This window comes from Beta vulgaris, chromosome 1, assembly GCF_026745355.1.
Source record: "Beta vulgaris subsp. vulgaris cultivar EL10 chromosome 1, EL10.2, whole genome shotgun sequence".
Classification (NCBI taxonomy): domain Eukaryota; kingdom Viridiplantae; phylum Streptophyta; class Magnoliopsida; order Caryophyllales; family Amaranthaceae; genus Beta; species Beta vulgaris.
The window spans coordinates 675382-747470 of NC_079202.1; the positions used below are offsets into that span (position 1 = coordinate 675382).

Below are 72089 nucleotides of genomic sequence, written 5' to 3' on the forward strand. Positions count from 1 at the left end.
ATTTCACCTGATGATGTCCTTTTTTTTTTTTTTTTTAAAACAACCCAGTTGCCTACTAATCGATACTCTCTGTTAAAGTGAATAAAATTGTTTCTCTTCTGCATGTGGATGTGGCTTACGCATTGTTAGTGAACCACATTGATTTTTGTGTCGATTTTCATTACTATTTGTTTCGTTAATTGCAGCTGTCACAAGTCACGACATACTCCATTTGTTTCTTTTTACGGGTTTTTCACCAAATGCCCCCGAGTTTTCACAAAATTCACGGGGTACCCTCGCACTTTTGAAAATATACCGGATACCCCTCAGTTACTGTTTATTAACATTAAATTCCCTTACAGATAACGGACGTTAGTGTTCCATTAGTGGTTATTTACAAAAATATCATTATTTTGTGGCGTCATAATGATACCCCTTTTAGGCATCTTCAACTCAGTTTGAAAAAATTTCACCCCATCAACTTCTTTCCTTTGTTATGGGTCATCCATGGAACCCTAAAACTCGAGGCATTGAAGAAAAATCTTGATTTAGTACTTGCTCATTTGCGAGGTTTTTTGTTGCGATTGTTTTGGAGTGCAAAAATTTGAAGAAAAGAGTGAAGAAAAAGCAAGAGTTTCTGAAATCGTGAAGAATTGAAAAAAATTTAAACGACGGTTCAAATTCTTCAAAAGGTGAAATTTTACTTACTGTTCTTCATTCTAAAGTGTTTTGAAACTTGTTTAACATCTGATAGTTGCATGTACAATGTTTTGTGTTATTGTGTGATGTTAGGGTTAGATTTTTATTGTAATTGTTTTTTTTTCAAGATTTTTGAAATTTTAGTTTACTTTGTGTTTGATGTGGAGTTTATCTTGTTATTAGGATGGCTGTGTGTGGTTATTGGTACATTACAGTACCCATGATTTTGATGTTAGGGTGGAGGACACTAATTTGTGTCATTTGATGGGTTTATTTGAGGATTTGCTTTAAGGAATCAGTAAAGCAAAATGTGTATTTGCCTAAATTGTTTAAGTTGTTAGTTCAAAACCCTAGGACTTAGAAGAAAATAGAGTTGAGGACTGATCTGGTTTGATGAATGTTTGAGTGTGGGGCTGAGCAAGGATACCATTGAGGTATGAGTAGAGGAGACTATAGACCCTTGCCAAGTTTTTAGGTCTGTTCTTGCAAATAAGGATCAGGAAGATAGGGAAAAGCTTGAGAATATTAGGAGAGTGCAGGAGATTTAACAAAAAGAGAGGGAAGAGGAGATTAGGAGACAAGAGGAGATTAGAGACAAGAGGAAGAGGAGGAGCAGAGGAGATTGGAGGAAGAGAGGTTGTATGCTAAGGGTTTCTGTGTTGCTGTGGAGGTTCCTGTATTGTTAGTAGACAATGATGAGGTTGAGTACATGTGGGTGTATTCAACCCAAAAAGCTTATGAAGTCTTCCCTAGCACTTCTCAACCAGAACCTGAGCCTCAAACCCAAGAACAGCCCACCACTAAACAACCCACCCAAGAAAAGGAGACCCCAAAAAGAACAACACCTAGGAAGAAGACAACAGCAACTAAGCCCCAAACTCCCAAGAAGAAAAAACTCACACCAAGGCCCAAGAAGAAGAATGCCCCAAACAACAAACCAGCCCCTCACACCACCATTTCCTCACTACCCACCCAAGAAGAGCCCACCCCCACAGAACACACTCCCTCACAGCCCACTCCCTCACAGCCCGCCCCCTCACAGCCAACCACGCACATCACAGCCAACCACATCACATCCCACCACATCATAGCCCACTCCCTCACAACCCACTCCCTCACAGCCTACCCCCTCTGAGCCATCTTCACCTCCACTTTTCCAGCCTACATCACCACCACCATCAGTGCAAGGGAAGGGTAAAAGGTTAGGCCCTCTTGTTACAAAGTCCCTAAAACCACAGCTAAAAAGCAGGGCAGCTATGTTCCAAAACCTCAGGGGACAGGGAGGAAAGGTAGTAGAAGAGGAGCAAGACTATCTGGGCTAGATTTTGGTGATGATGTTGGAGATGCTGAGAGCAGTGATGATGATGAGTTTGTTGTTGGGGAGGAAGAAGAATCATCTGAGGATGATGATGTGCTAGGTGATTTTGAGAGAGGAGCATGACCTCCTAGATGATGATGTCAGTAGCTTGGTTTTGAGGACTACCTAGATGGAAGATCAACCATGGACAAGGTGTACAAGAATGGGAAAATATGGAATGAGCAGCCATATGGTAGTATAGTACTAGAGCCTTGGTTGATCTTTCCAACCAGGGAGGTCTTTCTAGAATTTTGAGAGACTTTTGCATTCAAGATAGGGGTTTGGCCTTTGTGTTATGAAGGCTAAACAAGAGATTTACTGCTGCTTGTATCATGGAAGCATGTGCATGGAGGATACATGCTTCAAGGTTAACTGACAAGATAAGTTGGGCCATAAAGACTATCAAGGGGGAACACACAGCCTGTGGAAGGTTGGAGGAGAAGCCCATGATATCTTCAAGTTGGTCGTGTAAGCACCTACTTGATGTGATTAAAAGCAGTCCTGAAATTCCAATGGAAGCTTTACAAAAGATCACCCAAGAGAGTTTTAGGGTGATAGTGAAGAAAAGACTATTTTATAAAGTGAAGGTGATGGCCAAGGAGCAGATCTATGGGGGTTTTGCTGAGGCTTATAGCTTGCTGCCTAGGTATGCAGAGGTTATTAAAGCCACCAACCCAGGATCATATTCCTTGATAAGTTGGACAGGGAGCACAGGTCAGGTTGCACCTAGGTTCAAGCTAAGGCTTGTTTTCTCCTTTGCTGCCCAAGTCAGAGGATTCTTAAGGGGCTATAGGCCTTTGATAGGCATTGATGGGGCACATTTGAGTGGATACTATAAGGGGATCTTGTGCGCTCTTGGTGTGGATGGTAATAATGAGATTTTTTTTATTGCCTATGGGATAGTTGACACTGAGAGTCTAAAATCTTGGGAATACTTCTTTAGGAATTTGAAGATTTGCTTTGAGAAGAAAGGTGCACCAAGGATGACTGGTGCTTCATTAGTGATAGGATGAGAGGTGTTGAAGCTGTTGTTCATGGAGTGTTCCCCAAGGAAAGTAGGAGGGTGTGCTGCAGCACCTTTACATGAATTGCAAAAACTTAGGCTGGAGTGGAACAACCTTCCATGAGCTGTTCTAGATTGCAGCAAATGCCTACAACAACTATGTCTTCAACAAGGCTATGGAGAAGATTATGGCTTTTGATGCTGATGCTGCAGCATACTTAGACACCACATCAGAGCAGTGATCTAGGTACATGTGTGACACAACAATCTCCTGTGATCACAATACCAAAAACTTTGTTGAAATTTTAATGCTTGCACCAAAGCTCACAGAGATTTACCTGTGCTGAATCTACTTGAAGGTACTCATTATGATTTTGTTAATTTTTTTTTTACTATATTATTCATGTCTAATATTTATGTTCTATTTCACATCCATTAGAGTTTGGTCCATGAAGATAATTGGTGCAAGGTTTGACAAGGCCGTTGACATGGAGTCAGGGCAGTTGACTGATTATGCTACAAAGGTCCTTAAAACCAGGAGTGGGGAATCAAGGTTCTGTCATGCTACACCATGTGGAGGAGGAGAGTTTGAAGTGACAGATGAGCATGTCAATTTTCCAACCAATTTGGAAGGCTCAGTTGTGGTGTGGCAAGTGGCAAGGTTGTGGGATCCCTTGCAAGCATGCCTTGAGGGTCATGTACAATCAGAGGATTGACCCTATTGAGTATGTTTCTGATTATTATAAGGGTGCTGCTTACAAGGCCACCTATGGCACCACATTCATCCCATGGCTGATTCTTCTCAGTGGCCAGATTATAATCTACCTCACATTCACCCTCCAAACAGGAAGAGAGGTGCTGGCAGACCTCCAAAGCAGAGGAAAAGAGGAGTGAATGAAGCAAAGAAGGCCAAGAGGCACAACTCTGTTAAATGCAGCAAGTGCAAGCATCTGGACCACAATGCAAGAACATGTGGCAGAGGTGATAAAGGTCAAAAGAGAGCTGCTGCCAGTGGGGCTAGTACTTCCAAGGCACATAAGAGAGCTAGGAAAGCCACCTAAGCAAGCTAACAACAACAACCTTGGTTTTAAACATATTTTTTGGGTTCTAATTGAATGTTCATATTTTTGGGTGATTAAGTGATTTTAGTTTTTGTAAAGAAACAATGATTAACCTCCATTTCTTGATATTTTTAGTGAAGTCAGTTTTGTAAATGAAGATAACATTACATTACTTTTTGGTTGTGGATACATATGTATGCTACAATGATTATTATGAATAACAACTTTTTTTTTTCCAAATCTTGTGGCTTGAATTACATAACTTACTTCCAAATTATAAAGAGGAGCAATACAAACATAAGTAAACCTAATTTAATTATAAGTCTAACTAACTTCTTTTGTTCTTTAATTTTCTTCTTCAAATACTTCAATTCTTCTTGCATATTCTCATCCTCTGCGTTTCCCATACTCTGTACCTCATGTTTAAAACCTCCACTTTGTTCCACCCAATCTTTGCACCACCTAAAAGGTTCACAAACATCACACTTAAAGTACAGTCGATGTGGGTTTAAACTTGAATCAGAACTTCTAATTGCAAATTTCTTGCCGCATTTACACATTCGATTTGAAACTCTAATGATGTAGATTCTTGTGTTGAGGAGATGTTTTTTTAGAGAGAACTCATTAGGATAATGTAGAGAGATGATAAGAAGAGAGTTCAGGTAGGATGTTAAGAGGGAGATCAACAATATATAGGTAAAAGACATAACGGCTAGTTTTTCAATCAAATTCTGACCGTTACAGCCCATGTTGTATTTGAAAACATTAAGGGGTACCTGGTGAAATAAGTTTTGTTTTAAGGGTACCTCGTGAATTACATTTTGCTCTAACAGAGGACTAATGGATGGTTGACAGTAGGGGCCTTTGGGTGTATCATGCTAAAACTGAGGGGTATCCAGTGTATTTTCAAAAGTGCGAGGGTACCCCATTCTTTTTTAATTTACTCACTTTACTCAAGGAGATGATCAAAGTGGTAGTACAAAAGTATGAAAGAGAGAAATTGAAGAGGTGGAGAAAGAAACTAAAAATGTGAAGAAAAAATTGAAAAGTAAATTAAAATATTAAAAAGCAGATGACATGGTGGAAAAAGAGGACAAAATAGATGAGACATGTTACCATGAATAGAAAAGACAACAGTGTGTAGATTAAATAGAAACACACTAAAAAGAAAAGTGCGTGGATTAAAAAGAAACACATAAAAAGAAAAGTGTGTGGATAAAAAAGAAACAAGATAGTAATTTTTAGATTCATCTCAATATGTACGTTTAATGTATCAACTCTTTATAATTACATTGATACTCATTGAGTCCTAATATAATTGCCAGAAATCAAAAGAAGAGTTGAGTACTCCAACGACTAAGGGTATCATCAGCATGTTGTAGCTGCGTTATTTCCCCCCTTTACTCGCTTCAATTCCATTCCAAAGCGCCATATATGTCGACTTTTTGATGAGAAGGTTGAGTACTCCAACGACTAACATGAACAAGAACGGTGAGAAGGGGTCCCCTTGACGGAGGCCCCTTTACAATTTAAACGGTTTGGTGGAGGAGCCGTTTATTAAGATTGATGCAGAAGCAGACATTAGGTAGGAGTTAATCCAATTTCGCCATTTGATATTATGCTCCTAAAAATATGGTATTATCTTTATTAACAAATATTTCATCTTATCTTTCGCCACACACGACCATATGGAAAAGGAGATCATCCTAGGGGTGTAAGAAGGCTAGATGCAATAAGCTACAACGACTCCATCTCCAGTCAAATTACATGTTTTTTCCACTAATATATTTCTGCAGATTGATTTATCTTGTGAAAATTCATAATAAAATATTATTAAATATATCTTATATTTCATAATATTAATTTCCTATAATTTTCTTGTAATAATAAGCAATAGTCAAGTTATAAATTCTCAAAAAAAAAAAGAAGAAGTAGGAATTAAGTAAACGGGTGACTACTTATTAGAAAATGATTACTCCCTTCCTCCTTTGTACCATTTCCTTTAAGTTGCCCCCAAAAAGATTACCTATATTACAAATGGTCATGAGGAATTGAGGACCACCAACTTGCTATGACATATAGTATATTTTTTAGAGAACGTATTGTGTCGGACTCGTCCGACCATAATCTTTGGTCGGACGACTTTCAGTTGGTTTCAAATTTTTTTTCAATTGGTTTCAAAAAAAATTCAGTTGGTTTCAAATTTTTTTCAGTTGGTTTCAATTTTTTTCAGTTAGTCTTAATTTTTTTCAGTTAGTCTTAATTTTCTTTCAGTTAGTCTTAATCTTCTTTCAGTTAGTCTTAATTTTTTTCAGTTAGTCTTCATTTTTTTCAGTTAGTCTAAATGAAAGTAAGTTACCTCTAAATGAAAGTAACTTAGGTCTAAATGAAAGTAAGTTAGGTCTAAATAAAGTAACTTAGGTCTAAATGAAAGTAACTTAAGTCTAAATGAAAGTAAGTTAGGTCTAAATGAAAGTAACTTGGATTCTTAGTTTATTATATTTCATTTAACAACTAACTAATATTAAAATATAAAAAAAAAAACTCTGCTTTCCTCTCACTTTCTCCTTCTTCTTCATTCCTCTTAGCTGATTTCTTTCTTCTTTGTTAGATCAATAAAAAAGTATAACAAAACTATATACATTCAATGGCTCGATCTCTTTCAACGCTAAGGTTTTCTTCTCCTTGTTGTTGACAACATCTCCATGTCCTCTCAAAGGTAATTATACTCGTGTTCATTACTCTTTTTGCTTGAAAGCCATCGTTTTTACCTCTAGAATGTTTTCAAGTGTTGTCCAGCGGAGCGGCGCGGCGGCAGCGGAGGAAGAAGATGAAGAAGGAGCAGCGGCGCCGTTCTCGCGGCTTCCGACGAAACATATTGGTCAGACGGTCTGACCCAATCTTTACTATTTTTTATATGGTCCCATTATTTTATAAACCCAATCTAACAAAAATTAAAAAAAAAAAAACTAATGTTCAACGACAACGAGGCAAGCTACGAGGGGTAGAGTAAATACGAGCTATAAAGATAGTTAACAAAATTCTAATAACAACAAAAGTTTAAACTTATAAAGTTGTAGGTTTGGTCTCAAAAGTTTTTAAATCAGTTTTAATTTCTTCCCTTCAGATTAATTACAACATTTTTGTTATTTCAAAGTTCCAAATTAGTTTCAAGGTTCGCAATAAATTCTCTCATTATCATATGGTTAATAATTCTCTTCGTAAAATTGGTTCACTTTTTTCGTAAAATTGAACTGAATTAAACTAAGGAAAAACTGAATACTTCATCCGTTTCATAATATCCGCTACACTTTCTATTGTGGGAAGTTTCACATTACTTGCTACACTTCTTTTTTGGGCAATAAACTCTCTCCATCTCTCTCCTCTCACATGGGTCCATTTTCTTTTCTCTCTACCTCGCTCTTCTCCGGAAAATTGCCTAAAAGTCTATAAATTGAGAAGCGTAGCGAGTAATATAAAACGAAAGAAGTATAAGAAAATGTTTGAAGCGAAGCAAACCGAATTAAACTGAACAGAAAAGAATATGGCCTCAATTACATACCAGCAACCACAACTTAGCTCGCTTTTCCTCCTATGGACGTAGCTAATACATCGTTCGTATTAAGTCTGTTATAATTTCGGATTTAGGTCCATTTGTTTATGTTAATTAGTAACTAGTAAGATATATAAAACCATATAATTAACTCTACCTCCAAATTCTGACATCTACACTCTCTCCTAAACCTAATAAAATCGTTTCCTCCTATGGACGTAGCTAATACATTGTTCGTGAACTATGTAGATTCTCGTGTCAGTTACCATTAAGTATATGTTTTGTTAATTGCATCTGTCACAACATTTATGATGGAGATGATTGTAGAACACAAACAAATATACAATATTTAATATGACTACACGCTATGGACTTGCATACTTTGACTTGTTACGTGGAATGACTATTGTAATACGATATGATCGGTTAGGGAAAGGATACTAGAGTTGGCTCTTAATAGTGAGGTAATATGACAAAGATGACATGAGAGGAACCGTACATCTATCATGCTTCTTACATTAGAATTAACATAGTCATATTGAAGCTGATCAAATTAATCTCCACATATACATTCCAAATATTAATTTTAGATAAATGAAGACATTAAGATTTTAGATTATCTGTTGGAAGCCGTGAATCTTTATGAGTTGCAAATTGCAATTAGTATAGAGCAAATGAAGGCATTAAAAGAGGAAGGCGGTGTGAGAAAATCTGAAGATGTTCCAAAGCTGGCTTGAAACAGAACACAATTCTCGACCTGTTTTGTAAACCTTCTACAGCCTCGCCTAAGCATATAGCAGCAATCCTTTTCTCTCATACAACCAAAGCATAAAATCATCGACAGAAAAACCAAACAAATTTATGTTTAGATTGTATATATCAGCTTTACAAAGCGCCTCGCGTTATGTTTATCTTTACGATGGTTATTAACAGGACCATCACAACAATATTCTCAAGATGCACTTAAATCTGACACCAGTAAGTATAATGTTCATCTTTACGATGGTTGCTAACAAGACCACCACACTGCAAACAGATGAAACTACTGCCATCAGAGAAGGCATCGAGCACAATTTGCTTTCTTCCTGTCTCTGCCAAAATTGACTTTGCATAAGAATCAGATTCAGAGACAGACACACTTGGTGGTGCTGGTGATGATGAGCGTAATGGTAGGGGGGATGATGGTGGTTGGGTTCCTGTGGGCTGAGCTTCAGCAATTACACACTCAGCAAATAAAGAAGCAAGTTGATCAGCTTCAGCACTTGCCCGTAGTTTTGACCGATATAGCTCACGTGCACGTTGCAAGATGGAAAGAACAGCCTCCTCTCCTCCTCTTGTTCTCGTAGCCATAAAAACCTAATTGGGACAAAAATTGACCAAACTGATCATTAGTATGACCTACATTTTTAATCATTCTGCTTATACAGATCTAATGCACACCGGATGACGAATGCACGTCGTATCATATATCTACAGCTTAAAAAAACAGGCGCATTAGTAACATTGATTCATGTCAATTGCACAGTAGAATATATTACAGATTAAGTCCTTGTCTTTTGTTGGGCACTCATAGCACAAAAAACTCCTGTGTCAGTTAACTTCAGACAGGACCTAAAGCATGTGCACCTCAAGATTTGCTTCTAATTTTGAAGACAGACATATATGTATGTGTCCTAGTGATTCAGAATAGCTTCTGCGTGCAAATAAGAATAACCTCAAATTTGGGCATTCTAGAGGTATTACAACTTACAACACACCACAATAGACAGCAAAGCTCCAAAGTCCAAAGAGGAGCAGCAGATGCTAAGCAGATCACACACAAATTTAGCACTGCAGTCCGCGCCACATCTAGGAGACGGAAGGATTGCAGAGCGCACCCCACAAATTCACCCACTTCTTTAAGAGCTCATCCTTGGGGAACTCTAGATTTAAGAGGAGAAGTGAAAGCACGGAAATTAGTGACTAGCAAAGAAATCGAACACTTCCATCTAGCGCTAAAATGGCTGTTTTTGATACTCCACTTCATCAATTTGATATAATTTTGGATTATAGGGCGGGTCATGGCCCAGAAAGGCACCCCCTAAATCCACCACTAGGTCATTGATCTGATCTTCTGCGATAAAGTATATCATGTTTGCTGTGCAAACAGTATAATAACTTTCACGCCTATCCAAACACCAGTCCAGTTAGTAGGTAAAGAATTATTATGTAATACACCGATAATCTTAGAAATTAGCTGATTCCAGTCCTCATTTAATTCATCCAGAAGGGAAGCATCTGGCTTAGCAAAAAATACACTTACCCTAGGTTACAGAAGTAAATCAAGTTAGATTGATCCCTTAAGAACTGACACTTATGAATCTAACACCATCTAAATGCTGGGTGTTTGCTCCATGCACAGAAACACTCCAAAACTCTGAAATCAAATGTCACCAATATCCACTCTTTTTTACCAATCTGGTCGATTGGCCATAAGATTACTGATCTTATTATCAGTATTGCTTAGACAAAGTGAACACTGAACAGTTCAAAAGCAGAACACAAAACTAGTGGTTCTTACAATATTGATAATATATACCATATTTTATAAAATTGATATTAAACAAGATGTCATTAATTTAAAAAAAGTCAAGTATTACTACAAACACACTGAATATGTTAGTGAGTCCTTCTTTTACAGTCATCCTGAACATTCCACAGGCACACAACTCGAATACTACATCTTGATCTCCGATAAATAATGAGAAGATATAAGAAAGAAATTAGTTTACTAGCCTCAAGACAGAAGAGACACTGATCTAACAACCTAATTGCTGTGAGAAGGAATTCAACCACTATCAAAGGGCATAATAGTTACATGTGACTAAGATTCACTAGTGGTCCAATAATTAAGTCCAAGATGAAACAGAAACTCCCTCAATCTCTTCCTCTCTTGCTCTCTCATTTACTTGGTCATTAATCATTCAGAAACCTATACAATCCACATGTCTAACCGTAATTCTTTTCGTATTCATTTAAGGCTCAAAATCATTGTCATTAGGCTTGGCTCTTCAACATGCTTTACATTACACTAAAAATCTAACCTCCAAGAACACAAAGATTACACACACATAACCAAAAGCGAGTACCAGAAGCCGCCTATAAATTCTCTCCAGAACCACACTGTCACTGCTGCTGCTTATCCTACTCACAAAATTCAAGTCCACAATACACAAAAACATACACAAGCAACAAATTAACTGCAAAATCTTAACACATTTTAAGGCTATATATCTACATAAGATCATGAAACTATCAAGAATTCCAGAAAAAACTTAATTACAGCGCTCGAATACACCGTCGCCGAAATTCGCAAGAAATATCCACTTCATTTGCTTAAATTTTAAAATTGCTTTTAACTTGAATTCTTACCACATCCTACTAAACCTAATAATCCTCCATAAAAAAGATCCACATCTTATCAAAATTTGGACACAACAAGTTAATCTTGCAGCAGAATCAGATTAAAGAAAATGAACAAGTTGAAATTAACTTCTGTACATAATAGATTAGTGATATTATTAGTTCAACAAGAATTAACAACATAGTTTAGCATTGATAATAGTAGAAGAAAAGTAAAGTATTACAAGAAAAAGAGGAGAGAGAAAAAGTACCGCTTGAAGAGCTTGAGTAGGCCTGTCCTGCTCAATGAGTTGACGAGCCAATGCAAGGAAATCACCTGCTGTTGTTGCTGTTGTTGTTGTTGTTGTTGTTGTTGTTGTCGTCGTTGTTGTTGTTGTGGCATTGGAAGGAGATGTCTCTGTTATTTCCATTTCCATGTCTTCTGTTGTTGTCGTCGTCGTTGTTTCTTCATTCATCTTTTAAGTATTTCTATGAATTTCAATACCAAAGAAATGAAGAATATGATGAAAGATGCAATTGAAGAAGCTGATGATTCTTATATATGCAGACTGCAGTTGCCTAATAAACGCAAACTTGCTCTTCTTTTATTTCACCCGATGATGTCTTTTTTTTTTAACAACCCAGATGTTTCTAGGCTCCTCCACTGTTTATCTGGATCCGTTGTAAGAGTTTTTTTTGTCAAATTCTAATCTTGTAAATTTTGGATATAATTTGTGAACAATATTTAATAAATACTACAGGTGATCATAGCCGGCCGAGCCGCACTTAAAAAAATTCCCCACTTGTCCGACCGATCGGGGCAAAATGAGCGGGGTTTTCGGGCCAAAAAAAATAGACTAAAAAGTCATTTTTAGCTTGCCCAAAACAAAAAAAAACGGATCAGGCCCGACGGCGAGCCAAAAAATCTGCCCAAAACCCACAAAAAAATCAAGTTGGGTTGATTTGATCAGGTCTATTAAATACTCTTTTTTTTTTTTACTATGACTTGAATTATTTATCTGGCACTAGGATTAACCTAGTATGACCATTCGTACTATTCTGTAATTTGTACTTTCTCCTCTACTTGTAGACATAGCTAACACATGGTTAGTGAACCACATTGATTCTTGTGTCAATTGTTTATTATTGTTTGTTTCGTTAATTGCATTTGTCACAACATACTACATATGTTTCTCTCTAATTTACTCACTTTACTCTGTGAGATAACCAAAGAGGGAATACAAAAGTGTGATAGAGAAATTGAAGAGGTGGAGAAAGATACTAAAAATGTGGAGAGAAAAACTAAAAAGTGAGAGTTGAAATATTAAAAAGTAGATGACAGATGTGGAAAAAGAGAAAAAAGTACATGGAAGTTGGGACATGTTACTATGAATAGAAAAAACAACGTGCGTAGATTAAAAATAAAAAGATCAAAAAAGAAAATGTATACATTAAAGAAAAACGAAGAGAGTAATTGTTAGATTCATCTGCATTTGTACTTTCAATGTATCAACTCTTTATAATTACATTGATACTCATTGAGTCCTAATAAAATTGCTACAAACCATTTTGATATTAATTCTTAGGAAAGTAAAATTGCATAGAGAAAAAAATGTGAGTATGTATGTGTATGGCCTAAGCCTAACTGTAGGGAAAAAAAATGTGACTAATTGAGATTGTCAAATTTGACATTTGACAAACACATGACACAATCCAAAAAGAAATCTGCAACAATTAATTTGAGATGGATGTACATAGTTAAAGATAAGTCTTGGACAATATATGAAAAGCTAATGAGAATTCTATTAATAAAAATCGAGTAAGTATTGCTTACTTTAACTCTTTTTTTATTATTAATTGCAAAAGCATTAACTTTTACACTATTTGGGCCAACTTAATTTTTGTTCTAAAAAAATAAAACATGTATAAACGAAATTCTAATGTATATGTATAGACACCAAATTTGTATCATATTTGAGGTATTAGTTGTAATATGAATTAGATATAATTTCTTATAATCTAGATGTTTTTTTTTATATATAATTTGAGCTTTCATCTATATTAATCGCGCAAAGCCAAAGGCCCAAGGCAGTTTACATCAATAGGATTTGGAACCAGACTAAAGACTCAAAGAGATATGAAAAGTAACAGCATTGACAACGGATTACAAAGCTATAACCAAGCTATAAACTCATCTTCCTTATAAGCCCCTGCTTTGCCATTGCATCCGCGACCAAGCTAAGTTTGAGTCACGCCCCCTATGGGTGATTGAGATATTTTTTCTCATTGATGGCAAGACTCCCTTATGAAGTTGAGTTGAAAGCTCATGTTTCACGGACCTCCAAGTGAAGAAGTTGCCCATTTTACCGCATTAGCGGAATCAGATTCAATGATCATGTTCTTACTCAGGAATTGATTGTTGAATAGGGAAATTTTGATGGCACGACGGATGGCTAAAATTTCTGCACAGTTAATCTCCATAAAAGGAATGGGAGAGGAGAAAAGGCACACAAAGTGACCATTGTGGTCACGAATGACCCCTCCAATGGCTGAGCAAGAGTTTATGAGGTTGAACGACGCGTCGACATTCCATTTAAGGCAATGTTGATGGGGGTGGTATCCACATGGGAGATGAATTCGGACCTGGGCATTGTTTTGCAAGATTACCTTGAAGACTACCATTCCACATCAAACAATTGGGGTTTCTTTGGATGTCACCAGGCGAGAATGGGAAAGGCTCGGACCAGCCTGAGATCCATCATTCCAGTCTTAGGAGTATGAGGTCTTGCAGCTCTTTTGTCGAACTATTCGGGGAGCGTTTAAGAATGCGAGCATTGCGCTCCTTCTACACCGTCCATGAGACAATAAAGAATATGGCCACCCATATCTTCTTAAAGAGAGGGTTAGATGAAGCCATGGAGGGTAATGCCACTGCTCAAATAGCTCCTTCAAAGAGAGTGGGGAAACCCATGACAATCCCCATAAATTCAACCACCACTGCCATAGCTGGAATGAGAATGAACAATGAACCATTAGATGGGTTGTGTCTTTAGGGAGTTTGTGTTAGAAATGCTACAAAGATGTTACAAGGATCACAAATTTGACTACTAGAAATAACAATGAACAATCTTCTAGGCGCGATACGCATTCCCAAAAGCAATATTCTAACCCTTGCTTTGAGCACGGGTTACACAGAATTCACTATTATAATCGTTAAATGAGAATAAGTGTGTGAAAGAATTTGATGTGATGAACAATGAACTTGTGCTTTTCAATAGAGAGAGTTTTCTCTTAATGCTTTCATAAACATGTACAGGATAATAAATTAGAGTCCTTTGAAATACAGGAACATTTGGTATTATATGACAAATAACCGTTACAAACCTACCGAAGAGACTCGAAAATAGGCCATTGCAGAGGAGGAGCTGGCGTTCCAGGCAGGAGCCGGCGCTCCTTGCACAATTTTTGTCAATTTTTTACATTCTTAAAATCCCTGCCAAATCTGATCGCTCGCTCTAAACCGAGCGAACGCTCCTTCATCAATGTAATAAATACATTAATGAACTCTATAAATCATGTTGATTCGAGTCACGCCACCATAACCATTGCGACTCAAAACCACGTGACATGAAACCAATACAACTAATACTCTAAATCTCCAACAGTTCGTTGCATAAAACACATAGAGTTTCGGAGGGAGGGATAATACCCAAATGAGCGAGCTTGCACTTTGTATTAATCTTCCCCAATATGGTTGTCCATACAAAAATTTCTATCCGGTGCGGAACAAGACCCTTCCATAATCCTTTGACTGCATCTATACTTGGAGGAGAGATTAACTTGATGAGCTCTTGTGAGAATGATTTTGTAGAAAAGAGACCCGACTTATGCGGTAACCAAGAGAGGCTGACCTCCCTCAATTGGTGAAGATGAACCTGATTAACGAGGGATACAAGATTGCTTCGTTCTACCAAATCTCACGACCTAAGAGCGCGAGCCCATGAGAAGCTCCAAGTCCATTTATATCCATCCCATAAACACATTGCTGCTACTGTTGCTTGTTGTTCATTTGAGATGAGAAACAGTGGCGGATCTAGGAATTAAACAATGTGGGTTCGAAGTTGTTTAAACATAGCAAAATTTTACTATTATTACTTTTATTAAAGGCGTTGAAAATACTTAAACAAATTTGGCTAAGGTTTTTGTAATAAAGTTTGGTTAATAAATTATTAGTGTTATTAATAATTGATTGCTTGAGCAAGTAAATTAGAAGAAAAAGAAAATTAATATTATTATTTGGTGGGAGGCGAATATTGTGAAGAAGAAAAGTTGAAAATAAGGGAAAAAGAACTAAAAACACTGCAACATGAGCTTCTTGGGATTCGACCCCGTGACCTTCAGTGCAGCTAGGCCATTTCACGCGGACTACCACTGAGCTAACTGCTTAGTAAGGGAAGTAAATGGGGCGTTTTGCTATTATATCTTGTTTTTCTTTTTTTCCTATGATACCAGTTTCTTTTCGCGGATCCCGTGGGTTCAGTTGAACCCACTGAACCCACGCTGGATCCGCCACTGATAAGAAAGAGTCTTTGAAATTCATTTTTGAAGGAAATAGGAATAAGCCAAGAATCATACCAAAAGTAAGTGTCAATAAAATGGATCGACTACTTATTAGAAAATGATTACTCCCTTCCTTCTTTGCACCATCTCCCTTAAGTTGGCCCCCAAAAGATTACCTATATTACAAATGGTCATGAGGAGTGAGGACCACCAACTTGCTATGACATACAATATATTTTTATTTGGTCCCACTATTTCATAAACCTAATCTAACCAAAAATTCAAAAAAAAAAAAAAAACCAATGTTCAATGACAACGAGGGAAGCTACGAGGGGTAGAATGAATACGACCTACTGTATAAGGATAATAACAAAATTCTAATAACAACAGAAGTTATAAACTTATAAAGTTGTAGGTTTGGTCTCAAAAAGTTTTTTAATCAGTTTTAATTCCTTCCTTTCAGATTAGTTACAACATTTTTGTTATTTAAGAAGTTCCAAATCAGTGTCAAAGTTCGCAATAAATTCTCTCATTATCATATGGTTTATTTTCTCTTCGTAAAATTTGTTCTTGTTTTTCGTATTGCAAGTAATTTAGAATAGATGAAACAATAAAGGCCATGTTTGATAAATGGCTTTTCAATTTGATCAAACAGCCAAAAAAAGTATTTGGTTGTTGGCTTTTTAGTTGGCTGAAAAGCTGGCTTTTAAGCCAAAATAAAAAAGCTGCCCGGAACGGCTTTTTGGATTGACTTTTGACTTATTGGCTCACAAACTCTCCAGTAAACCGCCAACAACTATAATTAATTTTGCCAAACACTTTTACAAACGGTTAGCTTAAACAACCAACTTAAAAAGCCAATACATACCGTCAATGCTTCCAGCCAATCAAACAAGCCAACCGTCAATAACCGATTGCCAAACAACCCCAAAGTAAAACCAATATTTAGGCTATGTTTAGTTCACCTGAAATTTTCTGATCTGAACTTATCTGATCTGATCTGAACTTATTTTTTCTGATATGATCTGATTTGAACTTATTTTTTCTGATTACAAGATCTTATCTTTTAGATTTTCTCAATATATAAGAAAAAATATAGTCATGTGGGGTCTTGTTTGATTCGTCTCAATGAGTACTTTATTAATATTCAATTATTATAATTTTTCTAATATGTAATGAAAGATATAATGATTTTTAAATATAAGCAAGATCTGAACTGATCTGATCTGAACTTATTTTTTCTGATCTGATCTGATCTGATTAGATTTGAAATAAGCAAAAATAAGGTGAACTGAACATAACCTTAGACTCTATTCTTTTAAATTGAGAGAAACTAAACTGAATTGGGAGAAAGTTTAACATGAGATAGTGTTTGAAATGAACCGAATTAAACTACTAAACTGAATCGAGAGGAATAGCTCGCTTTTCCACCTCTTGCACGTGATACTCTGCCACCCTAGACAGTACCCAGTACACACAGTCCCAACACTCTGCTTCTTTCACCATTACTCTCCTGACTTTTTTTCTCACTTTGTCATATCCATTGGACTCACTCACAAGACTCAACACTACACTACTACCTCCTTTTTCTTTTCTTTTTCTCTTTACCCATCTCTTTACTCTTCCATCAAAATGCTTAGATTCAAACTCAAAATTTCTTGCTTCTAATTTAATCTTCACTTACAATGCTGATAAAATCACTCCTTCTAATTCCACTTCTTTTCTTCTTCACATCATATGTAGATGGCTCACACTCACTCTCTCACTCACACTCACACTCACCCAGTAGTAGTAAGGATGCTAGTGCTCTGTTAGATTTTGCTAAAAAAGCTGATATAAACAACAATCTATGGTTTAACACATCTTATTCTCATTGCAAGTGGCAAGGTGTTGAGTGTCTAAATCACAAAGTAGTTCGTTTAGTGATTGAAAGCTATAATCTTGTAGGTGGTATTATTACGCCTAACTCGTTAACTCGGTTAGACCAACTCAGAGTTTTGAGTCTTCGTAATAACTCGTTAAGTGGGCCCATCCCAGACCTTACTGGTCTATTCAACCTCAAAGCTCTTTTTCTTCACCACAATGATTTCTCTGGCTTGTTTCCACCGTCGATCATAACTCTCCATCGCATCAGAACCGTTGATTTTTCTTACAATAATCTCACTGGCGAGTTACCCACCTGGTTGACTCAGCTGGACCGGCTTTACAGTCTCCGGCTTGAGTTTAATCGCTTCTCTGGAACCATCCCACCTCTAAATCAGTCAACTCTGTCAGTGTTCAATGTTTCAAGGAACAATCTTAATGGTCCTATTCCTGTTACACGAGCATTATCTCAGTTTAGTCTGTCTTGTTATTCGCAAAACCCGGGTTTATGTGGAGCCATTCTACATAAAGAATGTAATAAGACACATTTCTTTGGATTCAGCTTCGGCCCTGCCCCTGCTGCGGAGCCAGAGCCTTCATGGGCAGGGGCGGGGCAGCAGAATGCGCAATTGCGCGGAGTAGAGCTGAGTAAGCCAAGTGGAAAGAGTCACACTGGTAAAGCTATTATCTGGGGGTTTAGTATAGGATTAATGGTTCTTATTGCTTCCATTACTTGTTTTGCTTTAGCTGTGAGGAATCAGAGGAGAGACAATCACAGGGAAGGCACAATGGCTTTGGATTATTCGGCCACAGCGAATGCAGCTGCAGTGATGAGAACAGAAGAGGAGAGGGAAGAGAAAGTGAAGAGCGCGCAGCAAGAAGCAGCAGCAGCAGTAGCAGTAGCAGTAGGAGGAAAGAGTGGGAGCTTGGCATTCTGTGCGGGAGAGACGGAACTTTATACATTAGAACAGTTGATGAGAGCTACAGCTGAACTGTTGGGAAGAGGGACTATTGGTACTACTTATAAAGCTGTGTTAGATAATCGTTTGATTGTGTGTGTGAAAAGGTTGGATGCTACTAAGATTGGAAGTGCAGGGAATGAGTTGTTTGAGCGTCATATGGAATCAGTTGGTGCACTTAGACATCCTAATTTGGTACCATTGAGGTGTTATTTTCAGGCAAAAGATGAGAGACTTTTGGTCTATGATTATCAGCCTAATGGCAGCTTGTTTTCTCTCATACATGGTTAGCTTTCTCAACTCCATTTTTTTTCTGTTCTTCTTCTTGAGATATAGTACTACTAGTATTTTATTGCTTGCATTTCTGTGTTAAACTAATGGTTGCTTTGTGAGCCAATTATGTAGAGAAGTTCCGAATTCATATTCGTCCATACATGGAATGAGTTCTCTTGAAGAAACTATATACCCACTTCTAGGAGTTACATACCAATCTATAGTTATTGATTATGTTCATAGTGATCTCGGAACTTGGCTGCTAAACTATATACCCACTTATAGGAGTTACATACCATTCTATAGTTATTGACTATGTTCATAGTGATCTCGGAGCTAGGCTGCTAAACTATATACCCACTTCTAGCCCTAGGAGTTACATACCAATCTATAGTTATTGACTATGTTCATAGTGATCTCGGAACTTGGCTGCTGCTTTTTTGATTCCCAATAGAAGGTGATCATGTTTTCCGAAATTGAACATTGATAATTAATACTTCCTCTGTCTTTTTTAGTTGTACCACATTGACTTTTGATACTATTTTACGTGTTCCACTTTGATGTTGTTTTACTAGGTAGGTAAATGGAAAAACAGTCATGTGAGATCTTGTTATTTTCATCTCTTTACGTAGTTTTATAATATCAAGCTCTTATAATTTTTAAGTGATCTTCAAAGTTGTGCGTTGGCAAATTCTTGGTATACGTATATTTGGATCCTTCCATCCCATCCACAATACACAGGGAGTTTGTAGAACTTTTTGCTTGGAGTTTCACAATCTTTCAATGTCTTTCAAACCCACTTAGGATTGAAGTAAGCACCTTTTCATCTCCACAAACAAATAGAGAACTTGTTTGAAATTTTAAGTCCACAGATCCAAACTGAAGCAATCTGTCTCTGGCAACTAGGCTGTTCTTCATCAGAGGCATATTAGTGAAGGGAGATCTTAATTTCATGAACCCGACCCGAACAAAAGAACCCTAATTCATTCTAGGGAGATTTGTATAAGGCAAGAATAGTCACTATTTTCATTCCTCTCTGAAACCTTGTTAACTTCTGCTCTTGAATTTGTTGACTCTTTCATGATACTAGCTCAAGTTTTATCCGATGTCTTCGAACCTTGAATCCCTCTAATATCTCTATCTAATAAGTGTTTTATTACTGGATTCAGAATAGATTCATTATTCTCTCTTTAAGTTAATGTTCTTTAGTTATTATTTTCCTCTTTGCCCCTCTTTCATCTCTTATGTACTCCTTTTGTTCCTTAATGGTTTCAGTAAGGTAGTGTGTAATTGATGCATACAGAGATGGAGCATTTAGATCAGTTAATACTTTCCCCGTTTCTTAATATTTGCAATTGTATAACTTTTGCACTATTCATTTATTAACTATGACTAACTCTTTTATTATATACAAATGCTATTAAGTAAAATGTTATTGAATTAGTCTCAATATGTATTTTTTAAATATCAATTATTTATAATTTCATTCATTGATAGCAAAGAATATTAATAGTTAAAGACGTGCATTAGCAAGCCTAAAAGTCAAATAGTTGCAAGCATTAAGAAACAAAGGAATAGTTGATAAAAGATAGAAAGTAGGAAAATGCCGAAGATCACTATGGAACAAAGGTTTTCCTTTTAACTTCTTTGCCTCATTTTCCTTATTATCGTCTTGAACTTTTCTACAGATAAATTTAATTTAATTATGTCCAGTAACCTACTCATGTGTCCCCACCCAACTTGCTTTTTCCCCCCTTTGATATCACATTATGGTGTTATTCTTAACATTTCCTTACCTTATTCTAGTGACTGGTGTGCCTGACTAGAATTTTAGAATACTAAAACTGTTAAGGTTAATCATCTAATCTTTTTTGAGGTACATTTAATCTAATTCAAATCTGCTCATCATGAAGCCTCTAGCTTTCAATGACCCAAGATTTTTGAATCCTGAAACAAATTGAAGAGCTAGTTTTGAGTTCTTGTGTTTGGACAGAATGTGGATATGGACAAACGCGGGATTGGCACTATATCATGGCTCAAGTTGGAATTACCCCCTTTGTTGGATGCTTTTTTTTGGCTTTCAGGGTTGCATCAGTGACTGCTAGTAGGGGGAAGTGTGAGGGGATTGGACCATAAAAGTGAGTAAAGTTTTATGGAAGGCGGTACATAGGGAAAACATTGAGCCAACAGGAAATAGTAGATGGGTGATTAAGTGGAGATGAAGTGCCACTAGTAGTTCCAGTTTGGGAGTTGCTTTGTGAATTACCAAACAATGGTTTAGTTCAGGATGTTCCTTGACCTGCCCTTGGCAAGCAACAATAGTATATAACATCGAGTGGGAAGCATCGAGTGTGGGTGGTTATCTTGTTGCCTTTATGGCAACGACCCTGTCACATAACCATATATCTGCCCAAAGTAAACATGGGTGTTCCTGGGATGTATTTGTGGTTAAGAGACTAAGAGAGTGAATCTCAGCTATGGAACCACCAGCTAGTCATTAGCTTCATATTATTTTCCATGAATTAAGCCGTCATGAGGAAAGTATACAACAACATCTTGACAAAACCTTGTTTATGGTGCTGACAATGTCATTCTTAAATCCACTTTAAGTATATGTTTATCCTCTTGTTTTACGTCATTTCAGTTAGTATAAGACATATTTTTGGTGAGTTATCTTAGTTTGACCTATACAGGTGAAGGATACTGTATCATTTATACGACATTGATATAGCTGCTATCTTAATACTGCAATAGCGATGCAAAATGTTCTTGTTGCAGGTGCTGGTTTTGACGGACTCCTTTACTTGATCAGTGCTCTGTTGTTGATCTTGTTTCCAACTCCTTTTCTAACTAACATTGGCTTATTTTGATCTGTGTATACTGAGCTGATTGTCTGGCATCATGCAGGTTCTAAGTCAGCAAGAGCAAAGCCTCTACATTGGACTTCATGCTTGAAAATAGCAGAGGACGTGGCACAAGGCCTTTCATATATTCATCAAGCATGGAGACTAGTCCATGGCAACCTCAAATCCTCTAATGTTCTCCTCGGCTCTGATTTTGAGGCCTGTATAACGGATTATTGCTTAAGTGTCTTAACTGAGTCGTCATTAACGGAAGATGATCCTAGTTTGTGGGCATATAAAGCACCAGAAATCCGTAAGGCAGATTCAGAAGCAACATCTAAATCTGACGTATATGCTTTCGGAGTGTTGCTACTTGAGCTCTTGACAGGAAAACCACCATCTCAGCATCCGTATCTGACTCCAAACGACATAGTACACTGGGTAAGATCTGCAAGGGATGTTGCGGATGGCGGTAGTGATGAAAATAGGCTTGTGATGCTTCTTGAGGTGGCTATAGCTTGTAGTGTGGCGTCCCCGGAGCAAAGGCCTAACATGTGGCAAGTTTTGAAAATGTTACAGGAAATCAAGGAGGCAGCATTGATGGACGAAGATACTGAATTGCACCCTGGTGAAGGAATATCCTAGGCTAATTGATTGCATATATTATTTTCTACTAATCAAGTTATGCAACACGGATTAAATTTGATGGGGATATCTTACTCTACCTTTTGTTCATACTTATATTAATTCTCCATAATTTTTGTGTTTTTCTTTCCCCTATTTTCTTTTATAAAAAAGCTGTTCAAAATAACAAGTTTGTCCAACCTAGAGAGGTCAATGGATGGGGACTAACTACTAAGGATCAAAGGAGTTGCAAGAATAGTGTCATTGGAAAAGGCAGTCAAGAATCTTGATGGTGGTGCAACAAGGCATGCTAGAGTAATAGGTCTAAGAATTCGGAAAAGTAAAGCTACAAATTGAAACAAACAAAAAAACAGAATTTTATGACCAAACTTCTCCGACGAGAGTTATTGGTTCAAATCCAATAGTAGGTAAAACTGGCCGAATGCCAAGCCCTTTTGTAGCAATGGGTGTGGGACTTTGGAGTGTTGATGACGTAGTCGGAAAATATGGAGAAAAGCAAACGCTAATCTCGATCAAGAACAAACAGATTTACAAGCGATAAATCTGTAGAAAATCCGGAATCCACCAAAAAAGAGTAGGAACTCTGTGATATTATTAAAAGTCAAAAATCTCCCCCCAATAATGACCTAATAGTGTTTAAATACTTAACACAAAACCCTAATACGAAATTAAGAAAATAATAAAATTCGGAAATAATTAAAATGCTGATTTCGGGCCTTAAACGAACTCGGATGGCTTAAAAAGCCTATAGGTCATGGCATAGCAATGAGTTAGACTCGTTGGCCCGTTCCGCTTCCAGAAAGGTATAACAATAAGCAATCGGACTCCGTCGGCCCGATTAGTAGAAATCATTTCAGGGTCTTTTGTCGAACTTCCTTATCGAACTTATCCGCTAACCTTCCTACGTCAGTTGAAGATTAGGTCACATTGAGGATAAGGGGTGGTATACTGGTATCCAACACATATGATGTAATTCCGTCTATTTTGATATCTTTCTACTTTGTTTGATGCATGACTAACTTCTCAAATTTCCCTTGCTCAATATGATTCTCAAATTGTGAAATTAATTCAGTCCAATAGTTTATTTAAATGATTTATCTTATTATTATTTTAACCTTGTGTTTCAACGCAGTAGTAATTCTCTTGAAAAATAATATATTTGTTGAGAGAATTCTGTAACGGAAGGGGGAATTTGGGATTGAGAATGTGACGAATAGGAAAACCCTAATGCAAAGCTAATTATATACAACCCAACAGATTCTCCAAGATGGTGCTTTGCTTGCAAGGTCGGTAGGTGTCAAGTGTATCAAGCTCATCTGCTCATGTTCATGTAATTGCATTATAGTACAAGAGTAGCTTTAAAATTACTTTTTAAATCATGTTTTTTTGGTTGTTAAAAATATATTTTGTTCGGTTTTTTTCAAATTGTAACAATTTAATTTTTATATTTGTCATCGTACGACTTTAATCACAATTATTGATTATTAAATGGTATAATATAATAAAAGGTGATATTTAAAACATTGAAACACATGCAATAATATTTGTATAATAAATTTCACTTTTATATATCTAATAAATGTGGTCAAAATGATATATTTGAATCATCAATCAAATACCATTAATTGATAATTTCCATATTAAAGTTTGATTGAATCAATTCCTAAAATCTCGTAATTCAATTTAGGAATGATTTTGATTTAGGTGATCAACTTGCACATGATTTAGGTGAATGTTAAGAATTTCGGATACTATCAATTTAAATTAAGTAATTGATTGGAAATTATCATTAAGATTAACAATAATTAAGATTGATTGATAATTTAAATTCATTGTCATTTTCATTTGGGAATTTAAAATTTCGAAACATAACCAATATGGGAATTATAAATTTCGGCCAAAAGTATATATCAATATGAGATTCTAATTACGTAATTGTAACCATAATTAACGTCAATCACATTAATATATAAATGGGATATGCTTGATTTCCGGAAATCTCATATGATGTAATGATATTAATTGCCTAACTTAAAAAATCAATCAACATAAATCACGAGTTTTTTTGCATTTTTCAAATAAATTCCACAATATTTTGAATTGCCACGTGGACACCGGATTTGAGAGTTTTAGTTTGTGAAGCTCTAGAATTGCTCGGTAATTGTGAGCTTGCCATGTAGTATTTTGGATTTTACTTTAGATAATAGTATAGACATAGATCACAAATTTCTTAATATCAACTAAACACATTCGTCGATTCCCTAAAAATCACAAAAAAAGTAATTTTCTATGAAATGAAATACTTTCTAAAGATACTTTGACTCATTAATGTAATTTCTAAAGACACTTTGACAACATTGATAGAACTTTTAAGTAGTCTTTTGTGCAAAAATTGTGCTAGAGTCCCCTTCACCTCTTTTTATTTCTACTAGAATTTTTTGCATGCGATGCGTGCTTGAATTTTTTTTAGAAGCAGATACTCGAAATTCTTCTGCGTAAGAGTCAAAATTTAAACATTAGATATACGAAGTATAATTATTTTTAGTTGCAAAATTTGATTGGTTTAGTTTCGGTCACCTCACCATTCTTTTTTTTTTTTACTTTTCAAAGTTAAATTTTATGAACAAAATAGAAATTTTATTGAATTTATTTATGATTTCTAATATTATAATTTTTTAGTTGATTTTTGAATTGAGTAAAATACTTCATAAATTGTACGTAAAGAAAGTGGACACTTTGATTTCAAGTAAATTTTTACATAGGTTGTAGTTTGGGAGTGAATTTTTAAGTTTTTGTAAAGTTTCCTCATTTTAGTGATTTGCAATAATTTTATGATTTCAGTTGATTTATGAGTGATTGTTATAATTATATTTTTGGTATTTTTGTTTGAAGCCCCCTTTGATTTGTAAGTGAATTTGTAATTTAGAATGGGAAGGGGGTAACCTAGTCTCTTCATTCGGGGACATGCACCATTGCTCCCCCTTCCCTTATATAATAGAGATATGTTGTACGTACTTTAATTCTTGAATGATATTTTACATAAACCTTTTTACTTTGATAATTAATCGCTATTATATAATAGAAAAAGATAGGTCCAAATACATGTAAAAGTTTCATTATATATAGGAAACACTATAAAAAAGTAAATAATTTTTTTCCTTGTATAACTTTTAAATTATGATTTCATTACAAATACACCTCTACTTTATATCATGACCCACCATTAATTGTGAATGGTTCTTGAGAATAGTGATTTGTATTTAACTTTTTGTAAATATTTTTGAATGTATTGACGTTTTAGGTTAATAGTTTTAGTTTGTACGTTAATTTTGAGTTTTAACAAAGTTTCCTGATTATTTGAGTGATTTGCGTGATTTTTATAACGTGACTTTCTCAATTGTATGAATGATTTGTAAAGTTTCTTCTTTTAAGTGATTTCTGAGTTATTTGTGAGTGCGTGTTGTAAATTAATTTTCGGTAGTTTTCTTTGAGTGTCGATTTTGATTTTGACATTCCTTTTGTAATTTAAAAAGGGAGGGGGGTAAAATAATAAGCATTTCAAAAGAGGACACCATTGCTCCCCTTATATAATAGAGATTTGTTTCTTTCTCTCTTCTTGAGTATATTCCACTTATTTCACAAAATAAATTCAGCAATTTAATTTCAAATTGATCCTAGTATCAATTAACACGGTAATTACATGATTTACTTCATAAATCAAATTACAATATATGGTAATGGAATTAAAATATCAATCACAATCATGCATGATTTATGTCAATTAGTAAATTATTGATATCGAAAGTATAACAATATGGAAGTGAATAATTTTTGGCCAAATTTAAATGGAATTGGAGATTATAAAAACGGACTTTGCCACATAAAATTTAAGATTTTGCTTTAGATAATAATATAGATATAATTCCTGTTATATGTATATAGTATTCTTTAAAGCAAAACCCTCAATTTTCCTGTTATATGTATATATTCTTTAAAGCAAAACCCTCAATTTTCCTTATTCATCTCTCTCGTTGGGTGTTGCTCTATTAGAAAAGTATTCATCATTTTCCTCTGCTTGACAAGGCATAACAATTGTAATTTCAAACTCCTTTCAATCTTCAATTATCTTTGAGGTAACTCTATTTTTTTCATTTTTATTCGTCAAATTAGTTTTTTCTGGTTGTTGAACATGTCATAATTGTTATATCGTTCATGATTGATCGATTTGTTTTTTTTGTTTTTGTTTTTATTCATTTCTTCAATTATCCTGTGATTGTGCGAAAGAGGGGAGGTTGACTTATTTAAAAATATTTTTTTTTCTAAAATTTATTACATCTAGTCTAGCATGTATTTTTTTTTTTTTGACCGGAAAGCTAGCTAGTAATTTTATTCATCAAATGAAAGATCTGCAAAAACAGCATTTGAGCCTCCACAGGCACCTCCTCTAACCATACTCGCATCTCAGAAAAATTCCTACTAAAATGGGCAAGTTTATGAGCAACCTTGTTCCCGTTTCGACAAACATGACTAAAATCAATAAAAGAACATTTACTAGCTAGCATTAAAATATCAGAAACAATAAAACCGAAGCTGGTACTCTCCTTAGTTTTCTTCTTCAGATAATGAATCAACTTGCTGCAATCACTTTCAAGCACCACACTATGGAAACCCGACTCAACAGCAATTAAGAGGGCATGGCGAGCTGCCACTGCCTCCGCGACATCAACGTCATACCTCCCTTCGATCAAAAGGCATGTTGCCCCCATTAGCTCACCCAACTCGTCACGAAAAATCCCTCCACACCCTACGTGCCCATCCTCAAACACAGCCGCATCAGCATTAACTTTGTACGATCCCGCATTGGGTGCCACCCACCTGCTCTTATCACGCTCTCTCTCCTTGGGACGACCACATCCATCTTCCGTTGCCTCCATATACTCCCGCAGAGCATCTACAGCCTTGGCTAGCGTGTCCTCCATCGACCACCATTTCTGCCTAAACACCCACGCGTTCCGTCTGAGCCAAACATGCCACAAAATGAAAAAGAACATTGCCCACCAATAATCTTCCTTCATGATTTTTGCTTTTTCTGCACACCACTCACGGAAGTACATCCGCCTATGAACATTGAATTCCAGCCGTAGGGGTGATTGTCGCCACATTCTATTCACCTCCTCACACTCAAAGAAAATATGCATACTCGTTTCTCTCTCCTCACCACACATTGGGCACCTAGTCTCACCTTCCACACCCCTTTTCATCAAGTTTCCCCGTGTAGCTAGACCCTCATGGATGGCTCGCCACCCAAAAAGTTTCAGTTTTGGTGGAATATGAGGCTCCCATACTTTCTTCCACATCTCGCAGCTATGATCTTCAGATGATGAGGCCACCGCCTTCTTCCTTGCATCCATCTCCAAGTAGTAGGCACTTCTCACAGTGAAGCCCCCATGTTTCGAGAAATGCCATATCCACTCATCACTGCCATGGTATCTTGGGAGTGGAATGCTTCGAATTTCCTCAGCTTCCCATGTTGTGAAAAAATTACGAAGCTTTGCGCCATCCCACACTCCCCCTTGAATGAGATCACTCACCATCCTTGGCTCTTCCTCCCTTGTCCCTCTTTGTGTAAGCAAACGGAAACACGGCAGACCCGGAACCCATGGGTCTTCCCACACATTGATAGTCCTACCATCTCCAACGACCCGCCTAAGCCCCCGCCGAAGTAGACTCCTCGCAGACAAAATTGACCGCCACGTATAACTAGCCATTGGGCTCACCTTAACATCCATAAGGGTGGAATTTGGGAAGTATGTATTTTTCAAAGTTTTGGCCATGAGTGAATTCGGGTGCTTGACAATTCTCCATGCTTGCTTAGCTAAGAGAGCATGATTAAACACTTGCATATTTCTCATCCCCAATCCCCCCTTCTTTTTCGGCTCATACAACTTATGCCACGCTATCCATGCCATCTTTTTTTCTTCTTCTTTTTGATCCCAAAAAAAGTTCCTATACATCCTTTCCACATCATTGAGTATGCTTATCGGAATAGTGAAACATTGCATAGCATAAGTGGGGATAGCTTGCGCAATGGCTTTGATTAGAATTTCTCTTCCTGCATGGGATAAAAATCGTTCCTTCCATCCTTTAAGTTTCTTCAAAACTCTCTCCTGAATGTGCCGGAATACAACTTTTTTGGAGCCACTAACACAAGTGGGAAGCCCTTGGTATTTTTCATGCTCCTCTACAGCCTTAAAAGTTAACTTCATCTGAAGCAATTCTTTCTTTTCTTGTTCAACATTTCGGCTAAAGGACACCTCGGATTTCTCCATATTCAGTTTTTGACCCGACGCAGCTTCATAAATAGAGAGAATCTCAATAATCTTCTCCACTTCATCCTCATTTGCTCTTGTAAAAAGGAGACTATCATCAGCAAAAAATAAGTGCGAAATTGCATCAACTTTTTTACCAATTTTTAGCCCATGAATTTCCCTTTTTGCATCCGCATCTCGCAACAATGTAGACAAACCTTCAGCACAGATAATAAACAGAAAGGGAGAGAGAGGGTCCCCTTGTCGAAGGCCCCGCGTAGGGGTGAAAGAACGCGTGGGCTGGCCATTCAGTAGAATAGAAAACGAGCTCGTAGTCACACATTTCATTATCCTAGAAACAAAGTTTGCCGGGAAGCCTAACTTAAGCATCATTTTCTCCAGAAAATCCCACTCCACTCTATCATACGCTTTACTCATATCCAATTTCAGACCCATATACCCCTTCTTTCCTGTCTTTTTCTTCCTTAGATAATGGAAACACACATATGCCACCAACATATTATCAGTTATTAGTCTATCAGGCACAAATCCACTCTGAGCTTCATGAATGACATCTGGCAACACTCTTTTCAAACGATTAGCAAGCACTTTGGAGATGAGCTTATATATCACATTACATAAACTAATTGGTCTAAAATCAACAGGGGACTCACATTCTTTTTTCTTTGGAATTAAAGCAATGTAAGTTTGATTTATATCACCAATATCAACTCCATGATTCAGAAAATTCAAAACCTTTTCCACTACACTATCACCAACAACATTCCAGAATTTCTGATAAAAGAGAGCACACATACTGTCCGGTCCTGGAGCTTTCGTGGGATGCATTTGTTTCAAAGCTTCACACACTTCCTCTCTAACATACGGCTCTTCCAATTCGTGTTTCTTCGGTTCTTGAATGAGATTGCTAACCTTATCAATCACCGGGGCCGGGTCTATATAGTCATTAGCTCGGAACAAATCATCGAAATGCTGAACAAGGACATTTTCTATGTCTTCCTCCTCTTCAAAAACATCCCCTGCTCCGTTTTTAATGCGAGCTATATGATTCCGCGATCTTCTTTGCTTGGCCTTTTCGTGAAAGAACTTTGTGTTTTTATCCCCATGATTGAGCCACTCCTGCCTACTTCGTTGTTTCCAAAACACCTCCTCCCGAAGCTCCAATTCATCCAACCTACAGTCTATGGCGCGCATCTTAGAGATATTCTCCTTATTCGGTTCACTTTCCATCAACTCCCTCATTTGGTTCGTGAGAGCTCGTATTTCCTTTGCCGCATTCCCAAATTTTTGTTTACTCCACTCCTGCAATTTCCTCGACACCCGAGTCAGATTCATTGTCGCCTCCTCACCTCTATGCCACATTGCCTCAATGACTGCTAGTCTAGCATGTATATATAAGTAATCTATTATACAATTAATATGACAACAATAACCAAATAATTAAATTATTTTTGTAATTAAATATTAGCATACCAGGTTTTATTAAAATTAGCCTCTTTGAGTAGCTAAATACTCCCTCCATCCTTCATTAGTTTACTCACTTTGACTTGTAACACTATTCATTTTTATTACTTTGACCATCATTTGTGTTTTATATGTAAGAAAAAAATATAATCATATGGAATATTATTTGATTCGTCTCATTATGTAGTTTCAAAATATCAAATTTTCATAATTTTAACAACTACATAATTAGAGATATTATTATTCAAAGTTTTACTTCGATAAATGTGAAAAGTCAAAACGGGTAAACTAATAAAGGACGGAGGGAGTATTATATATAACATACACAATATACGTACGTTATAACAAGTACAATGGAAAACAAAGATTATTGCATATAATTTGAATCAAGCTATTAGAAACAATGGTTAAGTATGATAAAATTAGCAAACAACATTCTCATATAATATGAATAAGTTTCATAATCGATCATACACGTATCATCAAGTATCATAGGAAATATGGAAAGAAACACAGCAAATGTATTCCTTATTTTATGACACACCACACTGTGACTTTCTAATAGCTGTACTTTTTGAATAGTGTATTCCAAAAGGATACCATAATCCTCCTCCGTGGACGCCACAACCAACTTATTTTTTCCAAAATTTAATAGTGACGTAACATAGTTAACCATACCTTCCAAGGTTAATTCCTTATCTCACCTTTGACACATTTTTCTTCACATTTTTTCATCATCAACTCAATGTCTTGAGCTAAAATGGATTTAGGATTCACAAAAAGAAGATTTAGGATCACTTGAAATTTGTTCGATGTAGTAGGCATGATTTTCGCAACATGCAACGGCAAAAACTGGCTTCATTATTGATTTTCTTGAAGTGCAACTTCATTTTAACTCCTACTTTTGACAATATATCATCTTTGAAATATATCACTCAACCATCTTGCGGAATTTGAGTTTTTCCAACTTGTCCTCCCCAAACATACAATAGGGCTTCATGTATACCAAAATCCTGTTTGTAATTCGAGTTGAGTTTCACAACACTTTCATTTGATCCTACAAAAGAGGACAAATTAAATAAAATTAGAGTTTGTAGTACAGTGTATAGAGCAGTCTATGTTTAGTTTGACTAAAAATTAGATTTAGAGAAATAAATTCTAGAGTAATTTTTTTAAAAAAAAAAACTTTTTTAGGTGAGTTCAAAAATCGAAAAGTCAAAATTTCATAAAGTATAAAAAAGTCACACCTATATTAATCATAAGAATATTTATTTGTAATTACTACTTGTACATAAACAAAAAGAATAACAAGAAGTGAAATTATGATTAGCTTTGTTAGATACTTGGGACTAAGATAGGTTTAATTTGATTCAAAAGTTTACCTAGATGCAAGCTATCCTTCAAAGGTTTTGGCATAGTGATATCGCCTACTTTAATTTTCCAATATATTTCTTCGCGTGACGGAGCTCCATTGCTACATTGTTGAACTGAACTGAATTGAGCTGTATTGATTAAAACTTAATTGAACTGAATTTTAGCTTATCAAAACAGGCCCTAAACATGTTTGGGTAAGGGCCAAAAAAAGATGTGCAGATTGGGCCAATTTTATATATATATATATATATATATATATATATATATATATATATATATATATATATATATATATATATATATATATATATATATATATATATAATATTATATAATATATATATATATATATATATAAAATATATATATAATATATATTATATAATATATATAATATTATATATATTATATATATATATATATATCTATACAAGTTGCATTTATATAAGTATAAATATCAAATCATATTAAGTTATGAAATCCTACTAGATATATTTTAAAATACGATCATTTTTATTATTAATTAATATCCTAATTGCAAAGTAAATAAAGAGTAGAGTGAAGAAAACTTACAATAACGATAAATGTAACTATAACTAGTAGTATGTAATAACTCATGTTGATTGAAATTTAAAGGGAAAGTTCATGACAGATGAGAGATGAGAGATGATAAGAGTCATCTATTTATAAGCAATGAACTACAACTGAGAGTCTGAGACGCAAAAGCAATGAACTACAACTGCAAAGAAATGTACTACAACTTAGAGTTTGAGATGCAAAGCAATGAAATAACTACATCTCTTTTCTTAGGCTAAAATAACTACATGAAATAAAATACACTAATTAGTTGAAACACATTCTCATTAGTTGTTTGTGCATGATCTTTTTGTTTGTTTCCTTGTTTTAAGGTGGTTTCATTTGTGTGTTTAAAGCATGGTGGTCTCTAGTCCACCATCCATGCTTTGGTCCATTAGTACTATAAATTCGGCACTTCTTTCCATTCCTCCTCTCCACACAAAACTTTCCCCTCCCTCTTCTATTCATTTTCTTTGAACATTAAGAGAAACAGAACCCACAAAACTCCTTCTGCAATGACTCAACCACATGAGATCTTTTACGTAGCAGGAGGCAGGGATGATCTTGCCAATGATGCTCAGGTTCCAGCTCTCCCAGATCATCTATCGGCCTCATGGGAGAACCCATTGCTGGTCCTAGCAGAGATGGGGTCTCTAGAATATCCTAGCGAATGCCCTAATCACCACTTGGCTGTAGACAACTTCCAAAAGTGGCGACGAAACCACTTGAAGAGGAAGAGACATCGCTTCAACCAACGTTTTATTAAGCGTTGGGGGAAGAGACCATCACTAATGGAAGGATCGTCGGCAGAAGGGCCTTCTAGACTCTTAGTGGCAAAAGAAGTCTTTACCAAACTGGACAATATTGCAAAACAAAATGTGGCTTTAGTGTGCAAAGCCTGGGACGTAGACATTAGGGAGATAACTCCTACTCCTAACTATGCCCGCACTCTGGTGCACAGGGTATTTGGGTTCATAGGGGAAAATTACAAAGCATTAGTCTCTCGTGGCCCTAATGGGAGCATTTATACCATTCAGTATAAGTGCGCATGTCAGAGGTGGAACGAAGAAATCCAGCTGCACGGGCGTGTTGATTGGGCCTTGGTGGAGCCAAGTGATGATGAGTTTGAAGATTATCTAGTCCATGGCGAACTGTTGGACGCTGTCGCAAACACCCCTAGCGGTGAGGAGGAAATCTAATTCCCTTCCTCTCTTCCCAAAGGCCACAAAATAAATATATGTACATATATTTATGTCTTTCGTTATTTTGCCTACTAAAAGTACTACTCAAATAAGAATTTTGTCTTGTAAACCTGATGTACTAGGCCATAACTCTATTTAATTACTAATGAATCAGTACCGTTATTGGACCAAATATTGTTTCATTATGTTCAATTATTACTTTCTTTTCTTGATCCATTATTCTGCTTCTATCGCTAAGCATACACAAAGAATTTTTGTCAATTAATTTACAAAGTTTCAAACGCCATCACCTTTGCAAATTAAGGAGGCAATTTGTTAACACTCAAAAATATCACGTTGACTTTGTCTTAACAGAGTTAGACAATGATTGACTTGCAATGGTTTAACTGGCGATGGAAAGCTCAGGCGCTAGTGCAAACAGTTTACAAGATATTCAACGTTAATGTGATCGAGGAGTTTAAACGGTTTCTAAAAGGCAAGGACGGAGCGGTTTTTAGTTCAAATCAAAAGGAAATGGCGCCTAAAGGAACAACCACCCATAACCCACGATCTATAGCACTATCTATAAATATGCGTGAAGACATAGAAGAAAAGGACAACAACAAACACACAAACAATCTATTCGTCTTCTCGCACTTTTACTGCTTTCAGTAGTTTTGCACTTGGCTTCACAGCCAAGTTTAGTGTAGCGTAGGGTAGATTAGCGTGGTTACAAAATTCTTCACTAGGAAGTATTTCCCTCTCCATTTGTACGAATATGGAGGTATTACCTTCATCCTAATGCAATTGTAGTCTGACCCTATCCCTTTATTTATATATGGAAAGCTTTCGTATCTTGCATCCATGCCTGCTTGCTTTTTAGTTTCAGTTTTCATTCCACTCTTAGTGCAATTGTCACATCCTTTTGATTACTTTGACCCTAAATACATCTTCTAGGAGCTTTGACGTTAGCGGGGTTATCCAGTGTAATCAGTAACAAGAGGGGCAGCCCCCTAGCGAACCAAAAACAATATTGGACGTTTGACTTGTTGGTGAAGTGCAAAGTCACCTCAACAACATTACAACCCATTAACCTACAAAACAAGTAAATTACCTGCTATAGCAGGTAAAAAGGCCAAAGGGTGCACTAGATAAATTTTTGGTGTAAAGTTCAGATTATTCCATAATAAACTAAATGTCGGGTTATTAGTCACGAATCGAGCAAAAGTCGGATTATTCATATCAATTAATCCTTATTATTATGGTTGTTGTTGGTCTTGGTGGTGTTCGTGTTGTTTGTGGCATTGTTGTAACTTATTAAAATTATGTAATTTGGGTTTATAATTATCAATGTCATTAGCTAAATCATATGAAAGAAATTAATTAGAAACATTGTTGAACTGAACTGAATTGAGCTGTATTGATTAGAACTTAATTGAACTGAATTTTAGGTTATCAAAACAGGCCCTAAACATGTTTGGGTAAGGGCCAAAAAAGATGTGCAGATTGGGCCAAGTTATATATATATATATATATATATATATATTATATATATTATATATATATATATATATGTATATATATATATATATGTATATATATATATATATGTATATATATGTATGTATATGTATATATATATGTATGTATATATATATATATGTATGTATATATATATATATATGCATGTATATATATATGTATGTATATGTATGTATATGTATATATATATATATGCATGTATATATATATATATGTATATATATATATATATGTATATATATATGTATATGTATATATATATATGTATATATATATAATATATACATATATATATATATACATATATATATATATATACATATATATATATATATACATACATATATATATATATATACATATATATAATACATATATATATATATATATATATATATATATATATATATATATATATATATACATATATATATATATAATATATATATATATATATATATATTATATATATTATATATATTATATATATATATACAAGTTGCATTTATATAAGTATAAATATCAAATCATATTAAGTTATGAAATCCTACTGGATATATTTTAAAATACGATCGTTTTTATTATTAATTAATATCCTAATTGCAAAGTAAATAAAGAGTAAGTGAAGAAAACTTACAATAACGATAAATGTAACTATAACTAGTAGTATGTAATAACTCATGTTGATTGAAATTTAGAGGGAAAGTTTATGAGAGATGAGAGATGATAAGAGTCATCTATTTATAGCAATGAACTACAACTGCAAAGCAATGAACTACAACTGAGAGTCTGAGACGCAAAGCAATGAACTACAACAGCAAAGAAATGAACTACAACTTAGAGTTTGAGACGCAAAGCAATGAAATAACTACATCTCTTTTCTTAGGCTAAAATAACTACATGAAATAAAATACACTAATTAGTTGAAAATACTCATTCTCTTTAGTTGTTTGTGCATGATCTTTTTGTTTGTTTCCTTGTTTTAAGGTGGTTTCATTTGTGTGTTTAAAGCATGGTGGTCTCTAGTCCACCATCCATGCTTTGGTCCATTAGTACTATAAATTCGGCACTCCTTTCAATTCCTCCTCTCCACACAAAACTTTCCCCTCCATCTTCTATTCATTTTCTTTGAACATTAAGAGAAACAGAACCCACAAAACTCCTTCTGCAATGACTCAACCACATGAGATCTTTTACGTAGCAGGAGGCAGGGATGATCTTACCAATGATGCTTAGGTTCCGGCTCTCCCAGATCATGTATCGGCCTCATGGGAGAACCCATTGCTGGTCCTAGCAGAGATGGGGTCTCTAGAATATCCTAGCGAATGCCCTAATCACCACTTGGCTGTAGACAACTTCCAAAAGTGGCGACGAAACCACTTGAAGAGGAAGAAACACCGCTTCAACCAACGTTTTATTAAGCGTTGGGGGAATAGACCATCACTAATGGAAGGATCGTCGGCAGAAGGGCCTTCTAGACTCTTAGTGGCAAAAGAAGTCTTTACCAAACTAGACAACGTTGCAAAACAAAATGCGGCTTTGATGACACAGGTTGAGGATGAGATAGACACAATAAACATAAGTTCAATGCCTTTATTTTTTGGCAGCCTAAACCAAACTATACCAAACTATACTAAACTAGTGCTTCTGCACAAACAAAATGACATATAGGCTTCCCACTCGGCTTGGTGTTAAGAAACTCAAAGGCATAATGTCTTGGATTCTAAAAAGAAGCGTCCTTGTGACAAATTGCAAATGCCGCCCTTTGCTTCCCATTAGCGCGAACCAAAGAAACATTGTATAAATCATTATTCTTTATGCTATGACAAAGAAACACAGCAAATGCATTCCTTATTTTAAAACACACCACACCGTGACTTCCTAATAGCTGTAATTTTTGAATAGTGTATTCCAAAAGGATACCATAATCTTCCTCCGTGGACGCCACAACCAACTTATTTTTTCCAAAATTTAATAGTGACGTAACATAGTCAACCATACCTTCCAATGAACTAACACAATTCCTTATCTCACCTTTGACACCTTTTTCTTCACATTTTTTCATCATCAACTCAATATCTTGAGCTAAAATGGATTTAGGATTCACATAAAGAAGATTTAGGATCACTTGAAATTTGTCCGATGTAATAGCCATGATTTTCGCAACATGCAATGGCAAAAACTTGGCTTCATTATTGATTTTCTTGAAGTGCAACTTCATTTTAACTCCTACTTTTGACAATATATCATCTTTGAAATATATCACTCGACCATCTTGCGGAATTTGAGTTTTTCCAACTTGTCCTCCCCAAATATACAATAGGGCTTCATGTGTACCAAAATCCCGTTTGTAATTCGAGTTGAGTTTCACAACACTTTCATTTGATCCTACAAAAGAGGACAAAATAAATAAAATTAGAGTTTGTAGTACAGTGGACAGAGTAGTCTATGTTTAGTTTGACTAAAAATTAGATTTAGAGAAATAAATTCTAGAGTAATTTTTTTTTTAAAAAAAAACTTTTTTAGGTGAGTTCAAAAATCGAAAAGTCAAAATTTCATAAAGTATAAAAAAGTCACACCGATATTATTCATAAGAATATTTATTTGTAATTACTATTTGTACATAAACAAAAAGGATAACAAGAAGTGAAATTGTGATTTGCTTTGTTAGATACTTGGGACTATGATCGATTTAATTTGATTCAAAAGTTTACCTAGATGCAAGCTATCCTTCAAAGGTTTTGGCATAGGGATATCACCTACTTTAATTTTCCAATATATTTCTTCGTGTGACGGAGCTCCATTGCTACATTGCTGAACTGATTGAATTGAGCTGTATTGATTAGAACTTAATTGAACTGAATTTTAGCTTATCAAAACAGGCCCTTAACATGTTTGGGTAAGGGCAAAAAAAAGATGTGCAGATTGGGCCAAGTTATATATATACATATATATATATATATATATATATATATATAATATTATATATATTATATATATATATCTATACAAGTTGCATTTATATAAGTATAAATATCAAATCATATTAAGTTATGAAATCCTACTGGATATATTTTAAAATACGATCATTTTTATTATTAATTAATATCCTAATTGCAAAGTAAATAAAGAGTAGAGTGAAGAAAACTTACAATAACGATAAATGTAACTATAACTAGTAGTATGTAATAACTCATGTTGATTGAAATTTAAAGGGAAAGTTTATGACAGATGAGAGATGATAAGAGTCATCTATTTATAGTAATGAACTACAATTGCAAAGCAATGAACTACAACTGTGACTCTGAGACGCAAAGGCAATGAACTACAACTGCAAAGCAATGAACTACAACTTAGAGTTTGAGATGCAAAGCAATGAAATAACTACATCTCTTTTCTTAGGCTAAAATAACTACATGAAATAAAATACACTACGGTTTTTTCACCATATACCCCTGACAAATTTTTTTTTGCACCGTATACCCTTTCAAGTTTTCAAATTCACCATATACCCCTCACTTTTCAAAAAATACATCAACTTACCCTTTTGACTAACGGTGTTAGACTTCCGTTTGTCATTAGGCCCTAATCCTCTCCTAATCCTACTTAACTAACCTAAATCATTCAAACAATAATCCTAACCCTAACCCTAACCCTAATATAATACACTAATCCTCTCCCTTGGGCCCACTACCACATCCCTCTGAGAACCATCCCCCCTACCCCTTGGGCCCACTGCTACGTCCCTCTGAGAACCATCCCCCCACCCCTTGGGCCCACTGCCACGTCACCCCCACCCCTTGAGCCTACTGCCACGTCACCCCCCACCTCCTCACCACCACCCCTCCCCTTCTCCCAGTGACCCCCCCTCACCACCACCTCCTCCCCTTCTCCCAGTGACCCCCCCTCACCACCAACGCCTCGCCATCATCACCCCGTCACCACCACCTCCCCTCCCTAACCCCCGCTGTCCCTGTTTTGTACTCCCTCTCCCCTACTTCGAGCTACTGCAATCGTACACCCCCTCCCCCAAACCTCCGGCAGAAAATGAGTCGCGCAACGACAGCGGCAGAGCAAAGCGCGCAGACGGCTTCGGAACGGCGCGAGGAATGCCCAGCAGAGGGGAGGAGAGAGAAAGAGCGGAGGGAAAAGACGAGGTGTGCGAATAGTCTCGAGGGTGGCGGTCCGATGGTGTCAGGCATGGTGTTGGTGACGGGGTGGTGGTGAGGGGGTCAGCGGGGAAAGGGGAGGAGGGGGTGGGGTTGTCGGGGAAAGGGGAGGGGTTGCCGGGGAAAAGGGAGGGGGTTGCGGCTGGGGTGGGAGAAGAGGAGGGGTGTTGGGTGGGTGGTTCTCGAAAATCCGGTGGGATGGGGTGGGGTGCAAAAATCCGGTCAGGGGTGATTCTCGAAAATCCGGTGGGTTGGGGTGGGGGTCAGGTGGTGGTGGGTCAGGTGGTTCTCGAAAATCCGGTGGGATGGGGTGGGGTGCAAAAATCCGGTCAGGGGTGGGGGCCAGGTGGTGGTGGTCAGGTGGTGGTGGGTTAGGGGGGTGGTGGGATGTAGGCTGGGCATAGGGGTGGGTAAGGGCTAATGGGCTTTTAGGGTTAGGTTTTTTACTAAGTTAGGTTTAGGGCTAAGAGTAAGTATTAGGGTTTAGAGTTTAGGGTAGTTAAGTAGGATTAGGAGAGGATGAGGGCCTAATGACTAACGGAGGTCTAACACCGTTAGTCAAAAGGGTAAGTTGATGTATTTTTCGAAAAGTGAGGGGTATATGGTGAATTTGAAAACTTGAAAGGGTATACGGTGCAAAAAAAAATTTGTCAGGGGTATATGGTAAAAAAACCGAATACACTAATTAGTTGAAAATACTCAATCTCTTTAGTTGTTTGTGCATGATCTTTTTGTTTGTTTCCTTGTTTTAAGGTGGTTTCATTTGTGTGTTTAAAGATGGTGGTCTCTAGTCCACCATCCATGCTTTGGTCCATTAGTACTATAAATTCGGCACTTCTTTCAATTCCTCCTCTCCACACAAAACTTTCCTCTCCCTCTTCTATTCATTTTCTTTTAACATTAAGAGAAACAGAACCCACAAAACTCCTTCTGCAATGACTCAACCACATGAGATCTTTTACGTAGCAGGAGGCAGGGATGATCTTGCTAATGATGCTCAGGTTTCGGCTCTCCCAGATCATCTATCGGCCTCATGGGAGAACCCATTACTGGTCCTAGCAGAGATGGGGTCTCTAGAATATCCTGGCGAATGCCCTAATCACCATTTGGCTGTAGACAACTTCCAAAAGTGGCGACGAAACCACTTGAAGAGGAAGAGACACCGCTTCAACCAACGTTTTATTAAGCGTTGGGGGAAGAGACCATCACTAACGGAAGGATCGTCGGCAGAAGGGCCTTCTAGACTCTCCGACTTCATCAGTTGTCATCGTAACTTAGTGGCAAAAGAAGTCTTTACCAAACTGGACAACGTTGCAAAAACAAAATGCGGCTTTAGTCTGCAAAGCCTAGGCCATAGACATTAGGGAGATAACTCCTCCTCCAAACTATGCCCGCACTCTGGTGTACAGGGCATTTGGGTTCATAGGGGAACATTACAAGGCATTAGTCTCCCGTAGCCCTGATGGGAGCATTTATACCATTCAGTATAAGTGCGCATGTCAAAGGTGGAACGAAGAAATCCAGCTGCACGGGCGTGTTGATTGGGCCTTGGTGGAGCCAATTGATGACGAGTTTGAAGGTTATCTAGTGCATGGCGAACTGTTGGACGCTGTCGCAAACACCCCTAGCGATGAGGAGGAAATCTGATTCCCTTCCTCTCTTCCCAAAGACCACAAAATAAATATATGTACATATATTTAGGTCTTTCGTTATTTTGCCTACTAAAAGTACTACTCAAATCAGAATTTTGTCTTGTAAACCTGATGTACTAGGCCATAAGTCTATTTAATTACTAATGAATCAGTACCGTTATCGGACCAAATATTGTTTCATTATGTTCAATTATTACTTTCTTTTCTTGATCCATTATTCTGCTTCCATCGCTAAGCATACACAAAGAATTTTGGTCAATTAATTTACAAAGTTTCAAACGCCATCACCTTTGCAAATTAAGGGGGCAATTTGTTAACACTCAAAAATATTGTGTTGACTTTGTCTTAACAGAGTTAGACAATGTTTGACTTGCAATGGTTTAACTGGCGATGGAAAGCTCAGGCGCTAATGCAAACGGTTTACAAGATATTCAACGTTAATGTGATCGAGGAGTTTAAACGGTTTCTAGAAGGCAAGAACCGAGCGGTTTATAGTTCAAATCAAGAGGAAATGGCGCGTAAAGGAACAACCGCCCATAACCCCATAATATACAGCACTATCTATAAATATGCGTGAAGACATAGAAGCAAAGGACAACAACAAACACACAAACAATCTATTCGTCTTCTCGCACTTTTACTGCTTTCAGTAGTTTTACACTTGGCTTCTCAGCCAAGTTTAGTGTAGCGTAGGGTAGATTAGCGTGGTTACAAAATTCTTCACTAGGAAGTATTTCCCTCTCCAATTGTACGAATATGGAGGTATTACTCCATCCTAATGCAATTGTAGTCTGACCCTATCCCTTTATCTATATATGGAAAGCTTTCGTATCTTGCATCCATGCCTGCTTACTTTTTAGTTTCAGTTTTCATTCCACTCTTAGTGCAATTGTCACGTCCTTGTGATTGCTTTTACCCTAAATACATCTTCTAGGAGCTTTGACGTTAGCGAGGTTATCCAGTGTAATCAGTAACAAGAGGGGCAACCCCCTAGCGAACCAAAAACAATATTGGACGTTTGACTTGTTGGTGAAGTGCAAAGTCACCTCAACAACATTACAATCCATTAACCTACAAAACAGGTAAATTACCTGCTACAGCAGGTCAAAAGGCCAAAGGGTGCACTAGATAAATTTTTCGTGCAAAGTTCGGATTATTCCTTAATAAACTAAAGGTCGGGTTATTAGTTACGAATCGGGCAAAAGTCGGATTATTCATATCAATTAATCCTTATTATTATGGTTGTTGTTGGTCTTGGTGGTGTTCGTGTTGTTTGTGGCGTTGTTGTAATTTATTAAAATTATGTAATTTGGCTTTATAATTATCAATGTAATTAGCTAAATCATATGAAATAAATTAATTAGCAACACTGCTGAATTGAACTGTATTGATTAGAACTTAATTGAACTGAATTTTAGCTTATCAAAATAGGCCCTAAACATGTTTGGGTAAGGGCCAAAGAAAGGATGTGCAAATTGGGCCAAGTTATATATATATATATAATATTATATATAATATATATTATATATATAATATATATATATATAATATATATTATATTATATATATATATATATAATATATATATATATATATATATATTATATATATATATATATATATATATATAATATAATATATATTATATATATATATATATAATATATATATTATTATATATATATTATATAATATATATATATATATATAATATATATATAATATAATATATTATATATATATATATAGGGGTAGGATATTTAATACAATAAAATGATATTTGTTGCTTAAAAGAAACATTATAACATTGAGATAGAAAAAAAATAATACGGAGTATGGAAATCTAAAGGCCGAGCTTTAAATAAATATAAATTAATTTAAAGATAATAAAGACACAATAAATTTAGTACAAATAATTAAATCTTTTAAAACAGTTTTAATGAAAGAGGTGAAACGATGAAGTTGATACATCGAAAATAAATTTTAGATCAAAATAAGATTAACGGATTGTCTAAAAATACTTTTAAAAGTAAAGGAATGAAATATGAGAAAATTTAAAGGATTGTTTAAAGGCTTCGATTTATGAAATAACGGGGCGTTACAGGTTCACTATTCTTCAGAGCAGATAGTTCACATTTGCATGCATAAGAAAGATAAGACTCCTCAAAGGGGTAATTAGACAACACTCTCAAAATCAATCAAATGTATTCCGATGATCAAGTTTGTTTATAATATAGCAATGAAGACAATGATAATTATAACACCAAGCAAGGCATTGTTTTTCCTGCCTTACTTTCACTCATCAAACATATATACTTTTAGCTCTTTAAATTATTATTAAGCTCAAGTGAGTTCAATGCTCATAAAAGCTATCCAAGTTCTAATTACATACACCTACAATAAGTTGCCATAAGTTCAAGTAAGTTTTGATGACACAGGTTGAAGATGCCATAGACACAATAAATATAAGTTCAATGCCTTTATTTTTTGGCAGCCTAAACCAAACTATACCAAACTATTCCAAACTATTGCTTCTGCACAAACAAAATGACATATAGGCTTCCCACCCGGCTTGGTGTTAAGAAACTCAAAGGCATAATGTCTTGGATTCCAAAAAGAAGTGTCCTTGTGACAAATTGCAAAAATGCCGCCCTTTGCTTCCCGTTAGCGCGAACCAAAGAAACATTGTATAAATCAGTATTCTTTATGCTATGACAAAGAAACACAGGAAATGGATTCCTTATTTTATGACACACCATACGGTGACTTCCTAATAGTTGTACTTTTTGAATAGTGTATTCGAAAAGGATACCATAATCCTCCTCCGTGGACGCCACAACCAACTTATTTTTTCCAAAATTTAATAGTGACGTAACATAGTCAACCATACCTTCCAATGAATTAACACAATTCGTTATCTCACCTTTGACACCTTTTTCTTCACATTTTTCATCATCAACTCATTATCTTGAGCTAAAATGGATTTAGGATAGCGAGGTTATCCAGTGTAATCAGTAACAAGAGGGGCAGCCCCCTAGCGAACCAAAAACAATATTGGACGTTTGAATTGTTGGTGAAGTGCAAAGTCACCTCAACAATATTACAACCCATTAACCTACAAAACAGGTAAATTACCTGCTACAGCAGGTCAAAAGGCCAAAGGGTGCACTAGATAAATTTTTGGTGCAAAGTTCGGATTATTCCATAATAAACTAAAAGTCGGGTTATTAGTTACGAATCAGGCAAAAGTCGGATTATTCATATCAATTAATCCTTATTATTATGGTTGTTGTTGCTCTTGGTGGTGTTCGTGTTGTTTGTGGCGTTGTTGTAATTTATTAAAATTATGTAATTTGGCTTTATAATTATCAACGTCATTAGCTAAATCATATGAAATAAATTAATTAGCAACATTGTTGAACTGAACTGAACTGAACTTAGCTGTATTGATTAGAACTTAATTGAACTGAATTTTAGCTTATCAAAACAGGCCCTAAACATGTTTGGGTAAGGGCCAAAGAAAGGATTTGCAGATTGGGCCTATATATATATATATATATATATATATATATATAGGGGTAGGATCCGCAGAAAATAGCTCTTAATCTGAAAACTGAAAACAAGGTAACTTTTAACCCCTTTAGGGTAACTTTTAACACTTTTAGGGTAACTTTTGTCAGTTTTAAGGTAACTTTATTATATTAAGGGTAGTTCTATATATTTCAAGGGTAACGTGTGACAATATATCACTCGACCATCTTGCGGAATTTGAGTTTTTTCAACTTGTCCTCCCCAAACATACAATAGGGCTTCATGTGTACCAAAATCCTGTTTGTAATTCGAGTTGAGTTTCACAACACTTTCATTTGATCCTACAAAACAGGACAAAATGAATAACATTAGAGTTTGTAGTACAGTGTAGAGAGTAGTCTATGTTTAGTTTTACTAAAAATTAGATTTAGAGAAATAAATTCTAGAGTAATTTTTTTTTTAAAAAAAACATTTTTAGGTGAGTTCAAAAATCGAAAAGTCAAAATTTCATAAAGTATAAAAAAGTCACACCAATATTATTCATAAGAATATTTATTTGTAATTACTACGTGTACATAAACAAAAAGGATAACAAGAAGTGAAATTATGAGTTACTTTGTCAGATACCTGGGACTATGATAGGTTTAATTTGATTCAAAAGTTTACCTAGATGCAAGCTATCCTTCAAAGGTTTTGGCATAAGGATATCGCCTACTTTAGTTTTCCAATATATTTCTTCGGGTGACGGAGGTCCATTGCTAAGTGGGAAAGCCAACTGCTACAAAAGGAAAATTCAAACAGATAAATGATAAATATATGTTATGAGAAATAGCGGTAAGTAATTAAATAGTAACGTAGAAAAGAAATTTAAAGTCCAAAACATAATTGCAAATTGCAAATCTTGAATGGAAATGTATGTAGGTTAATACAATTTCTCTAAAATTGAATATATAATTTAGAGGAGGATCTTGGTCAAATCTTAAACTTCACGACTTCTTGATAAGTGTTTTTGTGCCATACATTTGAATTAAGTGGGAAAAGATAAGAGAATTTCCAATATCAAAAGCATGAAAAAATTACATAAAATAACATGTATATGAGTAGGGGTAGCATGACGAGTTCTTGATATGCATCGAGTTCAATATAATTTTGGTATATCACAAAGACGATTGAAAAGGTAAAATAATTATCAATATCAAACGTAGTTAATCAATTTAATCGGGTAATATTTTGTTGTAAAAGAATTGAAGTCATCTTTATTTTTGGTAATATCTATACAAATTGCATTTATATAAGTATAAATATCAAATCATATTAAGTTATGAAATCGTACGGGATACATTTTAAAATACGATTGTTTTTATTATTAAATTAATATCCTAATTGCAAAGTAAAGAAAGAGTAGAGTGAAGAAAACTTACAATAGCGATAAATGTAACTAGTAGTATGTAATAACTCGAGTAAGCTATTTATAATGAACTACAACTGAGAGTCTGAGACGCAAAGTAGTGAAGCACATACCAACACTCTTTGAATTCGAAACGGAAACATTTATCTATTTTATCACACTTTGTAGGCATCAGTTCATCACATCAAATCAGCGTACTTTGAGGCATTGAATAAGAGATACCAACACGCTAGTTGGGAAACCGTTAGACTGCCGAAAATTGGCACAACAACCGTCGTTTTTGCCCAGATTTTCGAACAATTTCGAAACACATGTGGGCAGATTCGAGCATAATTACAGCCAAAAACAATTTCAATGGTTTCAAATTCATCTAATTACACAATTTTGTTTTTTGGCAATTCAAAATTTTTATTGACTACCAAAAAAATTGGTCAAAATTACAAGCTAAGCTCCACATTACAACTTCCACAAACAGCCACACAAGGCCAACCACAACAGTAGAACCTACCCTACTGAACGAATAACTTCCTCTCAACCACATTACAATTGCAAGCAACTTGAAAAATAACTCGATTAATCAAAACAGAAGGTGAACATAAGGCATTAACAAAAATTACACTATTTCTTTGACACCAAATAGTGTGCACTGCCTCAGAGAACATCATCACATAAACTCTTGATTTCAAACTCTTACTGTGAGCTTTTGAACAAGCAATTCTGCATTCAACATCAAAGGATCCAGCAGTCCTGTTGATACCAATCTTTTGGAGAAGGCCATTCCAAACCTCAGCAGAGTAGCTGTACTCAAAAAGAGATGTTGGACAGTCTCATACTGTGCAGCGCATAGCCTACATTGCAATTGACACTCAACATTCCATCTACTAATTCTATGAGTGGTAGGGAGTCTATTTTGGACAGCTAACCACACAATGAACTTGCTTTTAGACTGCTCTTTATTATTGCAAATAATTCTTCTCCATTGCACTTTCTGCATCTCCCCTTGAATGAGCTTGTAAGCTTTTTTTAATACTGAATTTCCCATTAAACAAATCTTCCCAGCTCCCCAATTGCCCTCAGCTCTCTTAATTTTAGAATTTTCTTCAAATGCCAGGTCATGTTGTTGGTTATTCCAACATTAGACACATCATGTCTTCTAAGATAATAAGCAGCTATCCACTTGACCCACAGCTTATCAGTTTTAAAGGTAATAGCCCAAAGAAGCTTCAACATTGCAGCCTTATTCCAGTTCTCCATGTTGATCAAGCTCCACCCACCTAACTTTAGGATTTAAGAAAATTCTGCCAAGCCACAGGAGCTTTTCTGGAATCTAGTGTAACCAGTCCACAAAAATTCCTACATATTGCTTCCACTGCTTTAATAACCTTCTTTGGAAGAGGAAAATATGAGCCCAATAATTCTGCATGCTCTAGAATGCTTCTCACCAATTGCAGTCTACCAGCATAACTAAGTGCTTTGTCATCCAAGATTGAGTCTGCTAGTAATTTTCTCTCACAGCACTTTACATTGAGAATTGGTAAGTTTTTTGGAGTTAAGAGGAACCCCAAGATATTTAAAAGGAACCTCCTATAGGCATACTAATAGCTCGCAATCATCTGAGCTTCTTCTTCATTCACACCAGCAACATAATTATCTTCTCCACACTAGCAACCAACCAGAGGCCTAGAAAATTTCCCAAAAGCATTCATTATTTTAACTACTGAACTTATGTCAGCCCTTGCAAACATTAGTAAATCATCTGCAAACATAAGATGATTAAGAGAAATTCTCTCACATTTGGGGTGATAATTGAAGTCAGGATCTCTTTAAGCTCTTTCAAGCACTGCTAGATATTCCATACTAGTGCAAAAAGAAAAGGAGAGAGAGGATCTCCTTGTCTTAGCCCTTTTTAGCATCAAAAGGAATAGTGGGATACCATTTATAGCAATGGAATAAGAAACAGTTCTGACACTCCCATTATCCATCCCACAAACACTGTAGGAAAGCCCAGCTCAATCAACATTTTTCTAAAAAAGGCCATTCCACAGAGTCATATGCCTTTTTTTATATCCACCTTGATTACACACCATGGTGAGATATGTTTTCTGGAGTATCCTTTTATCAACTCAGTGGCTAAAAGTATGTTATCAGCTAATAACCTCCTCAGGATAAAACCAAATTGAGCTTCATTTACCACCTCCTGCATCACAGTCTGCATCCTATGAGTGAGTATCTTTGAAATTATTTTATAGAGTGTGGTGCAACAAGCTATTGGCCTGAAATCCTTAGCATACATGGCTGAGGTCACTTTAGGAACCAGAGTAATAACAATATTATTAACTGGTTTGTGCATATAAGCTTGATAAAAAAACTCCATCACACCTCTGTAAACATCATGTTTGATTATGTGCCAGCATTTTTTTAAAAACAAACCATTAAACCCATCAATCCCTGGAGCCTTGTTATCATCAATCTGATGCAAAGCTCTGTCAATCTCTTCAGTGGTGACTGGTTGAATAAGAATTGCCCTGGTCTTTAAAGATAACACTAGCCCAGCTCTGATAGTGTTTAGATCTAGCCCAGTCAAAGAGGTAGCACAATCACCAAGAAAATTCTTATAAAAGCTGACAATTTCATCTTTAATTGCCTAAGTGGAAGTAAGGCAATCTCCCTGACAGTTTTAAAGCATTCCAATTCTATTCCTTGCTTGTCTAACTTTTACTGCAGTGAAGAAATTTTTTGTATTTGCATCTCCCTTAGAAAGCCAATTAATCCTAGACTTTTGTCTTATGATACTTTCCTCCACTCTAGACCAGTATCTAAGAGAATTGACTAAGTCGCTTTCTTCATTCTGCAAATGAGCATCTTTATTAATTGCCATGTTGTTTTGCACATTTTGAAGATTTACTCTAATATTCTCCACTTTAATGTGAGCATTAGAGTGATGACTAGTCTGCAGACCCTTCAAAGCTCTTCTCACAGCTTGTAGCCTTTTCCACACTCTCTTCATATGATAGCTATCATCCACAGACCTCCAAGCTTCTGCCACTACCTCGATAAACTTTGTATCTGCAGCCAGTATATTGAGAAATTTAAAGGGTCTACCCCTCTCCCTAACTGTATTTTGAAATGTTACCAGCAGTGGAGTATGGTCAGATACTCCACTTGGTAGATAGTTCACCATAAGCTTAGGAAAAGCTTCAAGCATACTGCCATTCATCACAGCTTTATCAATCCTACTACAGATTCTTGCATTTCCCAGACTTTTGTTATTCCATGAGTAGAACACTCCACAGCAAGTAGCTTCCATCATGTGGGAGGCTAACATGAACTCTGCAAAATCCTGAGTTTCTTGCTCACTTACCTCCACCCCATTTATTCTATCCTGCACACTCCAAACAGCATTAAAGTCCCCAATGCATAACATAGGTTCATTTATGGTGCTAGCCAACCTCTCTAGTTCTACCCAGAGAGGTTTCCTATCAGCAATGGTGTGTAATCCATACACAACAACTAATATGTAGCTGCTATTAAATTTCTGCACTTTAAGAGCCATACATTGTTCAGACTTACATAGAACATCCACTGTAATGTCACCTGGCTTCCACCCAAACCAAATCCTTCCTCTAGGAGAGAACCCATAATTATCAATCCACCTCCAACTATCACCAAATTTCCTTTGAATCTTACTACAATTATTGGCTCTAATTACACAATTTTAATGATTCTTTATGCTAAATCACCCTTTATATTCCAATTGAAATTGATTTGGGGGAAAGTTTTAGGGTTTTAAATTATTTGAACCAAACTCTTTGAATTCGAAGCGAAAACAACAATCGAAGACATGATTTTTGCAATTCAGATATAAAGAAATCAAAGCCCTTAATCAATTATACAAAATCTTTGATCAATTTTGGTGAATTTTGAATCAAAATTTCGACACTATTGCCCCGTTTTGAAGTACTGTATATTGAACATAAACAATTTCCCCCTTTTTTTTTTAATAGAAATTAATACAAATTTTGACATATCACAATATATCAATTTAATGCATAAAAAATCCAAATTTTAATGCAATCGTACTATCAAAATACTATGATATATAATCCAATCAATTAAAATCACTATTTTAATTATGCAAATTAATCCATATTATAAGTCCTCCCCTAATTGAATTAAAATAATCAAAACATGCATCAAAATGAACATATTAACATATACAAGAAGATAACTGATACCACTGTAGGAACTTAGATGCACTTAGTGGAATTTCAGGAAATTAATTTCCTAACATCTAAACAGGATCACATGCATATATAATACGTATCAAGCAATAAGGCCAGGATTAGAATAACAACCTTTGATGCGTGCTTTCAATACTACCAAGAACGAAGATCAAGAACCTCAATTGTTACTCTTCTAGTCAGTCCACAAGTACCAGATCAAAATCCTACGCATGCTAGTACGAAAGAGATGGATCGCTCTTACTCTCTTGCTTTTAGGGGAGAAAACAGTATGAACACCAATTAGGTTTAGGGTTTGTGATATTTTAACAGTGAGAACTTACTATAGAATTCACATCATCTGACAAACCTAATAAGGTATCATATATATCTTATTAGTAATTAGTAATGTCAAAACCCTGACCCTAACATTCAATGGGCTTTCATTATACAAGTCCAATCTTATGCTATATCGTGTGAGCTCATAGGATTAACTTAAGTATAGTGAGCCAAATCACATTGACCTACTAGTCATATTTATTCTCTAGCAAGTAAATGTGATTGCCTAACTTAACTTAATTATTATCTTCATATAATATAATCCTAATTATATATTTAGTAATTACACTTTCGATCGAAGGACATGTTCCTTCAAGAATGACTATGGGCAATATAGGTTACCACACCAGCTTAGTAAAATATAGGCACTAAGCCACTAATAACTTTGGCAACTAATGCTACAATATGTACTAAGCTACGATGCAAACATATTACTAAAATTGTACTCCAAAACTGAAATGTCAAGCTCTGGATTTTGTTGTTTAATGAACACATGAGGCTACAGCCCCAAAAGGACAAAAGATCTTGACTTACCAGGGTGATATTGATGGAGTCATGAACTTGAAGGCCAACATTTTGGCAGAAAAATGACATTCACCATCTTTTGTGGTGTATGGATATACCTCTTGAGTATCCAGACCTCTATTGTACTTTGATTGGAGTTGTGACTTTAAGGCTCTAGAAAATTTCATTTGGGATCTTGAGCATTACTTTAATGTTATGAAGCAGGGGGATAGTCGAAAACTTGATGTTTCCCCATTGTACCTTAGTGGCGATGCCAAGTTATGGTGGGGATCACGCCAATCTGGTTATATGGATGGTGTTACGGCTGTGAAATCTTGGGATGAGATGGCTGGTTTACGCAAACAATTTTTGTCCAACAATAGTTCTTGGATTGTTCGGGTAAGTTGAAAGAATTAAGGCACACGAGAAACAATCGACATTATGTGAAGGAATTCATGTCCCTCCTCAACCAACCCTTGAAGCATACCGTTCATTTTCGACAACTGATTGGACAAAAGTTGAATCGAATCCCTTGTCGTGTTAACGGGAAGTTCATCGTGGCCTCTACCACCCAAATATGACTCAATATGATCAAGACGAGCCTTTGACCTTCGTCTAGACATAGTTTTTGTTCTCCGAGATTCTATTATTCGATTTTTCTCTTGTTGTAACTGATGAATGTGTCGGAAAAAAAACTAGTCTGGTGGGATTGAGTTGGTCGTCCTTGATTTTTAAGGAAATTCGTTGGAGAAATGGACAATATACCCCGTATGATTAGGATAAATAAAATTCAACACACCTTCAAGTGTATCAGTGACACAGTAGACAACTTTATCGTAAAACCGTTTTTTTTCCTTTCGATTTCTTCGGATTTCACGCAAGTATAGGACAGTGGGCTTCTAAACTTTCTTGAACTTAGATTTTTCAAGGGGCATGGATAATCACACCTTGCTCTAATTGTTGGATTATGCTCCAAAAATATTATTAATTACTATTTAATGTTTATGCATATTTCTAATTAATTAATGTTAAGTATTGGGTTCTAGAAAATCAGTTTGTTTCACCTAGTCAATTAGTAGTTTTATTTTTAATCCTTAGTAATTATTAGTTATTTAATCATGTGGATTGGTAACTAAAGAAGTGGGGCACTAAGCAGTTGCACTCCACGTTCAAGTAGCTTAGGTAGTTGCTTTCTTTTAAGGAGATTTAGTTTCTTTGTTTGCCTATTTAAATGGCACTTCTTCACTCATTAATTCAAGTATGCAGTCAATCATTTTCTCCTTGTTCCATCACTTTCATTTATCTTAAAATCTCAACACTGATACCAAATTATCACAGCGTAATTTTTGTTTTTGCCGTGAGAACATTAAATCACGATCTAACCAGCCTAACAATATAATCATATAATAAATTGCAAGGATATATAATAATGCACACTCAACATACATAATAAAGCACATCACTTTTATTTCATAGGAATGTTCGTACAATTATCTAACCCCTTCGACAGGCCCTAAGGTTGTATATTTATAAGCAATCATGACAGAGACAACCCCTCTGTCTGAGCAAACTTCCCTAGTAACTGTCAGCCTACATGACACAAGCATGTATTAATAAATCCCCAAGAGGCGCGCCTTAATATGCGGCCCTTGTGCCCAGTCAGCGATAACCGTAAGTGATAACTGTCGCGTTTCTTCGCTCCTCATACATTGCCCTTGACACGGGCGCATGGCATACACGTGCCTTTTATTTCCCATGCCTGTCACTATTTAATGAATTCTGAGCACGTGCGGACCACGCACTAGTGCATAACACATGACCAAGCTTCCAACAACCCTACGCTATGCGCACAGCACCCAGAGGCAAGGCCTCATGCTCCCAGCGCACATGAGCCATGCCTTAGACCTTGTAACTTAGCCAACCCCATCACATGGCTTCCCTTAGAATATCTCTAGGGTCACACTCAACGTGTCCCAGCTTCATTTAGCCCATGCTATGTCTTCACGACATCGCATCATCCTCTACGTACACTCCACCTTGACTCAACCAAGGTAGATCTAGGTGTGCCTCGGATCAAGGATACTTCGTGCCCGCCCACAGGCACATAGGGTTCATATAGCCATATCATGTGCTTGTTAAACTTGTTACAGGTTCACTTTAGTAAAAAAAAAACCCACCCAAAATTGCTAGGTACATCCTTAATTTGTTGAATGGTCCAAGAGATATTGATTTGATGAACTTGCTGAAGGGTTCGGGTCTGACAACCACAATTACGGGCCGAGCCAAATTTTGGGTCGATTTTTGTTGTCCAAACCCCATTTTTTCAGGCCAAAATCGGACCAGACCAAAATTTAGACTTAAAAGTCATTTTTGGCTTGTCCAAAGCCCATCCCAAACCTAAAAAAAAATTGGGCCGCGTCCAAAAACTCTACCCAAGCTTGAACATTTTTCAAGCCAGACTACCTTTGATCCGCTCTAGTTTGTTGTTTTATGAATATAAAATTCATACGATGTAAGGGACATAATAAACTTAAATCATCATGTTCGTACCAAACATATTTTGAAATTTGACGATAGAAAAATGAAAACTACTTTTTCTGATTTTCATATCTTTGTTTTTGATTTATAAAAAAACTGAAAATTAGAAATAAAAACAATAACAAACAAGCCCTTAACTTCTAGTTTGTAGTTTCTAATGATGAATCTTATAAATATTGATGTAAATTACTCTTTTAAAGTGAAAAATCAATTAGTTAATATATTTGACGGGAACTGGTGAAATTTGAGTTATTTTTTGAAGATAATTATATAGCTTTAATGTGATTTAGTTTACTTTTTTTGTCATTTTTCCTCAAGAAAAAAAATTATTTTTGCTTTGCATTAAATAGTATTTCACTTTTGTATTTAAAGAAAAATAAGCCGATATGATTCATGTATGAAGTTAGTGAAATTGAGTTATTTAAGAGAAGATAAATCTTTAACTTTATAGAAAAACTCGTATGAACCCGGTGCACACTAATTAGTGTGCACCCAATAGATGTTATGTAGGTTGTAATGATTACAACTTTTACTATTTTGTCTTTCTCTCTCCTCAGATTTCCTCACTTTTTCAATTTCTCTCTCATAACTGCTTCATTTTCTCTCTCTTGAAGTTCTTACTTTGTTTTTCAGTTTTTGTGATATAGTTGGTTGTACAATTGAACCTCTTATAGAAGATTAGGATTATAATGTCAGTTGATATAGTGTGTTTCTGCGTGGTACAATGTGTTTTTCTATGCTATAGTATGTTTATTTGTGATAGTATTTCTTTGTGCTATAATGTGTTTGTGATATAGTGTATTTCTTTATAATATAGTGTATCCGTTTGTGATATAGTGTGTTTATGTGTATTATAGTTGATTTTACACTTAAACTTTTTATAGAAGATTAGGATAATATAGTCAATTTCGATATAGTATGTTTGTTTGTGATATAGTGTGTTTCTCTGTGCTATAGTGTTGTTTTTTTTTTTTGGCAAGAGCTTTTTTTTTTTGAGGGGAAAGAGAAGTGCATTAATCAAAGGGACAAAGTGTCCATAAGTACATAAGGTGTTACAGAACTAGGAAAGTGATGCTCCCAACATTGTTCAACATCAAAAGGCACAACTCTAGCAAGGTTATGGGCAACAGTATTCCCATCCCTTTTAACATGAAAAAAAGAAACAGAAGAAAATGCATTACACATAGAAAGAATGTCCCCAAGTATTGCATCCAAATCTGAGAGGAAAATTGCAGCTTTCGTTAACCTCTTTGTTGCTACCAGAGAGTCGGATTCAAAAATCACATCCCCATACCCATGAGCTTTGGCCAAGCGGGTTGCCATGTAAATGGCAAGAGCTATAGTGTCTATTTGTAATAGTGTAGATATAGTGTATTTGTTTGTGATATAGTGTATTTATCTTTCATATAGTGAATCTGTTTGTTTTTTTGATCCATATGAGCCACGAAGGCGGTACAAAGTACAAAGAAGGGGAGGGGGGATTCGAACCTGTGACCTATCGTTCACAGCACCTCAATCTGTTTGTGATATAATGCATTTATGTGTATTATAGTATTGTGTGTCCCGATTCACATACATGAGCAAGGTGCACACTAATTTTACTGTAAACCAGGTCCACACAAGTCGGATTGTTAACTTTAATGTGATTCAACTTACTTTTTGTCATTTTTTCCTCAAGAAAAAAAATTATTTTTGTCTTTGTACTACCTCTGTTTTTATTTAGTTGCAACAATTTCTACTTTTAGGTGTTTTTTTATTAGTTGCAACATTTCCCTTTTTAAGAAAGCTTTTGGGATAATTTGACTATATTACCCTTATTTCACCTACTCTCCCCATTTAGTTATAGTACTAGTAGCAAGGGAAAGTGGGTCAATTATACTCTCTTTTCTCATTTCTTAAAATTTTTCCAAAAAAATAAATGTTGCAACTAAATAAAAACAAAAGTAGTATTATATAGCATTTCACTTTTGTATGTAAAGAAAAATAAGCCAATATGATTCATATATGAAGTCTAATCATATTGATTTGTATTCGACCAATTTTGATCCAGGTAAGACTTAAGCTACCTAACTTTGACATTTTCCCGTTATAAATTGTATATTTCAAATTAACTTGGTATAAGTCAACATGGCTAGGTCTATGATTGCAAAGTGGGACTAAAGTAGGTTGAGTTTATCATCTGCTCAGGTAGAAATTGTCCATTTTGTCACTTAGATCTGATTGACCCCTTGCACAGTTGCAAAACCCTTATAACTTTCTTTTGGCACAACAAATATTTATGTCTACTCTACAATCTCTATTACATAAGCCAAGGGAGGAGGTGTGGTGTCCTCTTTTAAAGTGACTAAAATACCTTTAATGATCTAATTAATGGAATGAAAAAAATTACAAAAGCAAATCATTTAAAAATTCTCATTCCAACTTGCCATTTAAAACAAGTTTAAAATGGTATATGCATCAAATACTTCAATCAAAAATTAAATGGACAAAATATTTATACCTTACAAAAAAAGATGGCATACATAACTTGCACATGAAAAGTCTGAACATTCACTACCTTTGATACTCTTTAATTCAGTTAAACCAACTCATTATTTTTGTTCTTTCTGTTCAATATTCATTCACAAAAAATTAATGTTAACAATCACTCACAACCTTTTTATTTTTTTACATTAGCGAATTAATATATCTAAATTCATCTAACTGTTGAATTTTTCACATTTAAGTTTAATCATAAATAAAGTACGAATGGAGTATCTAATAGAATAACAAAATTTGAAATTAACGCACGCATCGCGTGTATATGAAGACTAGTAGAGAATAAAATTAAGCAGCATTTGAGAACTTGAATTTTATTTTAATTTCAATATTTGAATTCTAATTCCAATTCTTCAAACTCGTTTAGAAAATATGGCAATCAAATTTCAATTCAAATTCCTCAAACTCATTTGAAAAACATGGGAATTGAATTCCGATTCACACGTAGGCTTGGGATCGTCGGCGGAGGAGGGGAGGGGTAGACATAATAAGGAACTTAGGAGAAAAAAATAGCATGTGAGAGAAATTGAAATGACAGAAGGAGGGGGGGAGAGATTTAAATAGTGTGTTTTTAACTTTTGAAATTGTAATGAAAATTGACTCAATCCCAAATCTAATTCCATTGAGTACCCAAACAAGTAAATTGGGCCATTTTCATCATGCCAAATGTAATGAATGTTCCCAAACAGATCCTAAAGTCTTAAACAAACAATGCACAAGGGAAACAATCTCTAACCGAGCTCCTTCAAACTATTATCATAACACTCACTCACTTATATCGAACTCTAATCCCAATTCTAATTGAAATTAGCTTAACTACTAAAAACTGAAGTAATACTTTACAAAATGTAACTTTTTAAACAAGATTTATGAATTCACTTTACCTTAACTAAGATCATTAGGAAGTTAATATCCTAGCTTCAAACATAATCATAAGTAACTTCTACCAATATTTCCAACTCCATGTTGAATGTGAAACTTCCATTTACCTATATCTCTATTATATAAGGGAAGGGGGAAGCTATGATGTCCTCTTTTGAACTGACTATTTTGCCCCTCCTTTCCTTTCTAAATTACAAAAGGAATCTCAAAATTAAAATCAGGACTCAAAATAACTACCGAAAATTAATTTAACACTCACAAATCACTCATAAATCTTTTAAAAGAAGAAACTTTACAAATCACTCATACAATTAAGAAAATCATGTTATAAAAATCACGCAAATCACTCAAATAATCAGGAAACTTTATTAAAACTTAAAATTAACATATAAAGTAAAACTAATAACCTAGAACGTGATCAATACATACAAAAATATTTACTACAAAAATTTACTTACAAATCACTCTTCTCAATAACCATTCACAATTACATACTCACAAAAGTTACCTATAAACACAAATTTGAGAAAAGCAAAAGATTTTGACGGTGATATCACACATTCATCCATCGGCAATTTGCGAACTTCGAAAAAGATACATAATTCTTTTAACCTTCGAAATTATTTCACATTAGTTGAAATAAACAATAGCAAATTAGTTGACTGTTATGTAGTTAAAAAAAGGAGATGGCAACAATGAGTTCAAAAGGGCTTTTATACAATTAAACTTAAATTTAATTCATTTTCATATAAAACAAATTTAATTTTTTCTAAAAAAATGCCAATATTAAAATTTTTGCCCAAAACTTTTGCAAAAGTCCATGTTCAGAAATAAATTTTGAAAAACAAAACAATATCAAACTTTTTGCGAACAATTTTTGCAAAAATCCATTTTTCAGGAAAAAAAAACTAAATTAATTTGCGAAAAGAAACGATTTTTGTTTTTCTCCAAAAAAATCCAATGTCAAATTGTGTATGAAAAAAATCAAAATTTCATTTCATATATAATTGAAGCTCAAAGTGTTAAAATTTAGAAAAGGAAAAAAATTGAAACGATGAAAATTTTACAATATCAATGTGCAAACATAATTTAGAAGTTAGACAAGAAAAAAAACTGAGCTGTATTTGTAGTGAAATCATAATTTAGAAGTCAGACAAGGAAAAGAAATTATTTACTTTTTCATTGTGTTTCCTATATATAATGAAACTTTTACATATATTTGGACATATCTCTTTCTATTATATAATAGCGATTAATTATCAAGGTAAAAAGATTTATGTAAAATATCATTCAAGAATTAAAGTACAACATATCTCTGTTATATAAGGGAAGGGGAGGGCATTGATGTCCCCGAATGAAGAGACTATTTTACCCTTTTTCCTTTGTAAATTACAAATTCACTTACAAACCAAAGGGAGAGTCAAATAAAAATACTGGAATAAAATTATAACAATCACTCACAAGTCAACTTAAATCATAGAATTGCATAATTTACATTATACAAATCACTCAAATGATGAAACTTTCAAAAACCAAAAATTAACTTACAAACTACAACCAATACACTACAACGTCAATACATACTCACAAAAATTTGACTTGAAATCCAAGTATCCACTTTCTTCACAATATATGAAGTAGTGTACTTATTTTTAAAATCAACTAAAAAATTATAATATTAGAAATCATAGATAAATTCAATAAAATTTCTATTTTGTTCATAGAATTTTGACCTTGAAAAGTTAAAAAAAAAAAAGATACTGGTGAGAGACTTAAGTGACAGAGATTAAACCAATTAAATTTTGTAACTAAAAATAATTATACTTTCCCGTCAAAAAAAAAATAATAATTATACTTTGTATGTCTAACGTTCAAATTTTGACTTTGACATAAATCGAAAAAATTGAGTTTTTGTCTTGAAAAGAATTCAAGCACGCATCGCGTGCAAATAATGCTAGTAACATCTAAACCATGCCTCTTGCCACGACAAGAACAACTAAAAGTGAAAGTAGACAGTTTCTACATAAGAGCAAAACGAAGAAAAAAAATACTTCCTCCGTTTTTTATTAGATGTTACACTTTTCAAATCACGGACTCTTAGGTAATTTTTGGAGAGGAGAGAGATAGAGAGAATGAAAAACAAAAGGGTCTCATGTGAACATGTGATAGGAGAGAGATAGAGAGAAATTATTACCCAAAATAAAAGTGTAACATCTAATTTAAAACTTCCTAAAATAGAAAGTATAACATCTAAAAAAACGGAGGAAGTACAAGAAAACAGAGAAATGAACACATATATTACACCCAAAATAAAAACAGAATTTTTGGCTGATAAATAATTGCTCATTAATGGAAGTGAGGCTTACAAGGAATGATTTTAAAGGTATCCATGTAAGGGCAATTCTTTGGCACTGCAAAGAAGGATGCACACTCAAACACTGATCGTTGATAAGGTAGATCAGGAACACAATTGTTTTTGACATCCAAAATTCCTCGACTTATCAAGTTTCTACAAGCTGGACCAACCTGTGTGAAATAATTATCAGACAGATCTAATTTACCCAAATTTGGTAGCTGACAAAGCATGTCTGGAACCATGCCATACAGCAAATTCTCTGATACATCAAGTAGTGCCACTCTTTCCAAGCAAGCTAGTGAAAATGGCAGAGGACCAGTGAGCTGATTGCGGCTGATATCGAACACTGTCACCTGCTTAAGGAAGCCTAGTTCGTAAGGTAAGCAACCAGTTAACTGGTTGTTCATTAGCAAAACTTCAGTTAAAGCTGACAACGCTTTTGCAATATCACTTGGGAGTGGACCTGTGATTTTATTGTCAGCTAAGGTGAGGTACAATATGTGGGTATTTCCAAGAGATTGAGGCAATGATGAAACAAAATTGTTATCATTTAGGAAGAGAACATCAAGATTTTGGGTGAAAATCGCGGGAGGAATTGATCCGGAGAAGAGGTTAAACCTGATATCCAAGAAAATAAGGTTGTCCATGCCCACTACAGCAAGTGGAAATGGACCTGTGAACTTGTTATTGCTTATGTCTAGCTCATAAAGGTAAGGAAGTTTAGCAATACTTGATGATAAGGTGCCAGTAAAGTTGTTTGAGTTGGCATGAAAAAGAGCTAAATCAGGGAGCTGATCAATGAATCCGTCGAGTGTTGGAGCGCTGAGTCCATAACCATTAAAGTCTATGGAAGCGACTGCGATGGCACTTGCATTATTTGGTGGAACATCACAGAAGAAACCTTTATAACTACAAATGTCAGACCCTACCCATGTTTTGGTGATCCCAAGTGGGTCTGAAGTGATTATGTTTTTGAAATTTTGGATGATAGGATAAACTACTGCGAGCCTCTGGTCTGCGAAAGCCAGCAGGCTCGGAATAGATGGTAATGGTGGAAGAACTGGCAGCAATGACGATGGCGGCGACAGCTGTGGCGGTGGCTTAGATACTACAGGAACAGGAGGAAGTGCAGGACTGTCTGGTGGTGGATTTGGTAGAGTACAATGCATAAATGGAAAATATGGGAAGCAGTCACTGCTGTGATACCATGGCCAGAAGCTTTTACTATCAGTTGCATGGCTAGAAAGGCTAGGACTCTGTGCAGTTTCCCCTGTTACTAACTCAAACCCAATACATACTGTTAGCAGTAGAATGATCTTAAAGATCAGAATTTCTGTTGCACCAGAGAATCTCATTTTATGTTGTTGGATATACATACTTGTTGTGCTATGAAGAAAGATTGTAATAGAGTTTTGAGCATTGAGAGTTAGGAGCTTTTAAGTGCTGCAAAGAAGAATAAAGTTGATCAATATGGCAATCATTATGATATGGTGATATGGTCCTTGAGCACTAGGAGTATATGACAATTATCCAACCGTTTTCATTTCTTTTAAAGAGTCTTTATTGTACAGTGCGTTAGGTTTTCAAGAACTGCATCAATGAGTACAAGGATTAGTGTTAAAGACTTTACTTTTCTAGTGCATTTTACAGGTTGACTAACTACCTGTATGTATTCTTAAAGTTTATTCGAATTTCCAGAACCTTTTAAGGATAGTCTTATACTTTGTTTGTTTTTGGGTTCTATGCTAATGATCTTATAACTCATATCTACTTGCAGGCCCGACGCTTAACATGTTCATAGTAGGACATGTAACAAGGCCTAATCTTTTAAAGAGGTCCCAAATTGAAAAAATAAATATTTCTATAAACATAAAAGACTTGAAATTGATACTGTAGTAAAAATATTGCAAGTTTCATGAATCAGTTCTTCTAGGAATGTGTCAAAAGATTTTGAAAAGAAAAGCTTAATTTAATGCATGTTTGTTATTTGGTTTACTTGCATATTTTGGTGGTTTCTTTGAATTTTTTTTATAAAAGGCCAATTTTTCAATATTAGTGTAGGACTTTCGTATTGTTCGGGCCGAGGCTGTCTACTTGTATTTATTAATATATAATTTTATATTCTATCGGCTCTTTTTGAGAGAAAAAATATCCTAACTTTCCTCATATACCAAAAAAAATTATGTCGGCTACAATCTCATTAATCAATTGAGTTCACTTTTCATAAGAGTTAATATGATTAATACTTTGCATTTTATGTGGCCATGAGAAGCTGGTATTAGTTCATGGAATAGCCAAGTCAAATTTTTTTTGGAAAAGATGTATTTCTTACCATCATTTTGTTACAAGGCATGGAGGCACATCCACTTACAAGGAACATCGAGTGCGATGCAAAGTATTGATCGTGTGCATAATGAAACGCGTATGCTCAGTCTCTTGCACTACGTCTATGTGATTATCTTAACTAATCATGACTTTTATATTCACGTGGTTGATTAGGTGTTTATTTAGTCATCATGGCGTCAATATGAATTTTTGCTATCCTCCTAGAATATTGAGGTGTTACATATATGCATATCTTCGGTAATTGTTTGGTTGAATATAAGAAGATGTATGGTTAAGGAAGTTATATTTGTATTCTGGTTTTTGATTAGCATGAAAAAACATAAAAAAGTAGAAGTTGTTAGGAACTAAAAATTGTGTAAGATTAGAGATAGATATGAGTCGGATTCACATGAACCTGAACCCAGATTTGTCTATTATTTATAGACTTAGACCTCCCAGACTCGTTGAATTTGGAATTTTTAGACCAGACCAGAATTGCTGGGTTTAGCGGATCTACGGGTCCAAACCGGGTCCTTAATTTCTAGTTTTCTTCACATTTTTGAATCTATGTACTTCCTCCGTTTCAATTTAGTTGTGACACTTTTAAAATCACGGACTCCTAGGTAATTTTTGGAGAGGAGAGAGATAGAGAAAGAAAATAAAAGGGTCCCATGTGATAGGAGAGAGATAGAGAGAAGTTATTACCCAAAATAAAAGTGTCACAACGAAATTGAAACTTCCTTAAATAGAAAGTGTTAGAACTAAATTGAGACGGAGGAAGTAAATTATTTCGCCCTAATATTTAGGTTCTGCATCCATGGGTTAAGCATTACCTAAAAAAAAATTTAAAAAATAACTCATAAAATCTTAAAATGTTACAGCATACAAAGTTACAATGCTTCTATAGAGTCACAACACTAACATGTTCACAAAACCACAATTCATAAAACCTTTAAAGTTAGGTAATTTTTTTTTGTATATAAATGTGTCTCTGAGTCGAGTCTGGACCTTCTTAGGGCCTCCGGGGTGCCTATGATCCACGCTTATTCCTGTTTTTTGGCCATTTTTCGATTTTGTGGGGGACAACGATTATTTTTTATGTCCCGGACCTTCCTAGGACCCTTGGAGTGCCTAAAGATGCCCTCGTGTGCCTCAGAGATTTCTTCCCTGACCACTCGCCTTCCCCTGGGTTGCTTGGCATAACCCTCGCTGAGCCTAGTGCCCGGTGATTTTTTTCATCCCGGACCTTCATAGGGTCGCCGGGGTGCCTGAGGATGGTTGTCGTTAAAACCTTCCTTCCTTGCCCACTTTTGCCTTTCCTTGGCTCGTTTGACACAATCCTCGCTAAGCTTATGAGGGCCTCCGGATGGCACCGAATGTCCATCGAAGGCACGAGTGTGCCTTCAGAGGGCTTCCCACGGCCCTGCGGTGCACCTCATGGGAACCAGTGCCCAAGCCTCTCGGGCACCTATATTCATGGACTATAATCCGCGATTTTTCCAATGTTCTGGCCCTTTTTCGGCTTCCTAGGGCCCGACGAGTTTTTCGTCCCCGACCTTCCTAAGGTTCCCGGGGTGTCTAAGGATGCCCCCAAGTTCCTCATACCTCTCTTCCTTACCCATTTTTGCATTCCCTTAGCTCGTTTGGCACAACTCTCGCTAGGCCTAGGAGGGCCTCCGGATGGCATCGCATGTCCTTCCAAGGCACGAGTGTGCCTTCAAAAGATCTCCCACGGCCATGCGATACACCACATGGGAACCAGTGCTAGGGCTCGCGTGCACCTCGATTCGTGGACTACAATCCACGCTTTTTCGCTTTTTTGGCCATTTTTCGAATTCCTTGGGTCCAACAACTTTCTTTTGTCCCTAACCTTCCTAGCGATCCTAGGGTATATGAGGATGTATCCTGGAGCCTCAGAGCTTCATTCCATGCCATCTATTGCCTTTGCTTAGGTTGCTTGGCACAACCCTCGGCGAACATAGGACGACCTCCGGATGTCACCGCATGCCTTTCTAAGGCGTGATTGTACCTTCAAAAGGCCTCCAACGACCATGCGGTACACCCCATATGCACCGGTACCCAGGCTCCCTGGACGCATTAATTCGTGGACGAATCCACGCATATTCTTGTTTTCATACCATTTTTTCGACTTCCCAGTGCCTTGTAACTATTTATGTCTCGTACCTTCCTTGTTCCCTCAGGGTGCCTAACGATACCCCCCGCTTCCTTGCACCTTCCTTTCCTGCCCACTTTTGCCTTTCTTGGCTCGCTTGGCCCAGCCGTCGCTAGGCCTAGGAGGGCCTCCGGATGGCACCACATGCCCTTCCAAGGCACAAATGTGCTTTAAAAGAGCTTCCACGGCCCTGTGGTGCACCACATGGGAAGCGCCGCCCATGTCCGGCAGCCACCCGGATTCATGGACTATAATGCACGTTTTTTTTCAGTTTTCAAAACATTTTTCGACTTCTCGGAGCTGAGAGACGTTTTTCGTCCCGAACCTACCTAAGGCCCCTGGAGTGCATGTGGATTCCCCCGGGTGCCTCAGACCTTCTTTCCCTGCCAAGTTTAGGCTTCCCTTGGCTTGCTTTGCACAACCCTATCTAGGCGTATGGGCCTCGTGATGGCACCACATACCCCTTCCAAGGCACAAGTATTGCTTCAAATGGCCTCCCACGGCCATGGGGTGCACCACGTAGGAATCAGTTCCCAAGCCCGGCCGCCACGTGGATTCATGGAATATAATGCATGTTTTTCCAATTTTTTCGACCATTTTTCGACTTCCCGGAGTCGAGAGAATTTCTTCGTCTCGAACCTTCCTAAGGCCCCTGGGTGCCAAAGGATGCCCCCAAGTGTAGCATACCTTGTTTTCCTGCGTAGTTTAGCCTTCCCTTAGCTTGCTTTGCACAACCCTCTCTATTCCCAGAAGGGACTCGTGATGGCACCACATGCCCCTTCCAAGGCACGAGTGTGCCTTCAAAATGCCTCACACGGCCTTGAGAGCACCACATTAAAATCGGTGTTCAAGTCGGCGGCCACCCAGATTCATGGAATTGCACGCTTTTACCGGTTTTTCGGTCATTTTTCGACTTCTCGGGGGCCAGAAATTTTGTGGTCCCGGACCTTCCTAAGGCCCCTGGGGTGCCTAATGATTCCCCTCGGTGCCTCACACCTTCTTTCCCTGCCCATTTTAGCCTTCCCTTGGCTCGCTTTGCACAACCCTTACTAGGCCTAGGAGCACCTTGTGATGGCACCGCATGCCCCTTCCATGGCACGAGTGTGCCTTCAAAGGGCCTCCCACGGCCCTGGGTGCACCCCATGGGAGTCGCTTCCCAGGCATTGTGGGCCCCCAAATTCGTGTAATATAATCCCTGATATTTCTAGTTTTATGGCCATTTTCGACTACATAGTGTCTGATGACTTTTCGTCACTTACCTTCCTAGGGCCCTCGGGTTCCTCATACCTTTTTTCTCCGCTCTCTTTCGCATTCCCTGGGCTAGTTTGGCACAACCCTCACCAGGCCTAGGAGGACTTCTGAATGGCACCACATGCCTTTCCAAGGCAGGATTGTGCCTTTAAAAGGCCTCTCATGACTTGCAGTGCACCATATGGGAACTAGTGCAGGGGTCCCATTGGGGCCCAGACTCGTGGACTATAACCCACGCCTATTCGAGTTTTATGGCCATTTTCTGACTTCTCGAGGCCAAACAACTTATTTATTAACTTCCCACGTCCCTGAGGTGCACCCCTTTGGAACCAGTGCCCGACCCTCGCGGGAGTCCGGATTCATGGATTAATCCACACTTTTTCCAGTTTTCGGACCATATATCGAATTTCCGTGGCCTGAGCCCCTGACGACTTTTTCACCTTGGACCTTCCTAGGGTCTCCGGGGTGCCTGAGGATGGTCCCAGGTGCCTCAGATCCTTCCCTGCCCACAGTTGCCTTCTCTTGGCTCGCTTGGGAAATTCCTTACTAGACTTAGGAGGGCTTCCAAATGGCACCTCATGCCTTTCCAATGCACGAGTGTGCCTTCAAAGGGCTTCCTAGAGCCTTGAGGTACAGCCCATGGGTACCGGAGTCGAGACCTTGCAACCCAATATTTGTGGATTATAATCCACTCTTTTCCATTTTTCGGGCCATTTTTCGACTTTACAGGTCCCAACAACTTTTTTTCGTCCTGGACCTTCCTAGGGGCCACAGGGGGCCTGAGGAAGTCCCCGGTCGCCTTGGACCTTCCTTGCACGCCCACTTTTGTCTTCCTTTGGCTCGCTTGGCACAACCCTCGTTAAGCCTAGAAGGACATCCGGATGGCACCTCATGCGCTTCCAAGGCACGAGTGTGTCATCGAAGGACCTCCCAAAACCTTGAGGTACACCCGATGTAAACCTTCTCCCAGGTCCCTCGGGCTCTCGGATTCATGACTATATAATCCACTCTTTTTCTTGTTTTCTTACCATTTTTTGACTTTCGAACGCCCTACGACCTTTTTCATCCCCGACTTTTGCAGGTCACCAGGGGTGCCTCAGGATTCCCTTGGGTGCCTCGACCCTTCCTTCCCTCCCAACTTTAGCCTTACCTTGGCTTGCTTCGCACAACCCTCACTAGACCTGTGTGGGACACTAGATGACACCTCATGCCCTTCCAAGGCACGATTGTGCCTTCCAAGAGTCTCTAACGGCCCTACACTGCACCCTAAGGGAACCAGTGTGGAGGCCTCACATGCACCCTTATTCTTGGACTATAATCCACGCTTTTTCCAGTTTTCGTGACAATTTTCGACTTCTCAGGACCCAACGACATTTAGTGTCGTCCTGTAACTTCCTAGGATCCTGGGTGCCTGAGTTTACCCTTGGGTGCCTGGGACCTTCTTTATGTGCTATGTTTTGCCTTCCCTTGGCTCGCTAGGCCTTGGGGGGCTCCATATGGCATCAAATTCCCTTCCTAGGCATGAGTGTACCCTCAAAGGGCCTTCAACAGCCCTACGGTGCACCATATGGGAAACATGATCCGGGATAGAGGGCTCCCAGCCTCGTAAACTATAATTAATGTTCTAGTTTTTGTTCCATTTTTTGACTTCCCGGTACACTCGACGATTTTTTCCGTCATGAGGATATCCTTAAGTGCCTCGGACCATCATTCGCTACCCACTTTTGCCTTACCTTGGCTCATTTCGCACCACCCTTGCTAGGCCTAGGAGGGCCTCCGGATGGCATTGTATACCCTTCCAAAGCACGAATGTGCTTTTAAAAGGACTCCCACGGCCTTAGGGTAAACCCCATGGGAACTGGTGCCCGGGACTTGTGAACGTTCGACTTTGGGACTAATCGACTACTTTTCTAGTTTTCGGGCCATTTTTCGACTTTTCGTGGCCCTAAGGTCCCCGAGGTGCCTGAGGATGCCCCGGGTGCCTCAGACCTTCCTTCCCTACCCATGTTTGCCTTCCCTTGGATCACTTGGAACAACCTCGCTAGAAGGGACTTCGGATGGCATCATATGCACTTCCAAGGCATGATTGTGCCGTCAAAGGGACTCCCACGGCCCTGGGTTGCATCCAACGAGAATCGATATATGGCCCGGCCCCTTGGGTCCCCCGTATTCGTCGACTATAATCCACTCTTTTTCTTTTTTTTCTGGCCATTTTCCGACTTCCGGATGCCCGATTAAGTTATTCCTCCCGGACCTTCCAAGTTTCCCCGGGGTGCTTGACGATTACGTTGGATTCCTCGGCCTGTCCTTCCCTGCCAACTTTAGCCTTACCTTGGCTCGCTTGGCACAGCCCTATCTAGGCCTAGGTGAGTCTTCAGATGGCACTGCATGCTCTTCTAAGGGACGATCGTGCCTTCAAAGGGACTCCCACGACTAGGGGTGAAAGTTCGGTACGTTGTTTGTATTAAGGCCTAATCCAATCCAATCCGAATAAAATTTGGATTTCAATTTTTCAATCCAAATCCAAACCAATTAGGGATTGAATCCGATCCAATCCAAATTTTCGTACTCTAGATTGGATCCGATTCTTTAAACACTCTAGTTTTTTATGAAATAAATTAAGCATAACAACAGCCTAGTAGATTTAGGAAATGAAGAATTAAGTACAGTTAGTGTTTTAGGGGAAGGGTTGACGACAATTATGTCATCCTGAACCTTCATAGGTCCCCAGGGTGCCTGAGAATACCCCCAGGTGGCTCGGACCTTCCTTCTCTGCTCACTTTTGCCTTCTGTTGGTTGTCTTGGCACAACCGTCGCGAGGCCTTTGAGGGCCTTCGGATGGCAACGCGTTCCCTTCTTAGGCACGAGTGTTCCCTTAAAGAGCCTCCTATAGTGCACCCTATGGGAATCAGATCCCGGCCCCGCGGGCGCCCAGTTTCGTGGACTGTAATCCATGATTTTACTTGTTTTCATGCCATTTTTCGACTTCTCGGTGCCCAACGAATTTTTTTGACCTTGGCCTTTTTAAGTCCCCCGTGGTGCCTGAGGATGTCCCCAGGTTCCTCGGACTATCCCTTGCTGCCCACATTTGTCTTACCTTGGCTTGCTAGGCCTACATATGACAGCGCATGCCCTTCCAAGGAACGAGTGTGCCTTCAAAAGAACTCCCAAGGCCCTAGGGTGAATCCCATGGGAACTCATTCCCAAGCCCCGCTGGTTCTCGAATTCGTGGACTCTATCGACACTTTCTCTAGGTTCGGGCAATTTTTGGACTTCCCGAGGCGCGACGGCTTTTTTGGCGTTATACCTTCCCAGGGTCCCTAGGGGAGCTTGAGGATGTTTTATGGTTCCTCGGACCTTTCTTCCTTGCCCACTTTTACCTTCCCTCTGCTCGCCTGGTACAACCCTCGCTAGGCCTAGGAGGGACTCCAGACGGCACCGCATGTCCTTCGAAGGGACGAGTGTGCCTTACAAGGGCCTCTCACGGCTCTGTGGTTCACCCCAAGGGCAACGGTGCCCGGGCCCTGTGTGCGCCCGGTTTCGTAGATATCATGTTTTTCCAATTCTCGGGTCATTTTTCGACTTCCTCGTGCCTGGCAACTTTTTTGTCCCAAACCTTCCTATTTCCTAAGGTCACCGAGGTGCCTTAGAATTCCCCTAGGTGCCTAAGACCCTTCTTTCATGCCCAATTTTGCCTTCCCTTAGCTCGCTTGGCACATCCCTCGCTAGGCCTGGGAAGGCTTCCAGACAACGCCACATGCCCTTCCAAGGCACGAATGTTCCCCCAAAGGGACTTCTACGACCCTGAGGTGCACCCCATCGACTTTGGTTCCCGGGCCCCTCGGCCCCCTGTATTCGTGGACTATAATCCACTCTTTTTCTAGTTTTCGGGTCATTTTTCGACTTTTTGGGACAGACGATTTTTTTTTCTTGGACCATCCTAGGTCCCACGGGGAGCCTTTGGAAACCCCAGGGTGCCTCAGACCTTTCTTGCCTGCCCACTTTGGCCTTCCATTGGGTGGCCTAGCAACACAACCCTCGCTAGGCCAAGGAGGGTCTCTATATGGTGCTGCATGTCCCTTCCAAGGGACGAGTGTGCCTTCAAAGGGTCTCCCACATCGCAGTTGTGCGTCCCATGGGAACCGGTGCTTAATCCATGTGGGCATCCGGATTCATGGACTATAATCCACACCTTTACTACTTCGGGACATTTTTCAACTTTTCGTGGCAAGGAGGGTCTCCTTATGACACCGCATGTACCTTCCAAGACACGAGTGTGCCTTTGAAGGGTCTCACACGACCATGATGTGCATCCCAAGTGAACCTGTGCTAAAGCCCCGCGGAAGCCCGGATTCGGGAACACTAATCCACACTTTTTCTAGTGTTCGAGCCATTTTTCTACTTTTCGTGGCCATGACGACTTGATCATTTCGGACGTACCTAGGACCCCTGAGGTTCCCGAGGATGCCCCTGGGTACCATGGACGTTCCTTCCCTGCCCACTTTTGCCTTCCCTTGGCTCGCTTGGCACAACCTTTGCTTGGCCTAAGAGAGCCTCTGGGTGGCATCGCTTGCCCTTCCAAGGTACGAGTGTGCCTTCAAAGGGCTTCCTACATCCCTAGGGTGCACCCCATGGGAACCGAAGCCTAGGCCCCGCAACCCCGTATTCGTGGACTATAATCCACAATTTTTCGAGTTTTCGAGACATTTTCGACTTTTTAGGTTTTTTCGACTTTCCAGGTTCTGACAACTTTTTTTCATCCTCGACCTTCCCAGGTCCCGCGGGGAGCCTGAGGAAGCCCCAGGGTGCCTCAGATCTTGCTTACCTGCCCACTTTTTCCTTCCCTTAGGTCACTTGGCACAACCCTCGCTAAGCCTAGAGCGCCTCCAGATGGTACCGCATGCGCGTTCAATGCATGAGTGTACCTTCAAAGGCCCTCCCATGGAGTTGGACTGCACCCAATGGGAACCGGGGCCTGGGACCCTTGGGCTCCCGGATTCGTGAACTATATGTTTTTTCCTATTCTCGAGCCATTTTTAGACTTCCGAATGCCATGTTACCTTTTTCATCCCGGACTTTCCACGGTCCCCCTAGTTGCCTCAGCCCTTCCTTCCTTACCAACTTTACCCTTACCTTAGCTCGCTTAGCACAACCCTCGCTAGGCCTAAGTGGGACTCCGGATGGCACCACATTCACTTCCAAGGCACAATAGTGTATTAAAAGGGCCTCGGGAGCCCCTGCGGCGCACCATAAGGGAACTAGTGCACAAGCCTCGCGGGCAGCCTTATTAGTGGACTATAATCCACGTTTTTTTCCAATTTTAGGGACATAATTTGATTTCCCGAGGTTCGACGACATTTATGTCGTCCCGAAACTTCCTAGGGCCTCGGGGTGCTTGAGAATACCCTTGTGTGCCTCAGACCTTCCTTTCGCGCTCACTTTTGCCTACCCATGGCTCGCTATGGCACAACCCTCGCCAGGCCTAGGAGGGGCTTTCAGACGGCACTGCTTTACCTTCCTTGGCATGAGTGTGCCCTCAAAGGGCCTCCCACGGCCTTGTGATGCACCACATGGGAACCGGATCCCGGGCCACGCCGGCGCCTAGATTCTTACCATTTTTCGACTTCCCGGTGCCCAACGTCTTTTTTCGTCCTGGGGCGTTTTAGGGTCCCCGTGGTGCCTGAGATACCCAGGGTGCCTCATACCTTCCTTCTCTGCGCACTTTTGCCTTACCTTGCCTCGCTTAGCATATCCCACACTAGGCCTAGGAGGGGCTCCAGATGGCACCTCATGCCCTTCCAAGGAACGAGTGTGCCTTCAGAAGTACTCCCAAGGCCCTGGGGTAAAACCCATGCGAATCGATTACCAAGCCCCGGGGGCTCCCGAATTCGTAGACTCTAATCGCAATTTCTCCCGTTTTGAACAATTTTTCGACTTCTTTTTCCATCCCGTACCTTCCAAGGGTCCCTTAGGGTGCCTGAGGATGTCCCCAGGTTCCTCGAACCTTTCTTCCTTGTCCACTTTTTCCTTCCCTCCGCTCGCTTGGTACAACCCTTGTTATTCCTAGTAGGGCCTCTGGATGGCACCACATGCCTTTCTAAGGCATGAGTGGGCCTTCCAAGGGTCTCTTACAACCCTGTAGTTCACCCCATGGGCAATGTTGCCCGAATTTATGCACTATAATGCACGCTTTTCTAGTTCTCAGGTCATTTTTCGACTTCTTGATGCCTAACGACTTTTTTGTCCCAAACCTTCCTACCACCGGGGTGCCTTAGGATGCCCTCGGGTGCCTCGAACCTTCCTTCCATGCCAATTTTTTGTTTCCTTGGCTCGCTTAGCACATACCTCGCTAGGCCTAGGAGGGCATTCGGATGGCACCGTATTCCCTTCCAAAGCACGAGTGTGCCTTCAAAGGGCCTCCTATAGCCCTAAGGCGCACCCTATGGGAGTCGGAGCTTAGCCCTTTGCCCCCTTTATTCGTGGAATAATCCCCGCTTTTTATAATTTTCGGGCCATTTGTACACTTTTTGGGCCCAACGATATGATGCTTTTTATTTTGGACCTTCCAAGGGACTACAGGGAGCCTGTGGAAACTCTCGGGTGCCTCGGACCTTTCTTCCTGCCCACTTTGGCCTTCCCTTGGCTGGCTTGGCACAACCTTCGTTAAGCAAAAGAGGTTCTCCGTATGGCACCATATGTCCCTTCTAAGACACGAGTGTGCCTTCAAAGGGTCTCCCATAACCCTGGTGTGCATCTCGTGGGAACCGGTGTTTAAGCCCCACGGGCGCCCGAATTCGTGGACTATAATCCACGAGTTTTCTAGTTTTCGGGCCAGTTTTCGACTATAATCCACGGTGTCTGAGTGTCACAACCACTTTTATTAGCCTAGGCACAAGTGCCAACCACATCTTGAGAGCAAGGCAAAGCCTTCGGGATTCCCCGAAGCCGTCTGCATGAGATATGATACGACTCACCAGTCATGAGCGCTTGTTGAATTCCGAGTGATTGGTGTTGTGCGACATGCCTCGTGCGCTAATGTGCCAATGCTAGTGCGTGCTACGAAAAGTTAATGCATGGACGCTAGGGAATGATCCATGAGTGCTACCCATGTGCTCAGGCCATGACCACTAGGCATGATCACAGGTATGTGCAAGACCCTAAGCGAGGGACAGTTAGCAATGTGCAATTATCATGAAGGCCACGTTAGTGGGGATCATGGTTGGCGGTTACCATGTGTTGGTAACCGCCAGACGGTTACCATGAAGCCCACGTTAGTGGGGATCATGGGCAACGGTTACCATGTGTTGGTACCACCCGACGGTTGCCATGAAAGCCACGTTATTGGGGATCATTGGCGGCATTTACCATGTATTGGTAACCACTCGACGGTTGCCATGAAGGCGACGTTAGTGGGGATTATGGGCGATAAATACCATGTATTAGTGGCCACCTGACAATTACCATGAAGGTTATGTTAGTGGGGATCATGACCGACGGTTACCATGTGTTGGTAACCACCCGACGGCCATTGATGATATTATCACATCTACAACTCATCAGC

The 72089-nt window shown here is 37.7% G+C and overlaps 5 protein-coding genes and 3 pseudogenes across 5 annotated transcripts in view; 2 read left to right on the top strand and 6 right to left on the bottom strand.

The window, feature by feature from the left end:
* Nucleotides 1–364, bottom strand: part of LOC104902542 (cell wall integrity and stress response component 3) — a 4055-nt gene extending 3691 nt beyond the window's left edge. Inside the window, exon 1 of the mRNA XM_010690348.4 lies at nucleotides 1–364. This exon is cut by the window's left edge and continues 416 nt beyond it. The gene's annotated coding sequence lies outside the window, so the exon portion shown is untranslated.
* Nucleotides 365–2367: 2003 nt separating this feature from the next.
* On the top strand, nucleotides 2368–3754 carry LOC130592036 (uncharacterized). Its single transcript, XM_057396092.1, has 3 exons — nucleotides 2368–3025; nucleotides 3180–3276; nucleotides 3478–3754. The coding sequence occupies exons 1-3, from the start codon at nucleotides 2368–2370 to the stop codon at nucleotides 3752–3754; spliced, it is 1032 nt and encodes a 343-aa protein (XP_057252075.1).
* Nucleotides 3755–8495: 4741 nt separating this feature from the next.
* On the bottom strand, nucleotides 8496–11715 carry LOC104902533 (uncharacterized). The gene is made up of 2 exons (XM_010690336.4): nucleotides 11306–11715; nucleotides 8496–9008 (listed from the first exon to the last, which is right to left on the bottom strand). The coding sequence occupies exons 1-2, from the start codon at nucleotides 11507–11509 to the stop codon at nucleotides 8616–8618; spliced, it is 597 nt and encodes a 198-aa protein (XP_010688638.2). The 5' UTR covers nucleotides 11510–11715; the 3' UTR covers nucleotides 8496–8615.
* A 5350-nt stretch (nucleotides 11716–17065) lies between these two features.
* Nucleotides 17066–22306, top strand: LOC104902524 (probable inactive receptor kinase At5g67200). Its single transcript, XM_010690324.4, has 2 exons — nucleotides 17066–18701; nucleotides 21596–22306. The coding sequence occupies exons 1-2, from the start codon at nucleotides 17279–17281 to the stop codon at nucleotides 22174–22176; spliced, it is 2004 nt and encodes a 667-aa protein (XP_010688626.2). The 5' UTR covers nucleotides 17066–17278; the 3' UTR covers nucleotides 22177–22306.
* A 4243-nt stretch (nucleotides 22307–26549) lies between these two features.
* Nucleotides 26550–32314, bottom strand: LOC130592037 (uncharacterized; annotated as a pseudogene).
* A 3662-nt stretch (nucleotides 32315–35976) lies between these two features.
* LOC130592038 (BURP domain-containing protein 3-like) lies at nucleotides 35977–39626 on the bottom strand (annotated as a pseudogene).
* A 3217-nt stretch (nucleotides 39627–42843) lies between these two features.
* Nucleotides 42844–46656, bottom strand: LOC130592039 (embryonic abundant protein USP87-like; annotated as a pseudogene).
* Nucleotides 46657–58690: 12034 nt separating this feature from the next.
* On the bottom strand, nucleotides 58691–60294 carry LOC104902508 (uncharacterized protein At4g06744). Its single transcript, XM_010690300.4, has one exon. It carries the CDS (start codon nucleotides 60153–60155, stop codon nucleotides 58770–58772), a length of 1386 nt encoding a protein of 461 aa, XP_010688602.2. The 5' UTR covers nucleotides 60156–60294; the 3' UTR covers nucleotides 58691–58769.
* Nucleotides 60295–72089: the final 11795 nt, after the last annotated feature.

Coding starts and splice junctions, on each gene's coding strand:
- LOC130592036 (XM_057396092.1), top strand. CDS start 2,368: ATGGAAGCATGTGCATGGAGGATACATGCTTCAAGGTTAACTGACAAG. Junction 3,026..3,179: donor AGGTGCACCAAGGATGACTG/GTGCTTCATTAG, acceptor TCTAGATTGCAG/CAAATGCCTACAACAACTAT. Junction 3,277..3,477: donor TTAGACACCACATCAGAGCA/GTGATCTAGGTA, acceptor CACATCCATTAG/AGTTTGGTCCATGAAGATAA.
- LOC104902533 (XM_010690336.4), bottom strand. CDS start 11,509: ATGAATGAAGAAACAACGACGACGACAACAACAGAAGACATGGAAATG. Junction 9,009..11,305: donor CTACTCAAGCTCTTCAAGCG/GTACTTTTTCTC, acceptor TGTCCCAATTAG/GTTTTTATGGCTACGAGAAC.
- LOC104902524 (XM_010690324.4), top strand. CDS start 17,279: ATGCTGATAAAATCACTCCTTCTAATTCCACTTCTTTTCTTCTTCACA. Junction 18,702..21,595: donor CTTGTTTTCTCTCATACATG/GTTAGCTTTCTC, acceptor GGCATCATGCAG/GTTCTAAGTCAGCAAGAGCA.
- LOC104902508 (XM_010690300.4), bottom strand. CDS start 60,155: ATGTATATCCAACAACATAAAATGAGATTCTCTGGTGCAACAGAAATT.